General features: G+C 44.8%; 10 non-coding genes and 1 pseudogene across 10 annotated transcripts; 8 read left to right on the top strand and 3 right to left on the bottom strand.

Annotated features, from left to right (window-relative positions):
* Positions 1 to 1011: 1011 nt before the first annotated feature.
* Positions 1012 to 1101, top strand: trnap-agg (transfer RNA proline (anticodon AGG)). Its single transcript is given in 2 exon segments — positions 1012 to 1047; positions 1066 to 1101. It is a non-coding gene; the product is annotated as a tRNA-Pro (tRNA).
* An 8605-nt stretch (positions 1102 to 9706) lies between these two features.
* Positions 9707 to 9801, bottom strand: trnai-uau (transfer RNA isoleucine (anticodon UAU)). Its single transcript has 2 exons — positions 9764 to 9801; positions 9707 to 9742 (listed from the first exon to the last, which is right to left on the bottom strand). It is a non-coding gene; the product is annotated as a tRNA-Ile (tRNA).
* A 943-nt stretch (positions 9802 to 10744) lies between these two features.
* On the top strand, positions 10745 to 10818 carry trnan-guu (transfer RNA asparagine (anticodon GUU)). The gene has a single exon. It is a non-coding gene; the product is annotated as a tRNA-Asn (tRNA).
* Positions 10819 to 12183: 1365 nt separating this feature from the next.
* On the top strand, positions 12184 to 12255 carry trnae-cuc (transfer RNA glutamic acid (anticodon CUC)). Its single transcript has one exon. It is a non-coding gene; the product is annotated as a tRNA-Glu (tRNA).
* Positions 12256 to 16854: 4599 nt separating this feature from the next.
* On the top strand, positions 16855 to 16926 carry trnaq-cug (transfer RNA glutamine (anticodon CUG)). The gene has a single exon. It is a non-coding gene; the product is annotated as a tRNA-Gln (tRNA).
* Positions 16927 to 37141: 20215 nt separating this feature from the next.
* trnaq-uug (transfer RNA glutamine (anticodon UUG)) lies at positions 37142 to 37213 on the top strand. The gene has a single exon. It is a non-coding gene; the product is annotated as a tRNA-Gln (tRNA).
* A 502-nt stretch (positions 37214 to 37715) lies between these two features.
* Positions 37716 to 37919, bottom strand: LOC144486265 (U2 spliceosomal RNA; annotated as a pseudogene).
* Positions 37920 to 43719: 5800 nt separating this feature from the next.
* On the top strand, positions 43720 to 43791 carry trnae-uuc (transfer RNA glutamic acid (anticodon UUC)). Its single transcript has one exon. It is a non-coding gene; the product is annotated as a tRNA-Glu (tRNA).
* A 7727-nt stretch (positions 43792 to 51518) lies between these two features.
* trnai-uau (transfer RNA isoleucine (anticodon UAU)) lies at positions 51519 to 51613 on the bottom strand. Its single transcript has 2 exons — positions 51576 to 51613; positions 51519 to 51554 (listed from the first exon to the last, which is right to left on the bottom strand). It is a non-coding gene; the product is annotated as a tRNA-Ile (tRNA).
* Positions 51614 to 60153: 8540 nt separating this feature from the next.
* Positions 60154 to 60235, top strand: trnal-aag (transfer RNA leucine (anticodon AAG)). Its single transcript has one exon. It is a non-coding gene; the product is annotated as a tRNA-Leu (tRNA).
* Positions 60236 to 68216: 7981 nt separating this feature from the next.
* On the top strand, positions 68217 to 68288 carry trnae-uuc (transfer RNA glutamic acid (anticodon UUC)). The gene has a single exon. It is a non-coding gene; the product is annotated as a tRNA-Glu (tRNA).
* The last annotated feature ends 3801 nt before the right edge of the window (positions 68289 to 72089 follow it).

A 72089-nucleotide genomic window follows, 5' to 3' on the forward strand; every position in this document is an offset into this window, starting at 1 on the left:
TGTCCTGATTACAGGTCTGTCATTTTGAACTTCTGCGTGAAATCTGCCAGTCACCACATTCATTCCCCATTTCCATCTGGAGGGGATTATTCCATTGTTGTTACTCCTTCTAACCCACTGCGTGTCTGTTATCTATTTTCAGACATGAGTAACGGTGACTCAGTGTCCCAGTCAGGACCAGGTGTTGAAGCAGCAGAGGGTGAAGATTCAGCAATACCCTGCAGTTACTCGGGACAGAGTTTAACTGTACAACATTACTGTTCTGGTATCGCCAGTATACACACCGAGCTCCTCATTGACTGCTCAGAGCCGCGAATGTACGGGTCTCAAGGTTTTTTACATTGCAGCGGGAATCTCAACCTGAAACAAAGCACTTTTCACTTGCCCATGAAAGATTTGAAGGTGACAGACAACACCGAGAATTACTGTGCACTGAGAGCCACAGTGAATGAGGCTCCCGCGGGCCTCATACAAAATCTGGCACAGGTCGATAATCAATGATTCATTGTCAGGACAACACATGGGGTTAAAAATCAGCGAAAATTTACTCATAGTGAACCTGACAATACAGTCCCGTCTAATTGTTTTCCCTCACTGAGGTTACTGATTGTCACTGTTGGGAAGTTTGACATGTTTTTACTCATATTACTATCACATCAAGTCCAATCGCTCCCCGATCCTTTCACACAAACCCACAGATCTCCCAGGTGAACCATGTCATCAGACAGACCACACCTTTCAAAAGTGATCAAGTTTCAAAGGCAGACTCAGAGTTGTCACATGTTGAAGTTGCTGGTTAAAATTATTGACTGTAACATGTGTACTTTATAAACAAAAACCCCCAGTTGCAAACAGTCGAAGTAACAATATTGGACGGATATTTTGCTGGAACTTAAAGTCCACAAATGCTGATGCGGTAAGTTATTTAATCAATTTCGGCTTTCACTCGAGGTGTCAGAACTGCTTTGTAGAAAGTTAAACAATTTTTATTTTGCTAGCTACTAACGTGCAGGCTCGTTGGTCTAGGGGTATGATTCTCGCTTAGGGTACCTCGCCCCATTAGCATGCGAGAGGTCCCGGGTTCAAATCCCGGACGAGCCCCGTTTTGACCGAAATATTGTGTTCGAAAGGAGATATTTTGATTTATTTCAGGTGCAAACGGCGGGATGGCTTTCTGCTGACTGGCTCCGAAAAAGAGTAATAAAGGCACAGAATTTTACAGCACGGATAGAGCCCACTGGGACACCCACATGGCAGGCGCGGACACCCATCATGTCTGCGCCTGCCACGTGACAGCTGGACGGGAAGCGTTAGTTCTGATTCTCGCTCCACAGGTACTTCCAGAAATACTGACATAACCCAGTATTTTCTGTTTTTATTTCAGATTTTGAAAGACCGCAGTGTGCTGCATTATATTAGACTTTGGGCTGACAAGTGGCAAGTAACATTCGCGCCACACAAATGCCAGACAATGTCCATCACCAATAAGAGAAAATCTAACCACCACCTCTTGACAGTCAATAGTTTTTCCATCACTGAATCCCCCAAGGTTAACATCCATACGGTTACCATTGACCAGATACTCAATTGGACTCGGCACATAAACACAATGGCTACAAGAGCAGGTCAGAGGCCAGGAATACTGCGGCGAATAACTCACCTCCTGACTCCCCAGAGTCTGTCCACCATCTACAAGGCACAGGTCAGGAGCGTGATGGAATATTCCCACCTCGCCTGGATGGGTGCAGCTCCAACAACACACAAGAAGATTGACATTATCCAGGACAAAGCAGCCCGCTTGACTGGCACCACATCCACAAGCATTCAATCCCACCACAGCCGATGCTCAGTAGCAGCGATGTGCATCTAAAAGACACACAGTAGAAATTCACCAAAGATCCTTAGACAGCACCTTCGAAATCCATGACCACTTCCATCCAGAAGGAAAAGGGTAGTAGACACATGGGAACATCACCACCTGCAAGTTCTCCTCCAAGTCACTCACCATCCTGACTTGGAATTATATTGCCATTCCTTCGCATGGCCTCATTCTGTGGTGTACTCATTTTCTGATTTAGTGCGTACTTCACCCTGAGGCCGTGATCCGCAAAGTATTTTCTCATTTCTCATTTCTGTCATCTCTCCCTCAATGTCAATAAAACGGAGATTGTCATTGACTTCAGAAAGCGTAGAGGAGAACATGCCCCTGTCTCCATCAAAGGGAACGAAGTGGAAAGGGTCGAGAGCTTCAGGTTTTTAGGTCTCCAGAGCACCAACAACCTGTCCTGGCCTCCCATGCCGTCACTATAGTGAAGAAAGCCCATCAACGCCTCTACTTTCTTAGAAGACTTAGGAAATTTGGCATGTCAGCAACGACTGTCAGCAAGGTTTGCAGGTGCACCATAGAAAACATTATTTCTAGTTGTATCACAGCTTGGTATGGCTCCTGCTCTGCCCAAGACCGCAATAAACTACAAAGGGTCGTGAATGTAGCCCAATCCATCACTCAAACCAGCCTCCCATCCAGTGATTCTGTCTACGCTTCCTGCTGCCTCGGCAAAGCAGCCAGCATAGTTAAGGACCCCACGCACCCCGGACATTCTCTCTTCCATCTTCCTCCTTCGAGAGAAAGATACAGAAGTCTGAGGTCACGTGCTAGCCGACTGAAGAACAGCTTCTTCCCTGCAGCCATCATACTTTTGAATGGACATTACCTTGCATTAAGTTGATCTTTCTCTAGACCCTGACAGTGACTGTAATACCACATTCTGCACTGTCCCGTTTCCTTCTCTATGAACAGTACACGTTGTCTGTATAGCGCGCAAGAAAAAATGCTTTTCACTGTATACTAATACATGTGACAATAATAAGTAAAACCAAATCAAATCGTTTCATTTCTCCTGACTTCCAGCCTATTCCTGTTGTTAAATTTCCTCCCTCCTGAGTTTCAGTCGTTTCAAATTCCCACATTTTTCACCTTTTCCTGTTGTAATGAAAGGCCATGGACGGAAAAGATGAGCGTTGTTTCCCTGTCCACAAATTCTGCCTGAATTCCTAAGTTTCTGCAGCATCTTCCGCCTTCGCTGCAGTTATCTGATCGGTTTTGACTGACCAAGAGAGCATCTTTTCTTTCAATCAGTGGCTGCTTATAGGCTCCTTGGTGTAGGGGTATGAATCGCATTTTGGTATGCCTTAACCACCGAGATCCCGAGTTGAAATCCGAGACTAGCCCTACTGTTTCTTCTTATCCCTGTTACATCAAAACATCGAAACCAGGAGTAGGTCATTGGAACATCATCTCCCATTCATTGTTGTCATGCCTGATAATCAAATTCAATACCCTGATCCACCATTTAGCCCCAAGAGCTATATTAAACTTCTCTTGAAATCATAGTGTTTGGCCTCAACTACTTTCTGTGGGAGTGAACTCTGCAAATTCACCACCCTCTGGCTGAAGGAAGTCTCATCATCTCAGCCGTTATCCTCAAACTATAATCCCCAGCCCTGGACTCCCCACTAACGAGAACATTCTTTCTGAATCTACCCTGTTTCATCCGGTCAGAATGTTATAAGGTTCCATTAGAATCATAGAATCCCTGCAGTACAGAACGAGGCCAATTCGGCCCATCAAGTCTGTACGGACAACAATCCCATCCAGGCCCCACTCCTGTAACTCCATGCATTCACCCTGCTACTCCCCCTGACACGAGGGCCAATTTAACACGGCCAATCAACATTAGCCGCACATCTTTGAACAATGGGAGGAAAGCGGAACACCCGGAGGAAACCCATGCAGATACGGGGAGAATGTGCAAACTCCACACACACAGTGACCCGATGCCAGATTTGACCTCGGACTCTGGCGTTTTGACGCAGCAGTGCTAACCAATGTGCCACCCAAAACATATCTGCCCAGAAATAGCCAGGATAAGTTGGCAAGAAATGCATTTGCCAATGTTGGACACCTAAGTGTTAAAATAAGCCGCATCCCAGAAGGGACGCGAACACACGCTCACTTGGTTTAGGAAGCCAGTGCCTTACGCATTAGGTCACTAGAGCTATAGGTGAGCTACTGCTGCAGCTTGAAGAAGCTGTATATCTCCATCCACATAGACAGTGACTAACCCCAGAATCGAAACCAGGTCCCTGGTATTGTGAGCCAGCAGAACTAACCACTGTGCCGCTCTCTCCCACGAAGATTTTATCAGATTTCATGAGCTGCAGATTTTGTTTCTTTCTTTGCATTGCTGACTTTGGGATTGGTTCACATGGGGTTTCGTTTGAGAATCTGAGCACAAACTGTGAGAAATATATCAACACAACACAATCGCTCGAAAATAAAGATATGATCAACAGGGTTGGCTATGTAACTTGACGTTCATTTTATCTCCATTCACCTCGTCAGCTGGCCCCATGATTATCGGTTCAGTGAGCTGCCTTGATGTTTCTTTTTGTTCGTGTGGGTGTCGCTGGCTAGATCAGCATGCGCTGCCCATCAGTATTTACCCTTGAGAAAGTAGTGGTGAGCTGCATTCTTGAAACGTTGCATCCATTTGTACAGGTACACTTACAGTGCTGTTAGGGAGGGAATTCCACGGATTTGTCCCAATGACAGTGAAGGAACGGCGATATATTTCCAAATCAGAATGCTGAGGGACTTGAGGGTGGTGTTGGCTGTGTGGCTTTGGAGGGGGGGGGGGAGGGCGTGGGGGGGGGGGGGTGGGGGGGCGGTGGGAGGGGGGTGGGGGGTGGGGCGGGGTGGTGGTGGCGGGAGCTGCCGGGTGGAAGCGGTCATGGGTTTGGAAGATGCTGTCTAAAGTGCCTTTGGTGGATTCCTGCATCATGCAGACAAGTGGAGAGAGACTAAATGATTTTCTTTTGCATCCGTATTTACGGAAGAAACGGGCATGGAGTCTACGGAAATACGGCAAACAGGTAGGGAGGTCATGGAACCTTTCCAGATTAAAGGGGAAGAGGTGCTCGCTGTCTTGAGGCAAATCAGAGTGGATAAATCCCCAGGACCAGACAGGGCATTCCCACGGACCTTGAGGGAAGCTAATGTTGAACTTGCAGGGGTCCTGGCAGACATATTTAAAATGTCAGTATTCACGGGGGAGGTGCCGGATGATTGGAGGGTGGCTCATGTTGTTCCGTTGTTTAGAAAAGGTTCCAAAAGGAATCCTGGAAATTATAGGCCAGGAAGTTTGACATCGGTGGTGGGCAGGTTATTGGAAGGTGTGATAAGGGATAGGATCTACAAATATTTGGATAGACAGGGACTTATTAGGGAGAGTCAACATGGCTTTGTGCGTGGTAGGTCATGTTTGACCAATCTATTAGAGTTTTTCGAGGAGGTTACCAGGAAAGTGGATGAAGGGAAGGCGGTGGATGTTGTCTACCTGGATTTCAGCAAGGCCTTTGACAAGGTCCCGCATCGGAGGTTCGTTAGGAAGGTTCAGTCGCTAGGTATACATGGGGAGGTAGTAAATTGGATTAGACACTGGCTCAATTGAAGAAGCCAGAGAGTGGTTGTGGAGGACTGCTTCTCTGAGTGGAGGCCTGTGACTAGTGGTGTGCCGCGGGGATCGGTGTTGGGTCCATTGTTGTTTGTCATCTATATGAATGATCTGGATGATAATGTGGTAAATTGGATCAGCAAATTTGCTGATGATACAAAGATTGGAGGTGTAGTGGACAGTGAGGAAGGTTTTCAAAGCCTGCGGAGGGATTTGGACCAACTAGAAAAATGGGCTGAAAAATGGCAAATGGAATTTAACGCAGACAAGTGTGAGATATTGCACATTGGAAGACAAGCCAAAGTAGAACGTACAGGGTAAATGGCGGGACTCTGAAGAGTGCAGTTGAACAGAGGGATCTGGGAATACAGGTACAGAATTCCCTAAAAGTGACGTCACAAGTGGGTAGGGTCGTAAAGAGTGCCTTTGGTACATTGGCCTTTATAAATCGGAGTATCGAGTATAAAAGTTGGAGTGTTATGGTAAGGTTATATAAGGCATTGGTGAGGCCGAATTTGGAGTATTGTGTACAGTTTTGGTCACCTAGTTACAGGAAGGATGTAAATAAGGTTGAAAGAGTGCAGAGAAGGTTCACAAGGATGTTGCCGGGACTTGAGAAGCTGAGTTATAGAGAGAGATTGAATAGGTTGGGACTTTATTCCCTGGAGCGTAGAAGATTGAGGGGAGATTTGATAGAGGTGTATAAGATTTTGGTGGGTATAGATAGAGTGAATGCAAGCAGGCTTTTTCCGCTGAGGCTGGGGAGAAAACAACCAGAGGACATGGGTTAAGGGTGAAAGGAGAAAAGTTTAAAGGGAATATTAGGGTGGGCTTCTTCGCGCAGAGAGTGGTGGGAGTGTGGAATGAGCTGCCGGATAAAGTGGTAAATGCGGGGTCACTTTTAACATTTAAGAAAAACTTGGACGGGTTCATGGATGAGAGGGTGTGGAGGGATATGGTCCAAGTGCAGGTCAGTGGGACTAGGCAAAAAATGGTTCGGCACAGACAAGAAGGGCCAAAAGGCCTGTTTCTGAACTGTAAGTTTCTGTGGTTTTCTATGGTTTTCTATGGTTCAGACTCACTCTGGTCACAATGTTTGCCTAACGCTCTGCTATTTTGTGAGGCTCTGACAGTTTTTGTACAGGTTCAGCCCAGTTCTGTTTCTCTGTGGGTCTCAATGCGCAATAACACACGCCAGAGTCTGCCAGCTCCGTTTTAGACACTTTCAGCGGGACGGTGCGGGTTGTGCAATTGAGCTCCGCTAAAAAACGGTCCTCTGGGAATCTCTCTGTGTTCTCGCTAACTCTATGTCTCGTCAGCAGGAACTCCATGGTCCCGCTGGGATACTGACGGTACCAGAATAAGTAAGGGGTGTTGCTTGTAGCTGTATAATCACAGAGCAACTGAACATCATCTCCTTCAGTGACGGTGACTGCAGCCGCTGTTTGTGAAACAGAATCTCCTCCACAGTGTCCTGGAAGAACGCAAAGAAATATTGAACTAAATGCGGCTTCGCATTAAACATCACATACCCCCCTTCCCCCCAACACCTCCCTCTCCCCCCCCCCCCCCGCCACTCCCCAGAATCTGCTGTCATCTTGAACAATAATCTCAGAGATAAATCACACAGCAGAACAGAAGCATATATTTTTCACAGTTCAGTGGCTGGAAAGGGAAGGTGCTTGTGGCGATTAAATAACATTTACACTATAAACACCGTACGTTCTAACGAGATCAGTTCAATGTCTTCAGTTCATGTAACTGGAAACTGCTCACGGACTGTCTGTTTGAAGTTTGATGTTTGCCAAAGTTATTCGCTGATATCAGAGGAGCTTGAATCCCAGCCCAAACTATTCTCCCTCGTTCCCTCGGGGAAATGTGACTAATCCCAACAGTGTTCAGCGTTGAGGCCAGCGAGAACGGGATAACGTTTCCATGTTGAGATCAATAAATTCCCTGATCATCTACCCCTACCCATAGAACCATACAACCATAGAAAATTACAGCTCAGAAACAGGCCTTTTGGCCCTTCTTGTCTGTGCCGAACCATTTTATGCCTATATTGAGCGAACCGCTCAACCTATGTTGAGGCTCTATGTCTTCTTGGAGGAGATCTCCAAAACATCCAATTATCCCCGTAGCTCCGTGAAATCTCTATTTAACTAACGTTGCTCTCAAGAGTACAGTCCGGTCTCTATCACCTCACCACAAAACTGAATTTCCTCATCTCTGGACATGATGCAAGGCGGATGATTGAGCAGAGATTTTGGAAAATATTGTCAGTTGGCAGTTGGGGAAAATGGAGAAGGAAGCAAACAAGAAAACACTGTCTCCAGCTTTGCGAATCTTTAGAAACTCTTTGGGAACCGGAACCAGAGGAGATTGAAGGGTGAACTGTCTGACAGTTGTGGGAGAGTTGGTTCCCGGTGACATGGATGTGTCTGCAATGGATGGGCTCTGACTGTTAGACTTAACTAACCCATTAGAAATCCATTCAATTATTCCATTCTCTCAAACTCATTAATTATTCTCTCTTTCTCCGTTACACGGTGAGTGAGACAGGGAAAAGCAGCAATCTTCCAGCCCCCACTCTCCAAACATCCCCTGCCAGCAAAAAGGACTGACGACTTAGCTGTGTCTGTTTTCTATGAAATGGTGAAGAGTAAATATTAAATATTTCGATTGATACCCAATTGAGTTCACATTTCACAATAAACTTCAATTCGGAAACTTCAGAGCAGTGAGTTTTGACAACATTTCTGCCCCGTTTAGCGCCTGGGACCTGCGCAAATATGAATAGAATGTGATTATCCCTTCAATACACAAAGTCCGCTCAGGATAAAAGCGACTTGATGGTCAAACTGTACAGTCTGAGTTAACTTTATAACCTGATTTGTGGAAGTACAATTCGGCTAAAAACCATTTTTCATGCGGCAGAGAAATTCATCTAACATTAGAATCAGTAAATGACATTTGTGCCATTTCTTTTCTCTTTTACCATGTCTGGGTGGCCGGGGGTGGGGGGGGGGAGGTGGCGGTAGGGGGGGCGTGGGGGCGGTAGGGTGGTTGCACTGTGGCACAGTAGTTAACACTGCCATCTCACAGTGCTAAAGATCGATTCCCGGTTTGGGTCTCTGTCTATTTGACGTTTGCACTTTCTCCCCGTGTTTGCATGAGTTTCCTTTGGATCCTCCGGTTTCTTCTCACAGCCGGAAAGACGCGCTGGTTCGGTGCATTGACCCGAACAGCCGTCGGAGTTTGGCGACCAGAGAATTTGACAGTGTCTTCGTTACAGTGTTAATGTAAGCCTTACATGTGACTAATAAATAAACTTTATTTTAACTGAGCATTTTGCAGAATAACGTTTCACACTTGGGAAGTGCAACTGCAGTTAGGCTGAGAGATAATGTTTTCTTTCAATATTTAACAACAAAAGAAAATGAGGTAACTTTTCCTCACACTGAGAGATGAGTTAGTTCGTTTCCTATTTCACACAGGAAACCTTTCATATGTTAAGTGAATGTATAAAACACCACACTTCAGAAACTCTGAAGTACAATCAAATTGCACGGTTCGACACCCCAGTCTGTTGCAGAGTTGGAGAGCATCGTTTCTGTCTGTAATAATTATCACATTCATCTAAACACACGAAAGATTCCCGATTCGAAAACGGGAGGAAACATTTTTAGATACGTTTCACCTCGGAGTGAGGAAAATAGAAATAATTCACGTTTATTGCTGAATATTAGCTGAATACAGTAACTTACACGATGTTACATTTCGCCTTCCCCTCCACATTTCTGTACACACTCAAACCCGACAGAATATCTTTAACTGGCTCCCGTTTCCAGCTCTGTCAGTTCAGAAAGCTTCTCTCAAACTTGCACATTCGGGCTTTTCTTTCGGTCATTTGTGAAACACTGGCGTCGCTGGCCAGCATTTAATGCCCATCCCGAGTTGAGTTGCAAGCATATTGCTGTGGCTCTGGAGTCACAAGTAGGCCAGATAATAACAGCAGATTTCCTTCCTAAAATACATGAGTGAAGCATATGGCTTCCTCCAACAGTCGGAAATTGTTTCATGGTCATCAATGCGAGGTTTTATTTATTGAATTCAAATTCCACTACCGACCGTAACCGTCCCCAAAATGGGAGCTGGTCAAGCGATAGTAGCACCAACACCATCTCACGTGCTCTAGGTGAGGCTCGAACTCACAACCTCGGCATGGCCCACGGGCTGTACTGCTGTATAAGTACCGCGCGCTAACCGATTGCGCCACTGGAGTACGGCTTTGGGCTGATTTTTGTCAGATTATTAAAGACTTTTACAGCGTCACCTCCGTTAACAACAGTCATTCGAGGCAACATAGACGGGGAACAAACGCATCAATGATTCTCTCTTCACCAGCTCCACAGTAAGTGAGACAGGGACAAGCAGCAGCATTTTACCCCGCATTCTCCAATCATCCATCCGCTGCCAGCAGAAAAGCGGCGACTGCCGCTTCAATTAGTGGGTTACCGCCCATCCCTGGGACACAAGATTCAACCCCGTTCAAAACTCGCAATACACCTAACACAAGTTCAGCAAAACGTTTACGGATTATATCCCGCGCACTGAACCTTCGAGTATCATTTAAACAGTATCTGAGTGAGTCACAAACAATATTCAAACCAACTTTCCAAAACGTTTCAGTAGTAGATTCCTCCATTTGATTGAAAAGCTGAGCGCTGTGAATCTGGAAATGAACACCATGGGGTTTATGTTACCCAGTGACTATGAGTCCGTCAGGTTTCCAATTCCATTTGAGTTGTATATTGAAGCGAATCTCATTTCAAAATGAGGAGAAAACAATGAAAATATTAACTCTTGGAACAAATCCTGAGGAAAATGGGTCACAATATTTGGATACAGGTACAGCTGTGAATGGTGTTATTGATGATTGAGTGGAAACTATTGGATCCTTGGGCTTCTGGTGGTCAGTTCCCTTCCCTCCCTTTGAATTGCTCCCTGTGATAAGAGACATGGATTCATTTTACCTACACGTTCATAGGAAAAAGAGAATAACCAACACACTACAGAAATGCTGCGGGATCAACGTAACCAAAGATACTTGGATAGAATTCTAAACGGTGCGGTCATGCTGCAGTTCTGGAACAGGTTTTGCAGAAAGAGAATTGTGGTTATTGACACCCTAGCTTAGAATATCGTCAGCAGCAGCTGCTGCCTTAGTCTCTGTGGCGCAATCGGTCAGCGCGTTCGGCTGTTAACTGGAAGGTTGGTGATTCGAGACCACCCAGGGACGCTGATTTTACTGTTTTCTCACCATCTGCATTCATAGGCAAACAGTTGCGTGTTGGCAATGGGTCCGTGGTCGTCAATAAAAAATAGCTCTCAAGTGTTGCCAGTTGTACTGTTATCTGTTGTCACCAACATTATTTAATGACTATTGACTTCTGACATATTACATATAATATTATATACATGCTTCCATTGTACCATTAAGCTTAACAATTAGAATGGAAACATGAATTTGTGGCTGAGCATTTGTTCCAATTCCATATCCCTGCTACCATTCATTCCTGAATAGATCATAAACCTATCCAACCCGAACTGAAATGTGTTCAATGATGGAGCATCTACAACCCTCTGGCATAGAGAATTCCCCAAATTCACTATCCTTTAAGTGAAGAAATGTCTGCTCATCGCAGTCCTAAATCATCAGCGCCTTATCCTGAGATTGTACCCCCGTGCTTTAGATTCCCGGACCAGGGAAAATAATGTCTCAGCATCCACCCTATCAAACTCATAGAATGATAGAATCCCTGCAGTTTTTCAATGCAATCTATTCCTTCTCGTTAAAGCTGTTGAGATTTTCCAGATTTTTCTGTTCTTGATTTAGATTCCAGCATCCTCAGATTTTGCTTTTATTTTGTCTGAAATGGGGAGATCCAAACTGAACACACTATTACAGATGTGGTCTCAACACAACCCTGAATAACTGTCGCAAGACTTCAAACACTTCAAATCTTAACTCCGTGCTCATGGCTGGAAGGAGAGTGTGACAGTCGATAATTGGCACTGTGTACGTTCCTGCAATCAGGAACTGGATCAGGAAGATGAGATATCTGTGTCTCTTTATACTGTTATCTCTAAACTCCATCTCCTCTCAATGCCGTGTGTCATACATTCGCTTTCCTTGCTTTCCAGGTGAAGATCGGGTTCACCAACTCTCTGTGTCTGTATCAAGCAGCTAATTGACCCTGGGAAATGAACAACCAGAGGGAACTTGATGAGAGGCAGCGACAGAAACAGGAAGAGAAGCGACAGGATAATGTTTCATAAATGAGTTCTGCCAGTTGCTCTCCGTGGTGAATGTCTGTCGTGTGTTACCTTGTAAGTTTCACAGAAGCCACAGTGATGAGTTTGGTGAGATTTGGAAATTGAAAGTGCCACATGACCAGCTTGCGGTACTATTTCACCTCACGGTCGATTTCATGTTGCAGCTAACAGGATTCGCTGTTTTAATTGGCTGAACAGTCCCTTGGGTTCGATCTAAACATGACAATTTAAAGGAGAAACTTGTTTTTTGTGAATAAAGAGTCTGAAATAAAAATAAAAGGCAGAAGGCTCATGGATAAATCAATCTTTTAAAGAACTTAGGCTAGCTTCCCTGGTGGTCTAGTGGTTAGGATTCGGCGCTCTCACCGCCGCGGCCCGGGTTCGATTCCCGGTCAGGGAAAATAGATATATTGCTGCGTCAACATCCTGCGTTACTTCCAGGTTTGTACCAGTTCTGTGGGAATCAGCAGCAGGTCGGTTTCCTCTTTTGTGTCTGAATTGGAAATGTCACATGTCAAGAACAAAAAAAAGAGAGTAATAGGATACAAAGCGCTCACGATATAGATGGTGATGTCGGCTAAGATCTGGCTGTTGATGGAGTAGATTTTATTATTTCTACTGACATAAATAGCTCGCAGGTCTGGGTCCAAATCTCGGACTCAGTGACAAGAAGACCTTTAATTGTAACTCTCCGACCTCCAGTGAAGTGGAGGCAGTTTTCACTCAGAAAGCAGTAACTGTGAGATTAACAGCGCGGGATGGAGAAAGACTCAGTTTGAGCGGTGACGCTGCCGGAGGAATGGAGAGCTGGAGTTCACCCAGAAAAGCAGCAAAGTTGCTTCTTCTGTACAAACCTCCTTCTGTACAAACAGTGGCCCCCAACTTGGGGCTGGAAGCCACCGTCCATTAACGCTGATAAGTTAATGATGATCAGCAGAATATCCACAAAATGGTTTATCACAGGTTGGTACTAACACTGCAGTAAAATTAAATGCAGTAGAATAGGACGGCATGGTTTCACAGTGGTTAGCAATGATGCCTCACAGCGCCAGTGGCTCAGGTTAAATTCTCGGGTCACTCTGTGTGGAGTTTGCACGTTCTCCCCGTGTCTGCGTGGGATTCCTCCGTGTGCTCCGGTTTGCTTTCCAAACATGTGTGAGAGACGGCCCGAGTGGGGTGGAGGGAGAGGGGGCAACAAAATGGAAAGTGAGATTTTAAATAAACAATGCAAAACATGGAAATTTAAAAAAAAAAATAAATATATATAAAAAGATATAAAGTAATAAAAATAAATAAGTAAGATCAAACGAAATAAAACAAAATAAATGGAAATGGGGAGAAGATGGAGGAAAGGAGATGCTCTGAAGTTGTTGAATTCAGTGTTGAGTCTGGAACGCAGTCAGTGCCGAATCGGGAGATCGGGCGATGTTCCTCCAGTTTGCATTGGAATTCCTCCTGATACCATTGTTTATTGCCCCTTCCGTCACGTTACTGATGATCAGGAGTAGACTGATGGTAATTTGCGGCGTTGGATTTGACCTGATATTTGTAAACCGGGTAATCTTGGGCAAATTGAAGCATTGGCGGTTAGATGGCAGTGTTGTAGCGTAGGAACAGCTTAGCTCGGATTGCGGTAAGTTCTGAATCTGAATTCTTCAGCACCATTGCCAGAATATATTTTTATGACCATAGCATTGGCTGTTTTCAATGCTTTCAACTTTCTTTTTCTTTAATTCAAATCAAATGGAATTGGCATTTTTTCCGTTCAGTGTCTTCCCCACTCCGTCTCTATCTTTCTCTTTGTCGATCTGCGTCGGTTATTCCCTCGCTCAGTCTCTCCATACAATTCCCCTCTTTTGTTCTTTTTTATTCATCCTATTCTCTCCATGTCTGGGTGGAATCAAGCTTCATTGAATTGATTCCTGAGATGAGGTGGTTGTTGGGCCGGGGACCCATCTTGATCTGAAGTGGCGGAGGAGACTCAACGGGACATGTGATCCAATCCCGCCTCATTGGTTCTGTTCACTGCCAATACCAGCTCTGGTAGCAATCACTTCTGATGGTGTCACTGATAAGAATTCGAGGACACTTAATTGAGGATAGCGCTCTTTGTGGACGAGTGGGTTCAAACTCCCCCACCGTCAGATATTCACTTCATTTGCTTTAAACGTTAAGAATAAAGTTGGTCAAACACGTGATCGCCAAAATGTTTCGCAGTGGAATGTATTATCATTCATTTTGATGAGAGGAACCAGAAGAGGCAATGTAAAATGAGAAACTAACGGGATTGTGGAAGCAGTTTTGTTGCTTCTCCAGTAAACCAGATCTTCTTCAGCTGCAAGAGCTGCTGTGTTTCTGTAGGGAAGTGGTTACCACGTTGACCTCACACGCGAAACGTTCCTGGTTCAAGACCGCGTCGAAGCATTCCCAAATGTTTTTTATTGCTCACGGATTCATACTTCAGAATTATTCTCGTTTCTCACGAAACTTTAATTGAACGGTTGAGTTATTGCAGCATTTAAGTCAGGAATTGCTCTGTAATGAGAACAAAACGGAAGGTATGTGATAGAGAGCTAGACAAGATGGATTAACTGACACAGGTAATGATGGACAAGTGCAACATTGAGCTGGTGATGGTGGAGTCCGGGTGATCTATTGCTGCCGAATCAGTGTTTTCACCGCCAGGGCCCGGGGTTTATAACAATCGATAACTAAGTAGAACATCTTGAATTTGCTCTGTTTGTGGGGATAATTGAATCTGAACACAAGGAAAAAGGTGCATTTTACTGGAATCATAAAGTGATATCGAGATTGAGTGAATGTGTCTCAGGCGAAAGTGGCCTGAAATGAAGCAATGAGTAAAGCGACGATGATCAGCTGATTGCAAATCTCTTAAATCAGCTTCACTGGAAGTTTCGTGGTCAGGATTCAGTACGGTGGTTCGGGTTTGATTTCCACCCAAGGAGTGGGTGTAAATCAAACCCGATTATCATTCTATAATCAAATTATAGAACTTTCTATGATTCTTCATTGAATTCAAACACACCTCACAGCATCTGTGAAGGGCGAAGCAAGATTAATCTTCCAGCTGGAAGAACTTGCACTAGAGTTGGAAAAGTCAGAGATGTAACATCAGCAATAAGCTCTGACGAAGAATCACACGGCAAACACACGGCAGACAGTGGTCACTGAACGTAACTGACACATTTCAAATTCTGCCGCTTTGCATTAACATCTTTGAACTTCGTATTCTCCATCTCAGACATTTCCTATGAATCAAATATTACCCACAAAATCTTCGCTCTGATGCTCGTTCCACTGATTATAGAAGAGTAACTGTTAAAATGGGCATGCGGTTGGCTTCATAGCTCAGAGCGCCAGTCATCGTGGCTGTCTGGTTAACGTGATGGAGTTTAAATCCATTGGGATTTCCCGCTTCTGATTATTCCTGGTTTGAACTTTGTGTCCACAGAGCGAATTGAATCAAATCCACCCAAACACTCGGGCGGTTGCACATTTCCGTTCATTCACCAAAGCATCACGGAACCTGCAGTCAGAAATGGAACAGAGACGGAGCCAGGTTGTGTTTTCAGTATGTTGTCTCTCCTTCGGCCTCTGTCACGCTGGGTGCGTGTATGTGTCTGGGTTTCTCTGTGTGCGTCAATGTGCTTTAGCTCCCCCTTGGAAATGAACAGCTTTTTACCGTCACAAAATTATCCACAATAGTTCAAAAGTTTAATCATGAAATGTTTCAGAGAAAAGATCAGAGTGAAAGATGTAAGAGGAGTTTGTAATGTTTGGAAGGAGGTGCAGCAAATAAATAGAAGATGGGAATGATGTTACTGCTGACTGAGAGGAATGCAATGTAACGGTGGGGATTTTATTGATCGGTTAACTGTAAACGTTGGATTCAGAACAAGCTGAGGCACCAGATGGAAACAGCGTTTGGCTTCACGTATGTTAAGAAAGGGTGCAAGCATCGCTACAGCAGGAGGACGGTTAGCTTAGTCGCAGCATATCAGATGTAATTTCAGAATCGTTGGTTGCAGCCCCACGTTAGACTCCATCGTGTTTAATCTTTGCTGCTTTCCTGGGTGACTCCAGCTCTCCATCCCTCCGGCAGCGTCACCAATCAAACTGAATCTTTCTCCATCCCGCTTTGTTGATCTCAGTGAAGGAATGAAAATTGCAATCAATAAAGGTGAAAGAGTTTAATGTTCATTCGGTGAGAAGTTTTCTTCTTCGCCTGGGAATTTGTATCCAGAAATGCGTGATATTTTTGTCAGTATAAACGGGTCAATCTGGCCCATTAGCACCCAGACGTTACGTTGTATCACGATCTCTATCGGCAGAACCTTACAATCTATCACTGTCCTTCACTATCTGTGTTTGTCCTTTACCTGTTGCACATGTGACATTTCCAGCTCGCAAGCCAACTACAAATCTCACTCCACTGATTCTGACAGAGCTGCTTTCGATCAGGAAGTACTTCAAGTTTTTTTAAAATCAAAACCATTAAATCTTAGTACATCGAAGCCAGTCTGCGACCCTGAAAACGCCGACCCCTCACCACTCGATGACCAGGATCCCACCTGCCCGATTCTCCCAGATACTGATTACAGCAATGTGCACAGTGCCAATTATCCACAGTCACACTCTGCTTCCTGTCTGTTAAGGTTAGAAATTGTTCACATTTTCACACTGGCTTCCAATGCGACGAAAATAGAGGGTGAACAGCTGATGCTGTTCAGTAGATTTACCACAATAGAGTTTCTAACAGGTCGATGCTAACATTGCTGTTTGAATGTGGTGAGCTGCAGTGAAATTCAATGCAGTTGAAGGTAGAGTACTCATTATTTTCGGAGGAAACAGCAGGGCAATGTCAGTATGAATTGCTGTGGGTAATTGACGGGATTGTGGAATGGGAATGATTTTTCTCCCTGCTGTTCAGACTGGCACAGGTATTGCATGATTATTTGCAGGCGGATATTGTGCGTTGGGTTCCGTGGTGTAATGGTGAGCACTCTGGACTCTGAATCCAGCGATCTGAGTTCAAATCTCGGCGGAACCTTGGTCAACGCTGATGGTTGATTTGCCGAAGGGCGTTTCGTTCAATTTTTTCACAACGTACGAATCGAGAGGGCAATTTGTCAGCCAGTTCAACTGCTATTACAATGCGCATTGCTGAGCCTCTGGCGCCAGATGCCTGGCGCATCAATGTCTTTTCATATTTTATCTTCTCTTTAATTCCTCTGTTGAAAGAAAGGAGCAGCTGGTGCCACACAGCAACAGCCCTTCGAATGGAGTCCAGCAATTATTGAGCAAGTGTGTGTGTGTGTGTGTGTGTGCGCGCGCGCGCGTGCGCGTGAGAGAGAGAGAGAGAGCGAGTGTAGGTACGTGTGTGTGTTTTGGGAGACAAGTCTTCGGTCACTGTGCTGTCGATTCCATGGTGTAACGGATCGCACTCTGGCCTCTCGCTTCCGAACTCTTTAAATTGGGACAGATGAGTGAGTGAATGACACGACACATGAAGATGGACCCCCCCCCCCCTCCCCCCGCCTTTCTACAGTGGCTTCCCTGCCTCTCAGCGCATTGTATTCCTGAGCAATCATCCTCTGGGGCTGATGCAATGACGCCAGGAGAGGCATTCGCTGCAGCGTCTGCAATTTGAATGCCGTGGAATTTGCTGAGATTTCGTCAGTGTTGAGATTTACACTTTCTGACAATTTAAAATAAAATGCCCTTCTGCAAACCCGTCATCGGCTTTAGCAAAACAAATCAAGGTTTTGCCACGATACGAACTCGAATTGCTGGATTCAGATTCCAGAGCGCTCACCGGTACACCACAGATCTCAGAACGCGCCCATTGCCGGCAAATGATCACTCGAACAATTTGATCTCTTTCATTCGATGTGACAGCAACAGCAAGTATGATAACAATGTGTCGTTATAGGCCACCGTTGATATCAGAAAAGCTCAGAAGGCAGAGTGCCCCAAATCTCAAATTATTTCATCGCAAGACCTATCGGGAGATATCTCCAGAAATAGCCATGTTTCGCAGGTCATTTGCAAGTCATTGCGGTGCTCTGTGTTCCGTGGTGTAATGGTGAGCTCGCTGAACTTTCAATGCTGCGATCTGAGTTCAAATCTCGGTGGAGCCTTGCTCTCCTTTACCAATGCTGATAATTGATTTTCTCCATGACATTTATTCTCCATTTGTCACCATGTACGAATCGAGAGGGCACTTTGTCAATACACATTGCTGAGACTCTGGCGCCAGATGCTTGTAGCATCAGTGTTTTTCTTTTATCATCTTTCGCTACTCTTTGACGTTCTGTCGAATCAGAGGAGCAGTTGGTGTCAAACAAAAACCCGACTGGAGCCTGGCAATTATTGAGCAAGAGTGTGTTTGTGTGAGATTTGGGTGAAAGATCTCCCGCATTAAAACAGCGCCCAGTTGGTTCCATGGTGTAACGGTGAGCACTCTGGACTTTGAATCCAGCATTCCGAGCTCGAATCTCAATGAAACCACTATTCTCAACGCCCGAACTCCTGCTTAACTTGGGGCAGATGACTCAGTGAATTATATCGGTAGAATAACTGTGGTTAGCACTACTGCCTCCCAGTAACAGGGCCCGTGTTCAGTTCTGGCTTCGGGTGACTGTGTGCAGTTTGCACATTCTCCCCGTGTCTGTATGTGCGGAAGAAAACCGAGCACACGTCCTATAAGACAAAAATGTGCGGATTAGGTTGATTGGTCATGTTACGTTACCCTTAGAGTCAGGGGATTAACTGGGTAAATATGCGGGATTACAGGGATGGAGACTGGGTGCGTTTGCTGCTGGTGCCGGATGAGCCAAATTGCTTCCTTCTACACGATAAGGGTTCTATGATTCTGCCTCCGAACTCTTCATTTTCTTGAGCAATCGTCCTCTGTGACTGAAGCCATGAAGCTAGGAAATCATTTCCTGCATCGTCTGCAATGTGGATGCGGTGGAATTTGCTGAAATTTCTTCAGAGTTTAAAATTTCACTTTCTGCCAATTTTAAATAAAATACCCTTCAGCAAACCAATCATCGCCTTTAGCAAAGAAAAGCAAGGCTCCACCGAGATCTGATTTCAGATTACTGGATTCAGAGTTCAGAATGCTCACCGTTACACCACACAACCGGGAACATGGGCGCCACTTGCAAATCGTCACCAACCGCATTTGGTTCTGTGGTGAAACTGTGGGCACTCTAGAGTCTGAATCCAGAGATCTGAGTTCGAATCTCCTTGGAACATTGTTTTTCTTTGCCAATTCTGATGATTGATTTGCTAGATGATATTTGATTTGATTTTGATTTAATTTATTATTGTCACGTGTATTAGTATACAGTGAAAAGTATTGTTTCTTGCGCATTATACAGACAAAGCATAACGTTCATAGGGAAAGAAATGAGAGAGTGCAGAATGTAATGTCACAGTCATAGCTAGGGTGTAGAGAAAGGTCAACTTAATAGAAGGTAGGTACATTCAAAAGTCTGATGGGAGCAGGACAGAAACTCTTCCTGAGTCAGCTGGTACGTGACCTCAGACTTTTGTATCTTTTTTCCCAACGGAAGTAGGTGAAAGAGAGAATGTCCAGGGTGCGTGGGGTGCTTAATTATGTTGGCTGCTTTGCCGAGGCAACCGAGGTTTAACTTTCTCACAAAGTATGAATCGAGAGGACAATTTGAAAGCCAGTTCAACTTCAATGACAATGCACATTGCAGAGAAAATGTGTGTGTGTGTTTGTGTGTGTGTGACTAAGAGAAAGATCTGGGAAAATGGCCTGCTGCCTTAAACCAGTGGCCTGTCGGTTCTATGGTGAACTGGTTAGCTTTCTGGTTTGTGAATCAAGCAAACTGAGTTCGAATTTCCGTGGAGCCACTATTCTTTTCGTTCTAAGTCTTGTTTAAATTGGGAGAAAGGACTCAGTAAATGATACCGGTTGGGGAACCCCTGCACTCTGTGGCATTTCCGGCACGGTGGCACAATGCTACCTCACAGTGTTAGGCACCGGGTTTCAATTCTGGCTTCGGGTGACATTCTGCAGTTTGCACATTCTCCCCGTGTCTGCGTGTGTGGAAGGAAGCTGAGCATCCGGCGCAGAATCCAAAGGTGTGTGGGTAGGTTGATTGGCCATGCTACTTTGCCCGTAGTGTCAGGGGGACTAAGAGGGTAAGTGTATGGGGATAGGGCCAGGGTGTGATTGTTATCGGCGCAGGCTCGATGGGCCGAATGGCTTCCTTCTGCACTGCAGGGATTTTATGATTCTGCCTCCGAGCTCTATTCTTTCTTGAACAATCGCCCTCGAGGGCTGAAGCAATAACACCAGGAGAATCATTCGCTGCATCGTCTGCAATGTGATTGCGGTGGAATTTGCTGAAATTTCCTCAGAGTCTAAAATTCACTTTCTGAGAATTTCAAATAAAATGTCCTTCAGCAAACCAATCACCGGCTTTAGCAAATAGAAGGAACGTTTCACCGAGATCTGAACTCGTATTACTGAATTCAGAGTCCAGAGTGCTCACCATCACACCACTTAACCAGGAACAGAGCCGCCAGATGCAAATGGTCACTCAAAGTATGTGACCTCCTTCATTCAATGTGGGAGGAACAACAAGTGGATCAATTGCTTTGAGCGACCATTTGAAGCCGACTGATCTGTTGTCGGTTTTCTGGTCTAACTGTGAGCACTCTGGATCCAGCGAACCAGGTTTAAGTTTAGTTGGATCCTTGCTCTTCTTTCCCATTGCTGAGGATTAGTTTGTGAAACGACCTTTTATTTAAATTTCTCATGAAGTAGGAATCTGGAGGACAGTTTGTCAGCCAGTTTAACTTCTCTTACATTGCACATTGCTGAGCCTCTGGGGACAGATGCCTGCAACAACAATGTTTTGTTTCCATCTTTTCGCGACATACACAATTGTTTCCTTTTCTTCATGTTGAGCTCCTGTTTTCTCTTTTTGGTGTCTGTTACAGTTGTACATATATTGGGCAGCTCAGAGCACACGTGCTCTGTTCTCAATATGAAAATCAATTGTTATGTTCCCTTCTGTGAACTTTAAAAAAACGTTTCTGTAAAATGTTCTCTGAATTTTTAAAGTAAATCTTGAATAAAAAATGAATAAATCATCACTTTGCCAAACTCCTTTCCCCATCAGGCAAAATGGATATCCATCCTTGTGTTCAATCTGCGCTTCAAACCAAATCTCTCAGAGTAAAATATAATTCTCTTCCCCACTGCACGAGGCACGCTTTCCAAGTATAAGGATCTCCCACACCACAACACAGTCCTGTGCAATCTCTCAGGGAGAAGTGGAACATTGAGGCTCATAATTCGAACAAATGCCACCAGAGGGCGTTTCAGCATTACTCGAGTTTCAGCATTGGGATATTGACTCGCTCTCAGTGAATATATGCCAGATACATACTTTCATACCTAACATAAATGGACATTAATGATTGCAACCCAGTTCAATGCAACCAAAATTAGCTACTTGAATAGGCATCTACGGAACTATGGCCAAAAGTTCCTCAGCAACAGCACTGGTCGGCAGCTCAGTCTCGATATTGACATTCTCAATTAAACATTCGCCTTTAAAGCATTTTCAACATTGAGAGCAGAACGGTAGAATACACTGGAGTGTTTTACCTACAGTGACGTGTGATGCGACAATGACCATGCTCCAATGTCGGCTGCAGGTTCCAACAGTCAATGCTTTTCCATTTTTTCAAATCTACTTGCCTGAATATCATAGAAACATCGGATCCCTACAGTGCAGAAGGAGGCAATTTGGCCCATTGAACCTACACCGACTCCCTGACACCAATCCTACTCAGGCCCTATCCCCGGAAGCCCATATATTCAGCCCGCTAATCCCCCTAACCGACACACACATCTTGGGACACTAAGGGGCATGTGAGCTCGGCCAATCCACCTAACCTGCATAGCTTTGGAGTTTGGGATGAAACAGCAGCACCGGGAGGAACTTTCTATTACTGGAAAAGCTAGATGTGCTACGCATCCTCTTTCACCATATTAATAGTCCCGAGAGACCACAGCAGTTTAAGAACCTGCACATCCCCTCTCCTTCTCAAGGGTAATTAGGAATGGAGTTGAAATCTAGACTTCCCAGTAACGCTGACATTACTTCATGTATTAATAATAATTAAAGCCCGTGAGAGGAATTTCACTGCAGTCATGGTTATCACTACGCTGATAGTGGAGCAAAATCCGTGAAAACAAAGTGACAAATTCATTCAAAAATTATTTACTTTCTTTAGTACAATTAAGGTGAAGGTGTTCCTTCCCCAACTCCGGTGGACAATACGGGAAGCATTTTCTCTGCAAGAATAGTGACTGTAATGCAGCTCGGGGTGATTCTCTTTGCTATCTGCCGGCCTCACAGCACCAATGGAAAAGCAAGGAAGTGAGGTGAGTACAGCCTGAGACACGGCAGCAGATTATTGAGGGCGGGGTTTAGAAAGGGTGGCTAAATATCCAACCCTCCCCTTTCACAGAGCGGACAGAGACAATGCGGCTGCTCAGCATCTGGGTTGTGTGGGGAATATTTCTGGCAGGTAAATGTGGATGCGTTCTTCCATTCCCCAAGCTTGATTGGAATCAAATTTCAACCAGCCACCGGTCTATACTTTTCCTGATTAATTTATTATATTCCAGATCTGAGTCATGGAGATTCTGTCACTCAGCCGCTGCCCTCAGATGTTAAGGCAGAAGGAGCAGCGCTCATATTCACCTGTAACTATGAAACTACACAGAGAAACTATGCATTACACTGGTACCGCCAACTCCCAGGAAACCATCCCGAGTTTATAGTGTGGAGAAGTACATACAACAGTGAAGATAAAGCAGATTTTGCCAAAAGCCGTTTCTCTATCGAGCTTCATACATCGACTAAATTCACCAGTTTAACTGTTTCGGATCTGCAGCTGACTGATGTCGCCGTGTATTACTGCGCTTTACAGCTATCACAGTGATGGAAAGCTGTCTCACCCCTGCACAAAAACTGCCTTTGGATTGTTGGTGCGAGCTCTGTTCTGTTGAGCGTTAAGTAGGAGTGCGGTTGTTGCAGTGCAGCGGCGCTCACAGGCGCTCAGATACACACCGAGAGGAAACCAAATTAACCCCGGATCAAACTGTCACCCAACAGTTAGCAGGAGAGACTGAGAAAATGAAATGCAGAACTGCAGTGGAACAGAGAAACATCACATAATCATAACTGAAGCCACCCGTTATAATCCCCGCCCTCAATGATCCGACGTCCTGTGTGAGCTGGATGTCAGTGAAAGGAAACACCTCGATCTGTGCTGCAGCCAATGTCCTGGTGGGAGACAGCGTTCTGCTGTGTGGGTTGGTTTGTTAATGATCATCAGAAAAACAATAGTTAAAGGAAAAGGGGAAACAAGATTAGCCTCAGGAGACACCCTGAAGCACAAGCAGCTCATTCTCAATTCTCAGTTACTACTTTGTGGAACAAGTTGGTTGCAGATACGCTGTTTCTGATCCAGTAACACGCACTGATTAAATATAGCTCTGAACAGACCAGTTGTAAGCTGCTGGAGAGTGAGGGAGGAGATGATAAATGGTTGTTTCATAGGCGGGCAGGTGGGGAACGGGTAGTAAAGGAGACAAAAAGCACATTAAAATATCATGAGCGCATTTATGACGTTTAACTTCTGTATAAAGGCGACTTGTAATCAACTAATGTAATAAGTCCACTGGTGGCCATGTGAACATACAAATTCGGAGCTGGAGTAGGCAACCGTGCCACCTCGAGACTGCCCGACATTTGATAAGATCCTGGCGGATTGAATTGTGACATCTCTATTTCCATGTCTCCCCTGTACACTCTGACTCCCTGGTCATTCAATAATCGACCTCACCCCGTCCTAATTGTTTTCAATGAACTTGCCACCACTGATTTCTGGGGAAGGGGATATCACAGACCAAATAACATCATGGTGACAAAAAGGCATAATCTCATCATTTCTGAGGGGACCTTGAGGAGTTTATTAACATTATCTCCCAAGTTTTTGTCCCTGTCACAAAGGAAACATCCTTTTAGTTTGGAATTAACCTCTGCACATTCTATACTGACCCAGCGATGATAACGGAAAAACCGTATAATTCCAGGAATGAATGATACGGATTTTTTCTGTTTTATTCAAATAGGTTATGTATTTTTAAAATATCTTTAACACTATGCTATATTACTCTGCACACAACTGGCCTTGACAGGCCGGAAGGAGATTTATTGGAATGGTATTTGTGATCAGGGAGCTCTCCAAATTTGGTCAGCTCAAACAGTGTAAAACTGATAGCAATTCCGCACCACTCGAGGTCACTGGGGGACGAGACACCAAAACTTTCTCCAAAACAAACCATTTTAAAATTAATTTGACCGAGTGTGGGATTCGTTGCTGAGTCCACAATTTATTGTATTCCCTAATTGCTTTTCAAATGGTGGTGATGATGTTGGGGCTGCCCTCTTCCAGGCCAGCTGATATCAAGAAAACCAAACTCAGCTGTGAGTTCAAACTGCAGTTTCACTATCTTGCGATTAAACTATTACAATATCACCATCTGGTGGTGACTTGCACTTACGGCAGGCGCTGGCCTCTGTGAGTCTCGGGGAAGTTCAGGCACTGGATGGCTGGAACTGGCATCCGGTTGATGAAGTGCCAATATGGAATAAGATTGTTCATTCCCTTTTGCAAACTTTCATTCCTAAATTGGAATGGAAGTTTGCAACATGTGCTCGGGTGGTGCATTCGCCTATTTGTCACCAGGCACTGTATAAGAATTTTGTGACCCATTCCCCATGGGAGATATTGTCTGGAGTTGCAGTTCGGGATTATTGTGTACATTAATATTTAAAATAAATATTATTGAAGATATATGGCACGGGAGATACGTTTCAAGATCTACCGGACAGATGTTCTTGCTGTTTTGCGCAAAGGAAATAAAACTGTTCTTTTTGATGTTGCCGGGATGCTTCTCTCTGACACCGCCGTGTATCACTGTGCCACGGAGCCCACACTGCTGCAGAGATAGAGCGGATCCCAGACAATAACCCCACACATGGGAGTTCCAGTTAGGTACCACTAGATGGCGGTCTTACGCTGGTAAACATAATCAATAATTCACTCTCCATGTAAGTCACAGGGAACTTCCCAAGAGGTCAGAAAAAAAACACAATCTCAACAAGAGGTGAGCAACATTTGAGGAGTTATATTAGTTTATTTTAACTTGCATTTGTGCTATCGCCGATCTTCTTAAATCTATTCCATTTAGCTCAGTTGTTGCCCTTGGATGCAGTTTCCGTGTCTCTAATATTGAACAACTCAATCCCCCTCTCCCCTGACAGGTTTCTGAAGTCTATTACCGCGGCCTGGTCACTGGGTTTATTTGATCCGAGAGATGTACTGCTTCCGAGAAAGTGTATACACAATGAAGAAATTTCACAATGAAGTGACTGTGATCTTTTAAATAGACATTGAGCACAGAATTTCCCCAATGACCAGTGAACTTCAGAATGTTTCCTCAATGATGCTTGTTACTATAAAGCAACCAAGAATTTGCAGCTGCCAATTAACAGAGCAGGGTTTCATCCCCGCAACCCCATCCGGAAAAGTGCACCCGTTCCCCTATCGAGATGCTGAAATCAGCTCGGCTCGAGGGATTTCCTTTCGATATCAGCCAGCTCATAACTGAGAGATCTCACAGACTCAGAGAGACACAATGATTGAAGTGGCAGGATACTGGACACACTTGGGCTGATCACAGGTTAATGAGCAATCTTGCATAACTGACAGTCACATTATGGCTGCATCTGCCCGCGATTCTGAGCAACCCGCAGCAGACAGGGTTTTCAACCTATAGTTAAAGACAGTTTTTGTGCAGCAGTCAGACTGCTTTCCATCACTGTGAGTTTCAGCGAGAGCGCAGTAGTACAAGGCAGTGTCAGTCAGCTGCAGACCCGAGATGGTCAAACTGGTGAATTTACTCGATGCCTGAAGTTCTCCAGAGAAGCGGCTTTCAGCAAAATCTGCTACATCTTCACCAAACAATGAGTTCTTCCCCACTGTAACACAGGGTGTTGCCGGTACCAGTGTAAATTGTAGTTGCTCATTGTAGTATCAAAGGTACAGTTTAAAGTCACCGTTTCTCCTACTGTCTGTTATTCTGAGGACAGCGACTGAGTAACAGAATCTCCATGACCCAGATCTGAAAAACATGTTCGAACGAAAACAGATCAGAACAACTGAATACGTAAAATTCAGTTCAAAAACAAATTTGTAAAATTAAAGTAGATATGAAATGCGTTTGGTCCATAATTACCTGTCAGGAATGTTCCCCGCACAATCCAGAAGCTGAGTAGCAGCATCGTTGTTGTCTGCTCTGTAAAAGTGGAGTTGGATATTTGAAGACACCCTTTCCAAACTTCACCCTGTATATTTTGCTGTCGTGTCTCGGAATGCTCTCACTGCATTTCCCTGTATCCGCTGTGGTGCTGTGGGGTTGGTAGCTGGTGAGCTGTCTGCCAGTGAATGGATTCACCCCGTGCTAGCTTCAGTCAGAGTTCCGATCGGACGAAATAGTTTCCTAGTTAGACACGTGGGAAGAGATTTGTAACCGGAAACATGGGGTCACTGATGGGGTTTATTTATTCCGGCTTCAATTCTTCATCTCCGATTCCAGTAGAATCGATGTCAGTGAGTGTGGGCGGATAAAACCCGAGTCTCAGCTTCTTTGATCAGTTCGACAGATAGGCGCCTCAGTTGGATACGAAGCAGGCGTTTGACTCCTTGTAAATTCTTCCGAATATTAAACCCAGGTCCTGGTTCTAATCTGAACTCCCTGGACAACTGCTTCAGCAGAAATTTCATATGATCTGAAAAAAGCTTCGAATTTACAGACTCTCTTTGCTGAGTTTCGCTCTGACATGCACTGGGGTGACTGGAGCAGATGAGGTGATGCAGCTTCCTCGGTGGAAATGTTGTGAGTGAAGGGGGATCCGTATCCATGAACTGCACCACGACCACTACATTTAGCAACGCATATTGGTACAGACAGTCCCCGAATCAGCCACCCCAGTATCTGGTGATGGCCAGAACAGAAACCGATTAACGCGAGAGGATCACTGCCTCAATCGGCGGAGGCAGCAAATTCAGCGCCCTGACTGTGAGAGACGCCAAAGTTACAGACACTGCCACCTATCTCTGCGCCGTGAGCCACAGTGTGACAAACATAGGGTGAGCCCATACAAAAACATGCACAGACTGCGAGAGCAACTCTGCTGAGTCCGGAGTATCGGCAGAGTGAATGGAATTATAAAAAGTCCATTAACAAAGGAAATGAGCGCAACACAAAATAAAATATAGAATCTAATTGTTAAAATTCCGTCAGAAATGAAGATAGATGAGAACAGAGATGGAGAAGAAAAAAGAAGGACGATGTAAACCACAATGAGCGAGCAGCAAATTGAAATAGAAACGTTCAATCTTCATAGGAGAAATGGGCAGAACATGAGGGAACTATCGAAAGGGAAATTGAAGACACTGAAAAGCATTAATAAACGGGTTGAAGATCAGATTAAATCATAAATAAAAGTCGAACATAGAACAGTACAGCACAGAACAGGCCCTTCGGTCCACGATGTTGTGCCGAGCTTTATCTGAAACCAAGATTAAGTTATCCCACTCCCTATCATCCTGGTGTGCTCCATGTGCCAATCCAATAACCGCTTAAATGTTCCCAAAGTGTCTGACTCCACTATCACTGCAGGGAGTCCATTCCACACCCCAACCACTCTCTGCGTAAAGAACCTACCTCTGATATCCTTCCTATGTCTCCCACCATGAACCCTATAGCTATGCCCCCTTGTAATAGCTCCATCCACCCGAGGAAATAGTCTTTGAACGTTCACTCTATCTATCCCCTTCATCATTTTATAAACATCTATGAAGTCTCCCCTCAGCCTCCCCCGCTCCAGAGAGAACAGCCCTGGCTCCCTCAACCTTTCCTCATAAGAGCTACCCTCCAAGCCAGGCAGCATCCTGGTAAATCTCCTCTGCACACTTTCCAGCGCTTCCACATCCTTCCTATAGTGAGGTGACCAGAACTGCACACAATATTCCAAATGTGGTCTCACCAAGGTCCTGTACAGTTGCAGCATAAACCCACGGCTCTTAAACTCCAACCCCATGTTAATAAATGCTAACACACTCTAGGTCTTCTTCACAGCTCTATCCACTTGAGTGGCAACCTTTAGAGATCTGTGAATATGGACCCCAAGATCTCTCTGTTCCTCCACAGTCTTCAGAGCCCTAACTTTGACCCTGTAATCCACATTTAAATTAGTCCTACCAAAATGAATCACCTCACATTTATCAGGGTTAAACTCCATTTGCCATTTTTCAGCCCAGCTTTGCATCCTATCTATGTCTCTTTGCAGCCTACAACAGCCCTCCACCTCATCCACTCCTCCCACGAATCTTGGTGTCATCAGCAAATTTACTGTTCCAGTCCTCAGCCCCCTCCTCTAAGTCATTAATAAAAATCATAAAGAGCAGAGGACCAAGCACTGATCCCTGTGGCACTCCGCTAGCAACCTGCCTCCAGTCCGAAAATATTCTATCCACCACCACCCTCTGTCTTCGATCAGATAGCCAGTTACCTATCCAATCGGCCAACTTTCCCTCTATCCCACACCTCCTTACTTTCATCATAAGCCGACCATGGGGGGCCTTATCAAACGCCTTACTAAAATCCATGTATATGACATCAACTGCCCTACCTTCATCAACACACTTAGTTACCTCCTCAAAAAATTCTATCAAATTTGTGAGGCACGACTTGCCCTTCACGAATCCGTGCTGACTATCCCAGATTAATCCGCATCTTTCTAAATGGTCGTAAATCCTATCCCTAAGGATCTTTTCCATCAATTTACGAACCACCGAAGTAAGACTAACTGGTCTATAATTACCAGGGTCATTTCTATTCCCTTTCTTAAACAGAGGAACAACATTCGCCACTCTCCAGTCCTCTGGCACCATCCGCGTGGGCAGTGAGGACCCAAAGATCAAAGCCAAAGGCTCTGCATTCTCATCCCTTGCCCCCCAAGAATCCTAGGATATATTTCATCAGGCCCAGGGGACTTATCGAACTTCATTTTATTCAAAACTGCCAGTACATCCTCCCTCCGAACATCCCTCCGATTTTTTTAATGACTGAGAGGAGGAGGCTGAAGGATGGATCAGTAAATTTGCTGATGACACCAAGATTGGTGGAGTAGTGGATGAGGTGGAGGGCTGTTGTAGGCTGCAAAGAGACATAGATAGGATGCAAAGCTGGGCTGAAAAATGGCAAATGGAGTTTAACCCTGATAAATGTGAGGTGATTCATTTTGGTAGGACTAATTTAAATGTGGATTACAGGGTCAAAGGTAGGGTTCTGAAGACTGTGGAGGAACAGAGACATCTTGGGGTTCATATCCACAGATCTCTAAAGGTTGCCACTCAAGTGGGTAGAGCTGTGAAGAAGGCCTATAGTGTGTTAGCTTTTATTAACAGGGGGTTGGAGTTTAAGAGCCGTGGGGTTATGCTGCAACTGTACAGGACCTTGGTGAGACCACATTTGGAGTATTGTGTGCAGTTCTGGTCGCCTCACTATAGGAAGGATGTGGAAGCGCTGGAGAGAGTGCAGAGGAGATTTACCAGGATGCTGCCTGGTTTGGAGGATAGGTCTTATGAGGAAAGGTTGCGGGAGCTAGGGCTGTTCTCTCTGGAGCGGAGCAGGCTGAGGGGAGACTTAATAGAGGTTTATAAAATGATGAAGGGGATAGATAGAGTGAACGTTCAAAGACTATTTCCTCGGGTGGATGGAGCTATTACAAGGGGGCATAACTATAGGGTTCGTGGTGGGAGATGCAGGAAGGATATCAGAGGTAGGTTCTTTACGCAGAGAGTGGTTGGGGTGTGGAATGGACTGCCTGCAGTGATAGTGGAGTCAGACACTTTGGGAACGTTTAAGCGGTTATTGGATAGGCACATGGAGCACATCAGCATGATAGGGAGTGGGATAGCTTGATCTTTGTTTCAGATAAAACTCGGCACAACATCGTGGGCTGAAGGGCCTGTTCTGTGCTGTACTGTTCTATGTTCTATGTTCTATCTATTTCCTCCAGCCTATTAGCCTGTAACACCTTCTCTTCCTCAAAAACATGACCCCTCTCCTTGGTGAACACTGAAGAAAAGTATTCATTCATCACCTCGCCTATCCCTACTGACTAGCATGTGTTTTTTTCTTTAACATTTCTAATATTTACTTGCTATTTAAATCGTTGAATGTTCTGAAACATGTCACTGAAAGACCGACCACAGCAAGTTGCCCGACCGGTAAATTTTGGCTTTACTCATTATCCCGACTAGGGGATTTCACATTCACTTCATTGCAGTATTAATGTCACCTTTCTTGTGACAATGATCAATAAACTTTAAAATAATAAACGGAGAATAGGCTACCGATGGCATTGAACAGATACAGCACCTGAGGTTTATTAACAAGGCCGCAGATTTCAGAACACAAGGGGACACGTGTAAGCCTGCACACATCATTGGTCAGAACGCAGTTCAAATACTTAGATCCGTGTCGCGACTTTTCGTTCCTTTGTCGTTAATCTCAGTGACAGTGCGGAAGAGTTACTGGGAAAGATGAAGTGGGGATGAGAGAGAGAGCACCACATTAAGCGGAGGCTCGTCAATCGATTCGTGTTAACCTCAGAGACAGTGTGTAAGAAAGACTGGGAAGGATACAGTGGGGATGAGAGAGCACAGTGCTCAGCGGAAAGTAATCGGAAAATATCTGTACTCCTCAACGTCTTTACTCCAGGATCAGTGTAGCAACCCTTTTGGACAGAGAATTAAACATTCCCACTGATTTCCGTGTTAATAACGTTTCTAACATCACCACAGCGACTACAGTACAAATGAGTTTCCTTGGGTTAGAAAGTGCTTTGGGATATCTGGAGTCTGTAAAAGGCTGTCAATAAATATATTTCCTTCTGTTTACGAGTCAAATTTCTTTCTAGAGATTAACTTCATTGTCCATATGCTTCCACGGTCCCAGTAAAGTTTATTTTTAATTTCATTTTCTTTAGTTCAGTCCGTTTGTCTCCCGTATTGGGTTAATGAATGTTCACCACCTCCTCTGATTTCCCGGGTTCTGTCTGCAGTCTATTCAGAAATTCTTTCCACTCCAGAGGACATCGGCAGTCTGGCAGGAATAAGAATCCGGGAATTTACCGAAGAGACACTGTAGTGCTCAAGGAATGCTGCACCGTCAGAGCTGCCAGCCTCTCGATAACCTGTGAAATCTTCCGTCTTTCCTCTCAGGTGGAGGTGCCGTATCACATGTTCACTGTTTCCAAGAAGAGTAGGAGAAATGTCCTGCTTGATATCTGTTCACCAATCACAATTACTGAAACAGTCAGAAAGCTGCAATATTATTGAATGAAATGACACGCTGATGCCAAATTGGCTGCTGTGTTTCCCACAGTGACAGGGAAACAGTTTGGGACATCAAACTCTAGAAATATTCTAATGCCCATTCTCTAAACTGCCCCCATTGTTTTAGTTTGGTAATATCTTTAATAATAAAAAAGTGTATTGGAATTAAAATTTTAAGATGCCAACAAGACTCACTCTGATCACAACGTTTGTCTAATGCTCTGTTATGTTGAGTGAGGCTCTGACAGTTTTGTACAGGTTCAGCCCAGCTGTGAGTTCTGTGGGTCTCAGTGCGCAGTAATACACCACGGAGTCTGCCAGCTCTGTTTTAGACACCTTCAGCTCCGCAGAAAAACGGCACTCTGAAGATCTGTCTGTGTTCCCGGTGTATTTATTTGTCTGCACTAGATACTCCATGGACCCGCTGGGATACTGACGGTACCAGAATAGATAAATGTGGTTGCTTGACGTTGTATAATTACAGAACAACCTAACATCATCTCCTTCAGTGACGGTGACTGCAGCCGGTGGCTGTGTAACAGAATCTTCTCGGGAATGTCCTGTAAGGGTACAAATAAATATTAACTTACACAATGCGACTTGTCTGTTTCCGCCCAGAATCTGCCCGCCATGTTGAACAACAAAGTCATAAAGTCACGACAGTGCAGAAGGAGGCCATTCGACTTATCGAGTCTGCACTGACAACAATCTTACGGAGGCCCTATCCCCGTACCTCCACATATTTACCCTGCTAATCCATCTAACCTACGTATCCCAGGGCACAAAGGGTCTCAAACTCTCAAACTTAGCATGGCCAATGCAACTAACCAGCACATCTTTGGAATGGGAGGAAACCAGAGCACCCGGAGGAAACTCACGCAGACACGGGAAGAACGTGCAAACTCCACACAGACAGTGACCTAAACCGTGAATCGAACCCAGTTTCCTGGAGCTGTGAGGAAGCAATGCTAACCACTGTGTCACCGTACCGCCCACAATAATAACCTCAAAGACAAATCAGACAACTGAACGGAAATATATTTTTCACAGTATATTCGCTGGAACGGGAAGGTGCTTGTGGTGATCGAATAAAACTTCCATCATAAACATTCTACACTTACTAACGAGATCAGTTCCTCTGTAACTGTAACAGGAACTGCTCACTCTCTGTGTTTTAAAGTCTGGCGTTTGCAAAGACATTCACTGGCACCAGAGGAGTTTGAATCTCAGCCCAACTCTTCCTCTCTCATTCCTTGGGGTAAATGTGCCAACTCCCAACAAACAGTGTTCTGTTTTGAGACCAGCGAGATCCGAATGACTTTTCGAAATTGGGATCAATCCATTTCCCCGATCACCCACCCCTCGCCCCTTGCATTGAGCCCATTGAGCTCAACAGAATATAATGTGTGGTAAAGATGTGAAACACAGAATTGAATAACTTGTGAACCTACCGGTTAAAAGAGCTGACGCTGTGAGGAATAAGTACAGCGTAACAGGAAACATGTTTGAAGGGAGCTCGGACGGATTTGACCAGAGCTGGTTGAAGCTGAAATTGTTTGCGGCAAGAAATGGGTAGAAGTTGAGTCACATCCTGGCTCCTGCTGATTGGTTCATTGCCAACAACGTCATCACGTGGCATCCAATCGACTCAAGCTCCTGTTTTCCTGAATTCAACCAATAATTTCACAGCTCCTTTATCTCCATTTAATTCTATTGGTGGAGGGACGAAAGGGACAAAGTGAATTTCTTTCTCGCACGACAGGGAATTTGACAGGAATTGAAAGGATTTTTGGCCGTTTAACCCTTCCAATCACTCGGGTGAAGATAACGGAAGGAAACAGCGTTTGATTTTTCAGTACCTGTGCCTGAGGTCCCAATTAAATTAGCTTCTCTCTAACGATGAAATATCTCCACAGCCGTAAGCTGCAGCCCGGGAGTCATGAGGGATTGGAATAGAACAATGTGTTAAATAGATAAACGCCACATTGTAAATGAAATAAATGATTGAAGGGAGTGGATTGTGTGTTTGATGCATATGCGTAGAATGGGCATGTGTGTTCAACGCACGGGCTCAGTGATGTTGGAGTGAGATGTTATTTAGAAATATTTATAGGTTTCTTCCTTTAAAAATAACAATGTTTACAATAACTTAATATTAACTAACAGAGCCACAGGCTTCCACCAAAAATTGATGTTTGCATATAAACCTATTTGATTCAATATTCTGGTCAAACCTTCTTTCACAGCATCTTCCGAAACCGCAATCTCTAACAACTGTGGTGATTGCGCCAAATCCTAATCACTGGACTACCAGGAAACTGCCTCCAAGGTTTTTAATCTAAACTACGCATGCTAACTTGGCGCTTTGCTTCTATTCCAACATTTACTTTTTGTACACCAGGGACAAGTCTGTCTGACAAGTGCCCCTTCATATGAACACATTTACTGCGGATGCTGGAATCTGAAACAAGAACAGAAAATGCTGGAAAATCTTAACAGGTCTGAAAGCACCTGCGAAGAGAGAATAGACTGAACGTTCACTGTCTGGATGACCCTTCGTTAGAGCTGAAGACAAATAAATTTGGACGAGATTTATACTGTAATGCTGAGGGATATGGGTGTTGGGTGGATGACCAAGGTGTCACATACAAATAAATAAAAAACAAAGGGAATTAATCATGGCTACGATGGCAGCCCATTTAGAGATCAGAATGTGTAAATGGCAGGGCAAAGAATATGTAAGAGATGGCCCGAGTGGGGTGGAGGGAGAGGGGGCAACAAGATCGAAAGTGAGATTTTAAATAAACAATGCAAAACATGGAAATTAATATATATAAGCAATATAAAATAATAAAAATATATAAATAAGATGAAATTTAACAAAACAAAATACATGGAAATGGGGTGAAGATGGAGGAGAGATGTTCTGAAGTTGTTGAGCTGGGGATCCACACAGATTTTAGATGGCGATCTAATCCAGTGTGATCTAATCCAACTCCATTGATTCTGTTCACTGCCAATACCGGCTTGATAGCAATGACTTCTGCTGGTGGCATTGATGGGAAGTCGAAGACACTAAGATGCATGGAATGAAGCTTGTGTTCCTTTACATCTGCAAGAAACAGGAAAAGTGTTTTTGTTAATATGTCGAATGATGCAGAGGATGAAATGAAAATGGGGACTGGGACAGCGTTGAGAGAGAGTAAGATGGTATTGCTGGAGACAGATGTCGAGTGTCTTCGTGTGGTGGCGCATGGAATAGCTTGTGTTCCTTTATGTCTGCAAAAAACAGGAAAGGTTTTTTGTTAAGACCGTCGAATGATGTGTATGATGATGCCACCACCAAACACATCTGCCCTTCACTCCTTCTGTCAACATTCCACAGAGACCGTTCCCTCTGGGATAACCTGGTCCACTCTTCCACTATTCGGAACACCTCCCCCGTCACCTTCCATTGCTGTTGCAGAAGGTGTCACATCTGTCCATTTACCTATTCTATGCTCACCACCCGAAGTCCAAAACATACATTCCAGGTTAAGCAGCGTTTCACTTGCACCTCTTTCAATTTGGTGTATTGTATTTGCTGCTCCCAATGTGGTCTCCTCTATATCAGAGTGGGTGATTGCTTTGCTGAGCACTTTCTTTATGTGCGCAATCAGGATTCTGACTTTCTGGTTCCTTTCCACTTTAACATACGATCCTGCTCTCATGCCCACATGTCTATCCTTAGCTTGGTGCAATGTTCCAGTGAAGCTCAACGCAAATTGGAGGAACAGCATCTCATCTTCTGGCAAGGCACTTTACAGCTTTCCGGTCTCAACATCGAATTCAACAACTTCAGATAATTTGCTCTACCCCATCTCGTCCCCCTTTGTTTTCACTCTATTTTATTTAATTTTTTACTGTTCTCTAACTTTTATTTCTTTATTGTCTTTCTTCATTTTTCTTCCTACTGTCCCCCTACTTCATCCCCCTCCCCTTATCTTCTTCCCCCCCCCCACCACTTCCCCTTTTCAACATTCTACCTCTGTCCCATCCCACCGATCACCCCGCCACCACAGCCGCCCCCCCCCCCCCGCCCCCCCAACATTTTCATCTGATACAGCTTGCAGCTTCTCTGCCATTTAGCCATCTACACCCTTTATTCTCTCTGTGGATAGCTATTAGCAGTATTTACCCCTGGTTTCTATAGCTATGACTCATCCTTCGTTCCCATCCCCCTGCAGCATAAATATCTCCCATTTTGTATGCATTTTACCTTTGACAAAGGGTCATCTGGAATCGAAACGTCAGCTCTTTTCTCTCCTTACAGATGCTGCCAGACCTGCTAAGATTTTCCAGCGTTTTATCTTTTGGTCGAAGGCACTAAATTTAGGATAGCGATATTTGTAGAGGAGTGGATCAAATCCCTCCACTGTCAGATTTTCACTTATATTACTATAAACGTTGTGAACATCTTTGGTCAAAGATGTGATTCCTAAAATTAAATGCAGTAGAATGCATCATCATTCATTTTGATTAGAGGAACCAGCAGATAGAATGTAAAGTGAGCAACTGACCGGCTTGTCGAATGAGCGTGGTTGCTCCACCAGTAAGCTGAAACTACTCCATGCACATGGACTGTTTCTGTCGTGTAGTGGTTAGCACGTTTGCTCCACACGCTGAAAATCCACCTTTCGAGACCAGCCAGGAGCGTTTCCAACCGGTTTTATTTCAAATTGATTCAAATTTCGGAACTATCTCGTTTCTCACGAAACATTAATTAAGCTGTTGAGTTCCTGCGGCATTGAAGACGGGAATCACTCAATAATTAGATTAAAAGGGAAAGTTTGTGATGAAGAGCATAACAGAATGGATTGACTGACACAAGGAATGATGGACCAGGTGAACATTGGTTGGTTCTCATTATTTTTAAACTTTGCTGCTTTCCTGGATGAACTCCAGCTCTCCATTCCTCGGCAGTAAGTAACCATTCGACTGGAGACTGGCAATTATTGAGCAAGAGTGTGTATGTGTGTGTGTGTGTGCGTGTGTGTTTTGCGAGAAAGTCCTCGTGTCGTACGTCAGAGTGCGACCGTTTCCATGGTGTCATGCTTAGCAATCTGAACTTTCGCCGTCCCAACTCAGGCTTATATTGGGACAGATGAGTGAGTGAATGGCACCCGTAGGTGGACCCCCTGCAAAATATATATTCAATTGGTAACATCTTTTGAAATGATTAATCCTCATTTTATTTCATTTCATGTCAAACAGGGTGACACATCCGTGTATCTAATTTTTTTAAAATCTCAACCCTTTAACGACGTAAGGAGATAAAGTTCAGTCAAAGAAAACTAATCCAAATTGAACGAGAAAAAAAGACGCTGAAGTTAATGCAAATCATTTTTACCAGAACATTTAATCCATCCATCCATCCATCCATCCATCCATCCATCCATCCATCCATCCATCCATCCATCCATCCATTTTTACCAGAATTTTTTACCACAGTCAGGTTTATAACAGTTCGATACCAGCATTGCTCTTTGCACGTGGTGAGCTACATGAAATTTAATGCAGTTGAAGACAGCTTACTCATTTTTTTTCAGGAGGAACCAACAAGGGTAATGTAAATATGAATTGCTGTGGGTAATTGATGGGCTTGTGCAATGGGACTGATATTGCTCCCGGCTGTCCAAATTGGCACAAATATTGAGCGACCATTTGCAGCTCGTTGTCGTGTGGTGGGTTCCGTGGTGTAATGGTGAGCACTCTGGACTTTGAATCCAGCGATCCGAGTTCAAATCTCGGCGGGACCTTGCTTCAATTTGCAAATGCAGATTGTTAAAAAATACTTTTTCAATTCTATCAAATCAAGTCCAATTCATGGTCTCAACAAGTTGAGAAATTTCCGATCCAAGCTGACAAGACAGGGCCTTCACTCTTGTCTTGCGCCTGATCGACATGAGCCAAGCTGATTGGAGTAGGTGCAGACTCACCTCCTTCAAGGCTTGATCTCATTTGCATCTTAGCCAAAAGGCCGAGATGCCGCTTTTAAAAATTGCTTCAAATGAAGCTTAAATGTAACCTAATGACCTCCACCAAACGCAACATCCGATCCATACTAAACTTGATCTTAGCCAAAAGGCCGAGAAGCCTTTTGCAAGTACAGATTTTTTTATATATATATTTTTTTAAATATACTTTTCTAATTCAATCAAATCAAGTCCAATTCAGAGTCTCAACAAGTTGAGACATTTCCGATCCAGGCTGGCAAGACAGGGCAAGCGACCATTTACCCTGTCCTGGGCCCGATCTACATGAGCCAAGCTGATTGGAGGAGGGAAAGCAATACCTCCTCCAAGACTTGATCTCTTTTGCATCTTAGCCAAAAGGCCGAGATACCGCTTTTAAAAATTGCTTCATATGAAACATATGAATCTTCAATGTAACCTAATGACCTCAACCAAGTGCAGCATCCAATCCAAACTACACTTGATCTTAGCCAAAAGGCCGAGAAGCCTTTTGCAAGTACAGATGATTGATATACTGAAGGGCATTTTGTTTAAATGTGTTAAAAAGGACGAACCGAGAAGACAATTTACGAGCCAGTTCAACGACTATCACAATGCACATTGCTGAACCTCTGGCACCAGATGCCTGCAACGTCAATGCTTTTCATATTTTCGCTACTCTTTAACTCCTCAGTTGAAAGAGGGAAGCAGTTGGTGTCGGAGAACAATAAATTGACTGGAGTTCGGCATGTGTGTGCGTGCGTAAGTGCGCACGCGCGCGCGTGTGTGTGCGTGTGGCGGTGTGTGTCTGCGTTGTGGTAGAAAAGTCTCCTGTCTTCGATCAGAGTGCTGCCGATTCTAAGGTGTAACGCACTCTGGCCTCTCGCTCCGACTTCTTGATTAAATTGGGACAGATGAGTGACTGAATGCCACATGTAGGTGGACCCCTTGCCCACTATGGCTTCCCTGCCTTTCAGCGCTGTGTATTCATGAGCAATTGCCCTCTGGGGCTGATGCAATGACGCCAGGAGAGTCATTCGCTGCATCATCTGCAATGTGACTGCGGTGGAATTTGATGAAATTTCCCTCAGTGTTTAGATTTCCACTTTCTGCGAATTTAAAATGAAATGCCCTTCAACAAACCCAACATCGCTGCAAATAGCAGCTGGCTGCTCTGTTGTAGGATCTCTGGTCTAATGGTGAGCATATGAATCCAGCGAACCGAATTTAAATTTAGGCGGATCCTTGCTCTTCTTTGCCATTGTTGAGGATGGATTTGTTGAAAGACCTTTTGTTTAAATTCCTCACAAAGCAGGAATTGGGGTGACAATTTGTCAGCCAGTTCAACTTCTATTACACTGCACATTGCTGAGCCACTGGCGACAGATGCCTGCATCAACAATGTGTTTTTTTAAATCTTTCACTACTCGTTAACTCCTCTGTTGAAAGAAAGGAACATTTGGTGTTACACACCAACAACCATTCGACTGGAGACTGGCAATTATTGAGCAAGCGTGTGTGTGTATCTGTGTGCGTGTGCGTGTGTGTGTATGTCTTTTGGGAGAAAGGCCGAATGTCAAAGGTCAGAGTGCTGTCGTTTCCATGGTGTGACTCTTCGCAATCTGGACTCTCGTCATCCCACCTCTTGTTTAAATTAGGACAGATGAGTGAGTGAATGGCACCCCGAGGTAGACCCCCTCCAAAATATATATTGAATTAAGAACGTATTTTGAAATGATTAATCCTCATTTTGTATTATTTCATGTCAAACAGGGTGACACATTGTTGTATCTTATTATTAATTAAAACATCTACCCTTTAACTACGTAAGGAGGCAAAGTTCAGTTAAAGAAAACTAATCTAAATGGAATTAGAAAAAAATACACTGAAGTTACGGCAAATACAGGGAGAGAACTCTATTTAGGACCTTGTGATAAGATGTAAGGCTGGAGTGATTGAATGACATTGCGGATGATTGTTGTTCCCACAGACACAATCTCCCGGATCCTCGTTCAAATCTCACGCAAAATGAGAAGAAAACTTCCCGCTGAATTAAGCACAAACTCTTCGAATGCCGGGGAAGCAGAGATAGGGTTAACTCAGAAAGCAGGAACCGTGAGATTAATAGGGCAGCAGGGTGGCACGCTGGTTCGCACTGCTTCATCACAGCGACACTGACCCGTGTCGTTGTGATTCCCGGCTTGAGTCACTGCCCGTGTGGAGTTTGCAAGTTCTCCCCGTGAATGCGTGGGTTTCCTCCCACAGTCTGAAAGAGGTGCTGGTTAGGTGCACTGACCCGAAAAGGCGCTGGAGTTTGGTGACTCGGGGAATTTCACAGTAAATTGCTTGTCACTCAAACCAGGTGGGTAAACGGCGTCTCAGCATGTCCGAAGTCAAACTGTCGCCCCATTTTCAGTCGTTTCAATCAGCTCACCTCTCAATTTTCTAATCTAACGAGAGAACAGTCTCATCCCACTGCATCACTCCTCCCAGAACAACTGCCTCATTATAGGATTAAATCCAGTGAACCTTTGTTAAACGTAGAGAATAGAGGGAGCAAAGAGCAAAAGGGGGAACAGTGATCGATGCACAGACAGAGAGACTGAAAGAGTGAAAGAGTCTGAGACAGGTTTTCAGCAACAGAGAGGGACAGAGAGTGAGGCAGACACCCACAACCCAATATACAAACAACAACTCTCTGAACCCACAAGCATGGAATGCTCTGATTGGGTGAATAAGAATTAAGTGAATGTCCGCAAAAATTGTCACTTTTTGAAAATGTCTAGATTCTCTGTGAGTGTGCTGTGCTAACAGAAGCCTTGCAGTCAGTGCTCGGGTTATCAAGTCCTACCCCATGTGAACCAATTCCAACATATCACGGGAAATAAACAAACAGAATCCGCTACTTGTCCATTTCGGAACAAAGGCTTGCCCACAATTTGAACCCGGGACCGCTCGCACGTTTGCGGATTTTAACATCTGAAGCGAGAATCACACCCCTAGTCCATCAAGCCATCTCTCAAATAACATGTCAACCAAATGTATTTTCACTGCCATGTAAAAGCGGATCCGACATCTGCACTGAAATGTGTTGAGGTTGGAAAAACTCAGGAAGTTAACCGGCGTGTGTGCAGATGGAAACAAAGTTAAACCTTCACCTCCATGACCTTTCATTAACATTGGGAATGTTTAGAAATAGAAGAAGTTTTAAAAAGTGAAATCGAGCAGGGAGGAATCATAACAACATCTGGTAGCGTGGAAGCCAGGAGAAAATAAATGAGGGAAACAGAGAATGACAGAATGATTACACCACAGAGTGAGACGATTACAACGTTACTTGCACGACTCACATGTGTTGTGGGTGTAGGGGAAGCAGAGGACGTACTGTACATATACTTCAACAGAACTGCAGTGATGAGGTTGGTGGGCTTGAAAATTGAACGTTACACATCGAATCATAGGAACATGGGAATTGGGAGCAGATGTCGGCAAATTCAGCCCTTTGGTCCTGCTCCACCATTCAATCAGATCATTGTTGACCTCTCCTTGATCTGAAATCCACCTCTCCACCTGTTCTCCATATCCTTTAATGCATTTTTCTTTACCAGAACTAAATCTATCCTTTCTTGAAATCATTGAACGATTCAGATTCGACCGCGCTATGGAGCAGCGAGTTCCACCAATTCACCACCCTCTGCGAGCAGTAGTTCCCCCTCATCTCAGTGTTCAATGTACCGGCTCTCAAACTATAGACGTGATCTCTTGTTCGACATTGCCCCATAGGAAGAAACGTTTCGTCTACCTTTGCTCTATCAATCCATTTAGAGTTTTATATACCTCGATCAGATTCTCCTTCATCCTTCTAAACTTCAGCAGCTTGTGGGATTATTTCACCTCACCCTCAATTCCATGTCCCAACGAATTCAATCCGTGTTGTCATCAGCTGAAGGAGGCATTTATGTTCTATCCAAACAGAACATTTTGAAGGAGAAACATGTCACAAGTGAAAAAGATCTGAGATAGAAATAATAAGCAAGGGACATAAGTTAAGTCAGTTTAAAAAACACAGTTCACCAGTTTCCCTGATAGTTCAGTGTTTGTGTTCAACACTCCCCCAGGGATAACTTGTTTCAATTCCCGCTGAGGAAAATAAGACTACTTGCTCTCAGCAAACCATCAATAATGATCTGATTTACTCTCCGATCGAATACAGGTCTACTAGAAGCAGCCGAGTGAGGTTTGCAAGTTTATATCAGAGCTGGAAATTTCACGTGTGCAACACGTCAAGAATAAATACAGAAAGAGAAGGAAAGTGTAAGGCAGCAAAGTACGAACGGTTGAGACGTTTTTGCAAGGTAAAATCTGTCTGGTAATGGGTCAGATTTTACTGTTTACAGTGACACTGAATTATGAAACTGCTCCCTCACCCTGCATTGAAAAGCATTTGGAAATATTTCTGTCCGGTTCCGAACAGTCGGAAGCAAAAGTGATAAATGCAGTGGAGTGTCCGTTGTATGTTATCATTGGCTGAGCACATCACTGGTGTTGAACCACAAGTTGCCATTTTGCAGGAGAAAGCTGTTTGTGGCGAAACTGGTCTGGCGTGAAAACAAAAGCAGCGTGGATAATTTAAATTCTAAAACACGCTGTGAGCTGGTGGTTAGAGTTTGACTTTTTCGCTGCTGTTAAGATTACTGGTCAGGAATTGAAGATTTATTGCCACCATCCAAACTCTGAAAACAAATGTGAGTTATTGCCTGGATGAACATATAAAACATAATATGATCCTTAAGTGCAGACTCTGTGCAAATTCAACAGGAGGTTCCGTTGTCATTTCTGGCAGGAAATTGGGAAGAGACGAGCTGATGGACAGTTTAAATGATGCCGGCCCTTCACTGCAGCTCATTGTGTTTCTGACATGAGGTGATTTCTGTTTGTTTCGCAGTTCAGACTTCCCTGAATCAGTGAAGGAGCAGGCTCCTTCCTCCTGATGGCCTTTCCAAGCTCCATCGCGTTTAATGAATTTCGGTAACATTATCATTAAATAACATGATCGCGATGCGTTGCAACGTTGTAGCGCGGCCGAGCGGTCGAAGGCGCTGGATTAAGGCTCCAGTCTCTACGGAGGTGTGGGTTTGAATCCCACTGCTGCTAGCATCTATTTGGCCGAACAGCTCGGTTTGAATACAGGAGTGTGTGCCGTGTCGTTTTTGTCAGGAACAACGAGCAGACACATGACCAACTGAAAAAGTTGCTGGGGTAAAGCAGCGTGTGTGCAAGTAGCTCCTTTCGAGAGCATGCACAGGCTGAATTCCTGACTGCGGAGTCAGAAGACCTGTTGAGATGTTCCAGCATTGTCTGTTTTTGTTTCAGATTCCAGCATCCGCAGTATTTTGCTTTTACCGCCACCATTTACATTCCGTTGTTTTTTGTCTATCACAACTTGGTCAACTCTTATTGTGTGCAGTTCTGGTCACCTCACTATAGGAAGGATGTGGAAGCGCTGGAAGGAGTGCAGAGGAGATTTACCAGGATGCTGCCTGGTTTGGAGGGTAGGTCATATGAGGAAAGGTTGAGGGAGCTAGGGCTGTTCTCTCTGGAGCGGAGGAGGCTGCGGGGAGACTTAATAGAGGTGTATAAAATGATGAAGGGGATAGATAGAGTGAACGTTCAAAGACTATTTCCTCGGGTGGATGGAGCTATTACAAGGGGGCATAACTATAGGGTTCGTGGTGGGAGATACAGGACGGATATCAGAGGTAGGTTCTTTACGCAGAGAGTGGTTGGGGTGTGGAATGGACTGCCTGCAGTGATAGTGGAGTCAGACACTTTAGAAACATTTGAGCCGTTATTGGATAGGCACATGGAGCACACCAGGATGATAGGGAGTGGGATAGCTTGATCTTGGTTTCAGATAAAGCTCGGCACAACATCGTGGGCCGAAGGGCCTGTTCTGTGCTGTACTGTTCTATGTTCTATGTTCTTACGCACGGCTCCCACCCTCACCCCCCGTATCTCCCACACTTAAAGTGTAAATCTCGTCCCCCTTTACTGTCTTCATCTTTGATGACTGACCATACAGATTTGAAACGTTGGCTCCATTCTCTCTCCAGAGATGCCACCATGCCTGTTGAGATTTTACAGCATTTTAAGTTTTTCTTTTAAGTTCCAGCATCTGCAGTAATTTGCTGTTTGCTGAAGGAATCATTGGTGTTCTATCTAAACATGAGGGTTTTTTTCCGACAATCCTTTCTTGAGTATTTGAAAAACGCGACAATGTACCAGTCAGATGAAAGCATTTGCTCTCATCTTCCCTGGTGGTCTAGTGGTTAGGATTTGGCGCTTTCACCGCCGTGGCCCGGGTTCGATTCCCGGTCAGGGAATGCTGATTTTATAGCTGCCGACCAGCACATGATTTAGGAGGGGCTGAAATTACTTCCTGATCGATAACAGGAGTGATCATTGTGCCAGTTTGAGCTCCCTGGAGAAACAAAATAAACCCATTTGCACAATCCCGTCAATTGTCCCCGGCAATTTATGTTTACATCCTCCCTTGCTTTATATCACAGAACATCCGTTTTGTTCTTTTCACAGGTTGATTCATGGCGTTACCATCAGAAAATGTTGGAAATACTCGGCAGGTCAGTTAATGTTTCGTGGCAAATGCGTGATTATTTCTGAAAGCTGAATTACTCTGAAATTGAAAACATTTGGAAATGTTTCTGTAAAGGTGAAATACTGCTGATGCTGGAACCTGAAACACAAAAAAAAGTACTTGAAAATCTCAGCAGGTCTGGCAGCATCTGTGAAGAGAGAACAGAGCCAATGTGTCGAATCAGGAAATCTGATGAAGGGTCATCCAGATTTGAAACGTTTGTTTCCTCACAGAGGTTGTCAATCCTGCTGAGATTTTCCACCATTTCCTATTCCTGTTTAATATGTTTCTCAGTAAGAAGTTTAACAACACCAGGTTAATATGTTTCTGCTCAGGATTGAACCAGAAACTTGCATGTGTACGGCGACCGTGATAAGTACCACACTACAGAAACGCTGCGATGCAATGATGTAAGGAAACTGGCTCCACAAACACGTCAATTACCGACAGCAATTTATATTTGCATTGTGTCTGCTGGTACCTCCTGTTAAAATGTTTAACGATACAATCTACTGCGTAGAATTCGTGTGATAACATGCACGACCTACCGTGCATTAAATTGATCGTTCTCTACACCCAAACTATGACTGTAACAGTACATTCTGCACTCTCTCGTTTCCTTCTCGATGAATGATATGCTTTGGCTGTGTAGCGCGCAAGAAAAATACTTTCCGCTGTATGCATGTGACAATAATAAATCAAATCAAAGTTACTCCATGAAGTTAATTAATTGAACATTTAGCAGTGATGGGCTTCGATCACGCGCTTTAAGTAACATGACTACCTTGAATTCAGGACCTGAGACTTCAATGCTGTCAGCAGAATCCATTGGTACCGGAACTGATATTGACAGTGAACAGAATCAATGAATGAAAACTGGACTACATGTCCCATTGAGCCTCCTCCACGACAAAAACAAGGCAGATCCGCAACCTCAACCCCAATTTCCCAGCTTATCCCAATAGGTCTTCATTCCCTTCGAAACCAAAATCACTCCAACTCAACCTTCAATATTCTCATCGACTGAGGATCCACGCACCTCTGGGCAGCTGCAGAATTCTAAAGATACACAAGCCTTTGGGAGAAGAAATGTCTCCTTACCTCAGTCATAAATGGCTGACACCTGACTCAGAGAATGTTGGTCCAGAGTGCCTGACCGAGATACTTGTCGCCATCCTAACCCACTTACCCTCACACATTTACCATGGCTCATCCATCTGACCGGCATCAACTGCACCGTGAGTGAGAGAGTGAAAACAGAAATATGACTGTGGCGATTTTACTGAGCGCATTTTCTTTCCAATAAATGGTTAAAAAAACAAATTAGTATTTTGTTGGATCCATATTCAGTTCATATTCAACAACGAAATACAATCTGGGAACTTTCAAGCAGCGGGAAGTGTAGACCGAGCCAATGGATGGGAGGCAAGGTTGCGTGATGAACTGAGCTACGTTCACGACGGGGGAGAGCGGGAGGGCGATAGTTTTTGGGGACTCGTTAGTTAGAGGGATAGATATGAGGTTCTGTGGCAGCAAAAGAGACTCACGGATGGTATGTTGCCTACCGGATTCCAAGGTCCGTGATGTCTCAGACCGTGTTTTCCAGATTCTGAAGGGGGAGGGGAAACAGTCACAAGTCGTGGTGCACATTGGTACCAATGACATAGGTAAGAGAAGGGACGGGGATTTAAAGCAGGAATTTCTGGAGCTGGGCTGGAAGCTGAGAGCCAAGACGAAACATGTGGTCATCTCTGGTACGTTGCCGGTACCACGTGATAGCGAGTTGAGGAACAGGGAGAGAGTGCAGTTAAATATGTGGTTGCAGGGATGGTGTAGGAGGGAGGGCTTCAGATACGTGGATAATTGGAACACGTTCTGGGGAAGGTGGGACCTGTACAAACAGGACGGGGTGCACCTGAACCAGAGGGGCACCAATATCCTCGGAGGGAAATTTGTTACGGCTCTTCAGGGGGGGTTTAAACTAATTTGTCAGGGGAGTGGGAAAGGGAGTTGTAGTCCAGAAGTCAGTGAGGGTGGTGAGGTATTGGGGAAGGTATCAGGGTCAAGGGTGGGTACTGGTAGACAGGAAGGTGGGTTGAAGTGTGTCTACTTCAATGCAAGGAGCATCCGGAACAAGGTAGATGAACTTGGGGCGTGGATTGGTACTTGGGACTACGATGTTGTGGCCATTACGGAGACGTGGGTAGAACAAGGACAGGAATGGTTGTTGGACGTTCCGGGGTATAGATGTTTCACTAAGTGTAGGGAAGCTGGTAAAAGAGGTGGAGGAGTGGCATTGTTAATCAAGGATAGTTTAACGGCTGCGGAAAGGCACTTCGTGGGGGATCTGCACACTGAGGTAATATGGGCTGAAGTTAGAAATAGGAAAGGAGCGGTCACGTTGCTAGGAGTTTACTATAGGCCCCCAAATAGTAATAGAGATGTGGAGGATGAAATTGCTAAGCAGATTATGGATATGTGTGGGGGTCACAGGGTAGTTGTCATGGGGGACTTTAACTTTCCAAATATTGATTGGAACCTTTGTAGGTCAAATAGTTTGGATGGGGCAGTTTTTGTGCAGTGTGTGCGGGAAGGTTTCCTGACACAATATGTGGATGGGCCGACTAGAGGTGAGGCCACATTGGATTTGGTACTGGGAAATGAACCGGGCTAAGTGTTAGATTTGGTTGTGGGAGAGCAATTTGGAGATAGTGACCACAATTCGGTGTCTTTTGTTATTGCAATGGAGAGGGATAGGGCCGTACGGCAGGGCAAGGTTTACAATTGAGGGAGGGGTAATTATGATGCGATTAGGCAAGAATTAGGGGGCATAAGTTGGGAACAGAAACTGTCAGAGAAAGGAACTAATGAAAAGTGGAACTTTTTCAAGGAACAAATACTGGATGTCCTTGATAGGTATGTTCCTGTCAGGCAGGGAGGAAATGGCCGAGTGAGGGAACCATGGTTCACAAAAGAGGTGGAATGTCTTGTGAAAAGGAAGAGGGAAGCTTATGTAGGGATGAGGAAACAAGGTTCAGATGGCTCGATTGAGGGTTACAAGTTAGCAAGGAATGAGCTGAAAAAGGGGCTTAGGAGAGCTAGGAGGGGACATGAGAAGTCCTTGGCGGGTCGGATCAAGGAAAACCCCAAGGCTTTTTACTCTTATGTGAGGAATAAAAGAATGACCAGGGTGAGGTTAGGGCCGGTCAAGGACAGTAGTGGGAACTTGTGTATGGAGTCAGTAGAGATAGGCGAGGTGATGAATGAATACTTTTCTTCAGTGTTCACCAAGGAGAGGGGCCATGTTTTTGAGGAAGAGAAGGTGTTACAGGCTAATAGGCTGGAGGAAATAGATGTTCGGAGGGAGGATGTCTTGGCAGTTTTGAATAAACTGAAGGTCGATAAGTCCCCTGGGCCTGATGAAATGTATCCTAGGATTCTGTGGGAGGCAAGGGATGAGATTGCAGAGCCTTTGGCGTTGATCTTTGGGTTCTCGCTGTCCACGGGGATGGTGCCAGAGGACTGGAGAATGGCGAATGTTGTTCCTCTGTTTAAGAAAGGGAATAGAATTGACCCTGGTAATTATAGACCGGTTAGTCTTACTTCGGTGGTTGGTAAATTGATGGAAAGGGTCCTTAGGGATGGGATTTACGACCATTTAGAAAGATGCGGATTAATCCGAGATAGTCAGCACGGATTCGTGAAGGGCAAGTCGTGCCTCACAAATTTGATAGAATTTTTTGAGGAGGTAACTAAGTGTGTTGATGAAGGTAGGGCAGTTGATGTCATATACATGGATTTTAGTAAGGCGTTTGATAAGGTCCCCCATGGTCGGCTTATGATGAAAGTGAGGAGGTGTGGGATAGAGGGAAAGTTGGCCGATTGGATAGGTAACTGGCTGTCTGACCGAAGACAGAGGGTGGTGGTCGATGGAAAATTTTCGGATTGGAGGCAGGTTGCTAGCGGTGTGCCGCAAGGATCAATGCTTGGTCCTCTGCTCTTTGTGATTTTTATTAATGACTTAGAGGAGGGGGCTGAAGGGTGGATCAGTAAATTTGCTGATGACACCAAGATTGGTGGAGTAGTGGATGAGGTGGAGGGCTGTTGTAGGCTGCAAAGAGACATAGATAGGATGCAAAGCTGGGCTGAAAAATGGCAAATGGAGTTTAACCCTGATAAATGTGAGGTGATTCATTTTGGTAGGACAAATTTGAATGTGGATTACAGGGTCAAAGGTAGGGTTCTGAAGACTGTGGAGGAACAGAGAGATCTTGGGGTCCATATCCACAGATCTCTAAAGGTTGCCAGTCAAGTGGATAGAGCTGTGAAGAAGGCCTATAGTGTGTTAGCTTTTATTAACAGGGGGTTGGAATTTAAGAGCCGTGGGGTTATGCTGCAACTGTACAGGACCTTGGTGAGACCACATTAGGAATATTGTGTGCAGTTCTGGTCACCTCACTATAAGAAGGATGTGGAAGCGCTGGAAAGAGTGCAGAGGAGATTTACCAGGATGCTGCCTGGTTTGGAGGGTAGGTCATATGAGGAAAGGTTGAGGGAGCTCGGGCTGTTCTCTCTGGAGCGGAGGAGGCTGAGGGGAGACTTAATAGAGGTGTATAAAATGATGAAGGGGATAGATAGAGTGAACGTTCAAAGACTATTTCCTCGGGTGGATGGAGCTATTACAAGGGGGCATAACTATAGGGTTCGTGGTGGGAGATACAGGACGGATATCAGAGGTAGGTTCTTTACGCAGAGAGTGGTTGGGGTGTGGAATGGACTGCCTGCAGTGATAGTGGAGTCAGACACTTTAGAAACATTTAAGCGGTTATTGGATAGGCACATGGAGCACACCAGGATGATAGGGAGTGGGATAGCTTGATCTTGGTTTCAGATAAAGCTCGGCACAACATCGTGGGCCGAAGGGTCTGTTCTGTGCTGTACTGTTCTATGTTCTATGTTCTATCTTCTATGTTCTTTGTAGTTCCTTGCGGTCCTGGGAAGAGCAGGAGCCATACCAAGATGTGATACAACCAGAAAGAATGCTTTCTATGGTGCATGTGCAAACGTAGGTGAGAGTCGTAGCCGACATGTCAAATTTCCTTGGTCTTCTGAGAAAGTATTGTTGGTTGGCTTTCTTCACTATAGTGCCAGCATGGGGCGACCAGGACAGGTTGTTGGTGATCTGGAGACCTAAAAACTTGAAGCTTTCGACCCTTTCTACTTCGTCGCCGTTGATGTAGACAGGGGCAATTTCTCCTCTGCGCTTCCTGAGGTCGATGACAATCTCATTCGTTTTGTTGACATTGAGGGAGAGATTATTCGCGGAACGGTAGCACAGTGGTTAGCACTGCTGCTTCACAGCTCCAGCGACCTGGGTTCGATTCCCGGCTTGGGTCACTGTCTGTGTGGAGTTTGTACATTCTCCTCGTGTCTGCGTGGGTTTCCTCCGGGTGCTCCGGTTTCCTCCCACAGTCCAAAGATGTGTTGATTGGCCATGCTAAAATTGCCCCTTAGTGTCCTGGGATGCGTAGGTAAGAGGGATTAGTGGGTAAATATGTAGGGATACGGGGGATAGGGCCTGGGTGGGATTGTGGTCGGTGCAGACTCGATGGGCCGAATGGCCTCTTTCTGTGCTGTAGGGTTTCTATGATGATTATTGTCGCCGCGCCAATTTCATCAGATTCTCTATCTCATTCTTGTACTCTGTCTCGTCATTATTTGAGATCAGGCCCACTGCGGTGGTGTCGTCAGCAAACTTGAAAATCGATTTGGAGGGGGATTTGGCCACACAGTCATGGATATATCAGGACTGTAGTAGGGGGCTGAGAACACAACCTGGTGGGGCACCGGTGTTGAGGATGACCGTGGAGGAGGTGCTGTTGCCTTTCCTTACTGATTGTGTGCTATGGGTTAGGAAGTTGAGGATCCAGTCGCAGAGGGAGGAGCCGAGGTCCAGGCCATGGAGTTTGGAGATGAGTTTCGTCGGAATAAGGCTGAGCTGTAGTCAATAAATAGGTGTCTGACACAGGCGTCTTTGTTATCTCGGTGTGCCAGGGTTGAGTGCAGGGCCAGGGAGATGGTGTCTGCTGTGGACCTGTTGCGGCGGTAGACGAACTGTAGTGGATCCAGGCAGTCCTGGAGGCTGGAATTGATTCGTGCTATGACTAGCCTCTCGAAGCACTTCATAATGATGGATGTCAGAGCCACCAGACGGTATTCATTACGGCACGCTGCTTGGATTTTCTTTGGTAGTGGGATGATGGTTGTCTTCTTGAAGCAGAAGTAAAGAGAGGTTGAAGATGTCTGCGAATACCCCCGCCAGCTGATCCACGCAGGATCTGAGTTCACATCTGGGTATCCCATCCGGGCCAGTCCCTTTCCGTGGGTTGAACTTCGAGAAAGCTGCTCCGACATCTGCAATGATGACCTCTGATAAAATTCCATCCAAGGCTCCCACGGTGGAGGGAACGCATCGTTTCTGTCATGTAGTGATTCCCACATTCACCTCATCAAAGATCCCCTGTTGGAAAGCGGGCGGAAGTATACGTTTAACCTCAGAGTGAGGAAACGTGCAATAATTCACGTTTATTGCTGAATATTAACTGAACACTGTATCTTATACTGTGTTACACTTCGCCTTCCCCTTCACAGTTCCGTATTCAAACCCGACAGAACATTTTTCGCAGACCCTCCTTTCCAACTCTGAATGTTCAGAAAGCTTCCCTCAAACCTGCACAGTCCGGCTGATTGCTGTTGATTTGTTTGTGATTATTAAAGGCTCCTGCAGCACCACTTCCGTGAATAACAGTCACGCGAAGCCACGTTTCAGATGGGGAAACAAACCCAACAATGATTCTCTCTTCTCCGGCTCCACATTGAGTGAGACATGGGCAAGCAGCAGGATTTTAACCCGCAGTCTCCAATCACCCGCTGACAGCAGAAAGGCGCGACTGCAGATGCACCTGTACGTTGTTTTAAACTCAGAGTGAGGATTGATTGTTGAAAATCAACTCAACAGAGTATTTTACACTGCATGTTACATTCCCCCATCCATCTGTGCACACACAAACGCAATATATTTCACTGACTCCGGTTTCCAGCTCTGACGGTTCAGAAAGCTTCTCTCAAACCTGCACATTCCGGATCTTCCTTTCGTTGAACAGAAGCGCCGCTGATCAACATTTATTGCCCATCCCCAGTTGAGGGACAACCACTTTGCTGTGGCTGTGGAGTCACGCGTTGGCCAGACCATCGAACAGCAGCAGATTTCCTTCCCCGACGGACATTAGTGAATCATGATTTTTAGCAACAACGGATGTTGTTTCATGGTCATCAGTGGATTTTTATTCCAATCTTATTTATTGTCTTCAAACTCCACCAGCTGTCCTGGCCGTCCCCAGAAAATTAGCTGGTCGAGGGGTCATACCACTGGACGATCGTCTCACCTAAAACAACTGCTGCAGGTGAGGCTCGAACTCACAACCTCGGCATAGCCCGTTGGCTGCACTGCTGTATAAGTACCGCGCGCTACCCGATTGCGCCACTGGAGCACTACGTTCTGCTTACTTGTGTCAGATTATTAAAGGCTGCAGCAGCGTTACCTCCGTTAATAACAGTTATTCGAGGCCACATTTCAGACAGGGAAAAAAATCCATCGCTGATGTTTTCCCCCCCGGCTCCACAGTGAGTGAGACAGGGAGAAGCAGCAGGATTATATCCCGCAGTCTCCAATCGCCAGCAGAAAGCGGCGATTGCAGCTTCAATCAGCGGGTTACTGCCCATTCCTGGGACACAAGGTCCAATTCCGTTCAAACCTCACCATAAACCGAACACAAGCTCAGCAAAATTCAAATTGATCATGTCCGGCTCACTGAACCTTCGAGTAGCATTTACACAACACCCGAGTGATTCACAAACAAAATTCACACCAACTTTCCAAAACTTTTCATTGAAACATTCCTCCATTTGGTTGAAAAACTGAGTGTTGTGGATCTGGAAATGAGCACCATGGGATTTGTGTTACGCAGTGACTTGTTTCCCATGGTTAGCCCTAGGTTTGCAATTCCATTTGTGTTATATATTGAAGCGAATCTTATATCAAAATTAGGAGAAAACAAGGGAAATATTAAATCTTGGAACAAATCGTGAGGGAAATGGATCAAAATATTTGGGAGGAGGTGCAGCTGAGAATGGTGTTATTGATGATTGAGTGGAAAGTATTGGATCGCTGGGCTCCCGGTTTTCAGTTCCCTTCCCTCCTGTTGAATTCCTCCCTGTGATAAGAGACATGGATTCATTTTACCTGCGCGTTCATATGAGAAAGGGAATAACCAACACACTACTGCAGTGCTGCGGGATCAACGGAACTAAAGAGACTTGTCTCGAATTGTAAACAGTGCGGTCATGCTGCAGTTCTGGAACTGGCTTTGCAGAAATAGAATTGTGGTCATTGACACACTAGTTTAGAATACATTTGACAGTTGTTACTGCAGTTTCTGTGGCGCAATTGGTCAGCGCGTTCGACTGATTAACCGAAAGGTTGGTGGTTCGAGGCCACCCAAGGACGGGATTTTACTATTTTCTCACCATCAGCATTCATCGGCAAACAGTTGCGTTGGCAATGAGTTTGTGGGCGTCAATAAAAATAGTTTTCAATTGTTACCGGCTGTACTGTTATCTCGTGTTACCAACATTATTTAATGACGATTGACTTCAAACATATTACATACAACATTATATACATGCTTCCATTATTCCATTAAACTTAAAAATTACAATCGAAACATGGACTTGTGGCTGAGCATTTGTTCCAATTCCATATCCCTGCTTCCATTCATTCCTGGATAGATCATAAATTTGTCTAACCCAGAGTGAAATATGTTCCATGATGGAGCATCAGAACCCTCGGGCTCGAGAATTCCGAAAATTCACGAGGCTTTGAGTGAAGCAAATTCTCCTCATCGCACTCCTAAATCATCAGCGCCTTATCCTGAGATTGTGTTCCCGTGTTTTAGATTCCTGGATCAGGAAAAAATAATGCCTCAGCTTTTCAATGGTACCTATTCTTTCTCGTGAAAGCTGTTGAGATTTTCCAGCATTTTCAGTTTTTGATTCAGATTCCAGCATCATCAGATTTTGCTTTTATTCTGTCTAAAATGCGGGGATCCAAACTGCGCACACTATTCCAAATGTGGTCTCAACAAAACCCTGAATTACTGGAGCAAGATACAAACACTTCAAAACTGAACTCCGTGCTCAAGGCTGGAAGGAGAGAGTGACAGTGGATAATTCGCACTGTGTACATTCCTGCAATCAGTAACTGTAATGTAATCAGTAACTGGATCAGGAAGATGAGATATCTGTGTCTCTTTGTACTGTCATCTCTAAACTCCATCTCCTCTTAATGCCGTGTGGCATACATTCGCTTTCCCTGCTTTCCAGTTAAAGCTCGGGTTCACCAACTGTCTGTGTCTTTATCAAGCAGCTAATTGACCCTGGGAGCTGGATAGCCAGAGGGAGCTGGGTGTGAGGCAGCGACAGAAACAGGAAGAGACGCGACATGACAGTGATCTTTCTGTCGATAGATCTGCCTCAGTCCTTCCCTCTCTCAATCGAACTATCCATTTCCCTCTTTTGTTTTTGTTCCTCCTATTCTCTCCCTGTCTGGGTGGAATCAAGTTTAATTGAATTGATTCCTGAAATGAGGCGGTTGTTGAGCTGGGGTTGATTTTAATGGCGGAGGAGACTCAATGGGACATGTGATCTAATCCAACTCCAATGATGCTGTTCACTGCCAATACTAGTTCCGACAGCAATGACTTCTGTTGGTGTCGTTGATAGGAAGTTTAAGGCACTAAAGTTAGGATAGCGATATTTGTGGAGGCGTGTGATCAAATTCTCCGAATGTCAGATTTTCACTTAAATTACTTTAAACGTTACGAACTTTGATTAAACATGTGATTATTAAAATTGAATGCAGTAGAATGTGTCATCATTCATTTTGATTAGAGAAACCAGCAGAGAGAATGTAAAGTGAGCAACTGACGGGCTTGTGGAACGAGTTTCGTTGCTCCACAAGTAAACCGGGCCTGCTTCAAGTCATGCATCGCAAAGTTTCTGTATTGCAGTGGTTACCACGTTTGCCTCACATGCGCACAGGTCCCCGGGTCAAAACTGAGCAAAAACATTTCGAAATGGGTTAATTTCAAATGATTCAGATTTATTCTTGCTTTTCACGAAACATTGATTGAACGGTTGAGGTCTTGTGGCATTTAAAATGGGAATCACTCAGTAAAGAGATTAAAAGGGAAGGTCTGTGATAGAGAGCATAACAGGATGGGTTAACTGACACAAGGAATGATGGATAAGGGCAACATTGGGTGGCTCCCAATATTTTTATACTTTGCTGCTTTTATGGGTGAACTCCAGCTCTCCATTCCTCCGGCAATTTCACCGCTCAAACTGAGGCTTTCTCCATCCCGCTTTGTTAATCCCACAGTTACTTCTTTCTGAATGTAAACTGCTTGCAATCAGTCGAAGTCAAATAGTTTTGTGCTTCATTCAGCGAGAAGTTTTCTTATCATTTAGCCCGATATTTTTATCCAGAAATGAGTGACATTTGTGCCAATGCAAACGGTTAATTCTGACACATTATCAACCAGATTTTACCTAGTGTCACCATCTCCATCGTCAGCGCTTTCCATCCTATCTCTGTCCTTCACTATCTGTGTTTCTTTTTGACCTTTTGTCCATGTGACATTTCCAACTCGGAAGCAAAACTACAAACCTCACTCCACCGTTTCTGGCAGAGCGGCTTTGGACCAGGAAGTATTACAGTTTGTTTATCAAAAACATTAAGTCTTAGTGCATCGCAGCCAGCCTGTGACCCCGAAAGCACCGAACACTAGCCACGAGACCAGCGGATGTAATTTTCCTGATTCTCGCAGTCACGGATTACAGGAATGTGCATAGTGCCAATTAAACACAGTCACCCACTCCTTCCAGTCTGTTAAGATATGAAATCGTTCATATTTTCACACTAGCTTCCAGTATGACCAAAGCAGAGCTGTGACAAGCTGATGTTGTTCAGAATTTTTACCAGTCAGGTTTATAACATTTCGATGCCAACATTCCTCGAACGTGGTGACCTACAGTGAAATTTAATGCAGTTGAAGATAGCTTATTGAAGATAGCTTACTCATTTTTTTCAGGAGGAACCAGCAAGGGCAAAGTAAATATGAATTGCTGTGGGTTTTTGATGGGATTGTGCATTGGGGCTGATATTTCACTCTGCTGTTCAAATTGGCACAGGTATTGAACGACCATTTTCAGCCTGCATCGGTGTGTTGCGTTCCGTGGTGTAATGGTGAGCACTCCGGACCCTGAATCCAGCAATCCGAGTTCAAAACTCGGCTTTAATTTGCAAATGCTGATGGTTGATTTGCTGAAGGGCATTTTGTTTAAATTTCTCACAAAGTACGAATCGAAAGGACAATTTGTCAGCAAGTTCAACTGCTATTACAATGCACATTGCTGAGCCTCTGGCGCCAGGTGCCTGCAACATCAGTGTTGTTCATCTTTTCGCTGCTCTTTAACTCCTCTGTTGAAAAAAAGAAACAGTTGGTGTCACACAATAACAATTCGACTGGAGTCTGGCAATTATTGAGCAAGTGTGTGCGTGCGTGTGTGTGTGTGTGTCTGTGTGCCTGTGTGTCTTTGTCTATGTGTGTGTGTGTGTGAGAGAGAAAGAGGGCGTTGGTGTGTGTGTGTGTGTGTGTTTTGGGATATAAGTCTTCCATCAGAATGCTGTTGATTCAATGGGTGACGGTTCACACTCTGGCCTCTCGCCTCCTAACTTTTGTTTAAATTGGGACAGGTAACAGAGTGAATTACACCTCTAGGTGGACACCAGCCCCACTGTCGCTTCCCCGACTCTCAGCGCTTTGTATTCTTGAGCAATCGTTCTCTGGGGCTGATGCAATGACGCCAAGAGAGTCATCCGCTGCAACAACTGCAACTTGCACATTGCTGAGTCTCTGGCGAAAGATCCCTGCATCAGCAATGTTTCTTTTCATCTTTCGCTGCTTTTCAAATCATCTGTTGAAAGAAAGGAGCAGTTGGTGTCACACAACAACAACAATTCGACTGGAGATTGGCAATTACTGCGCAAGTGTGTGTGTGTGTGCGTGCGTGTGTTTTGGGAGAAAGACCTAGTGTCATAGGTCAGAGTGCTATCATTTCCATGGCGTAAAGCTTCGCAATTTGGACTCTCGCCGTCCCACCTCTTGTTTAAATTGGGACAGATGAGTGAGTGAATGGCACACGTAGGTGGATCCCCGACAAAATATATATTGAATTAGTAACATCTTTTGAAATGATTAATCCTCATTATGTTTCATTTCATGTCAAACAGTGTGACACATCCTTGTATCTTATTATTTAAAACCTCAGCCCTTTGACGATGTAAACAGGTCAAGTTCAGTCAAAGAAAACGAATCCACATTGAACTAGAAAAAAAGACACTGAAGTTACTGCAAACCCCACCTCAAAACAGAAAATATTGGAAACAGCAGGTCAAACAGCGTCTATGGTGAGGGAAATCGAATGAATGGTTCGGGTCGCTGACGTTTTATCCAAACTGGAAGAAGTTAGATGTTTAATGGTTTGTGAGCAAATACAGAGTGAGGGAAAAGAGAGGGCGAGAACTCTATTTATGATCTTGTGATAGGATGTAAGGCTGGAGTGATTGAAGGACAATGAGGATGATTATTGTTCCCACTGACATAATCTTCCAGATCTTGCTTTAAAGCTTGCGCAAAATGAAAAGAAATTTGCTCTCTGAGTTAAGGACTAAACTCTTCGACTGCCCGGGAAGCAGAGATAGCTTTAACTCAGGAAGCAGTGACGGTGAGATTAGTAGGGCGGCATGGTGGGACAGTGGTCTGCACTGCTGCCTCACAGGGACTGGGACCCGAGTTAGATTCCCTGTTTGGGTCACTATCTGTGTGGAGTTTGCACGGTCTTCCAGTGGCTGCGTGGGCTTTCTCCCACAGTCGGAAAGATGTGCTGGTGAGGTGCACTGACCCGAGTGGGCGCTGGAGTGTGGCGGGACGGTGAATTTCATAGTAAATTGCAGTGCTAATGTAAGCCTTACTTATGACTAATAAAACAAAGCGGAATGGAGAAAGACTCAGTTTGGACGGTGACACTGCCAAGACTTCACCAACGAAAGCAGCAAACACAGCATAGCCCAGCGTGGGGCTCGAACCCACAACCCTGAGCTTAAGAGTCTCATACTCCACCAACTGACCTCGAGGGAGACATATCAGAACTGGCACTTAATATGCTAAAATGCGTGGAGACAAATATGGCTTTGCCATCTGGTGTCTCAGCTTGTTCTGATTACAATGTTTACAATTAATCAACCTACAGAATCCTTGAGGTTAGAATGCATTCCTCGCTATAATCAATAATTTCATTCACATCTTCCACTTCTTAGTTTCACCTCCTTCCAAAAATTGCAAACTTCTCTTACACCTTTCACCTTAACATTTTTGATCGAAATCCTCAAAACAGGTGGGGAAACAGCGTCTCAGTATGTCCGAAGTCAAACTGCCGCCCAATTTTCAGACTTTTCAATCTAATTAAGTGAATGTCCGCAAGCATTGTCACCTTTTGAAAATGTCTGGATTCTCTGTGAGTGTGTCGTGCGCACAAAAGCATTGCAGTGTGTGCTCAGGTTCTCAAATCATATCCCATGTGAACCAATGCCGCCATGGCACGGGAATAAAACCAACAAAATCCACGACCTACCCATTACAAAACAAGGATTTGAACCCGGGACCTTCAGCAAGCTTGTGGATTTTAACACCCAAAGTGAGAACGCCCCTAGACCAACAAGCTATCGGTACAAAAGTGCATCAACTAAATATATATTCTATTGCAATCTAAAAGCGGATCAGACATGTGCACTGAAATGTGGCAACGTTGGAAAAACTCAGGAAGTCAGACAGCGTCTGTGCATAGGGAAACAAAGATAAATATTCACCTCCATAACCTTTCATTAACATTGGGAATGTTTAGAGATGTTGGGAGTTCAAAACAAATGAAATCCAGCAGGGAGGAAACATAACAACATCTGGTCGGGTGGAAGCCTGGAGATAATGAATGAGGGAAACAGAGAATCACAGAATGATTATACCACAGGGTGAGACGATTACAACGTTACTTGCACGACTCACATGCAATGTGGGTGAAGGGGAACCAGAGGATGTACTGTGCATATATTTCAACAGAACCACAGTGATGAGGTTGGTGGGCTTGAAAATTGATCGTTACGCAAAGAAACATAGGAACGTAGGAATTGGGAGCAGATGTAGGCAAATTCAGCCCTTTGGTCCTGTTCCGCCATTCAATCAGATCATTGTTGACCTCTCTTTGATCTGAAATCTACCTCCCCACCTGTTCTCTTTACCCCTTTGATGCGTTTTTCTAAATCAGAAATATTTCTATCCCTTCTTGAAATCATTCAATGATTCAGGCTCCACCGCGCTATGGGGCAGCGAGTTCCACCAATTCACCGCCCTTTGCGAGAAGTAGTTCTTCCCCATCTCAGTTTTAAATCCACGGGCTCTCAATCTATACACGTGAGCTCTTGTCCTTGGTTGTCCCATAAGAAGAAGCTTTTGGTCTACCTTTTCTTTATCAATCCATTTAGAATTTTATATATCTCTATCAGATCCCCTCCTCATTCTTCTAAACTTTAGCATTTTGTGGGATCATTTCACCTCACTGTCAATTCCATGACCCAGCGAACTCAATCCGTGTTGTCATTGGCTGAAGGAGGCAATAATGTTGCCTCCTTCAGCCAATGAAGGCGAAACGTGTCACAAGTGAAAAAAGATCTGAGAGGAAAATAATGAGCAAAGGGACATGTGTGAAGTCAGTTTGAAAAACACAGTTCACCGGTTTCTGTGGTAGTCCAGTGGCTTGTGTTCAGCACTCTCCCTGTGATGTCTGGTTTCAATTCCCGATTTGGAAAAGAAGACTATTTGCTCTCAGCAAACCATTAATGATGATGTGATTTACTCTCTGATCGAAAGCAGATCTACTAGAATTAGCCGAGTGAGGTTTGCAAGTTTATATCAGAGCTGGAAATTTCACATGTGCCACAGTTCAAGAACAAACACAGAAAGAGGAGGACAGTGATAAGGTGCAAACATGAACAGACTGGGACCAGAGGGACACAAACGAATGGTCTAGTTGGGCACATGAGCGGCGCAGGCTTGGAGGGCCGAAGGGCCTGTTCCTGTGCTGTATTGTTCTTTGTTCTTTGTACTAACGATTGCGATGTTGTTGCAAGGTAAAATCTGTCTGGTCGTGAGCCAGATTTTACCGTTTATATTGACACTGAATTATGAAACGTTTTCCTCTGCATTGAAAAGCATTTGGAAATATTTCTGTCCGGTTTCGAACCGTCGGAAGCGAAAGCGATAATTGCACTGGAGTGTTTGTTATATGTTGTCATTGGCTGAACACATCACTGGTGTTGAAATAGAAGGCGCCATTTTGCAGGAGAAAGCTGTTTGTGGCGGAAGTGGCGTGAAAATTAAAGTAACAAAAGCAGCGTGGATAAATTAAATTCTAAAACACGCTGTAAGCTGCTGGCCTGGTTGTTAGAGTTTGACTCTTTCCCTGCTGTTTAGATTACTGGTCTGGAACTGAAGATTTATTGCTCTCATCCAAACTGTGAAAACTGTGAGTTATTTCCTGGATGAGGATATGGAATGTAATCTCGCCTCGTGCCCTGAAGTGCAGACCCTGAGCAAATTCACCAGGAGGTTCTCTTGTCATTTCTGGCAGGAAATTGGGAAGAGACGAGCTGAAGGTCAGTTTAAATGATGCCGGCCCTTCACTGCAGCTTATTGTGTTTCTGACGTGAGATGATTTCTGTTTGTTGCGCAGTTCAGGCTGACCTGATTCAGGGAAGGAGCAGGCTCAATCTTCCTGATGGCCTTTCCCACCTCCATTGCTTGTAATGAATTTCAGTAACATTATCATTAAATAGCATGATTGCGATGCCTTGAAATGTGGTAGTGTGGCCGAGCGGTCTAAGGCGCTGGATTAAGGCTCCAGTCTCTATGGGGGCCTGGGTTCGAATCCCACCGCTGCCAAAATGGATTTGAGTTTTGGTCCTTGCAGCTGCAGTCCAACAGCTCAGATCAAATCCCATGAGTGCGTCTGGTGTCGTTTTCGTCATGAACAACGAGCAGAGACATTACCAACTTTAAAAAGTTGCTGGGGTAACGCAGTGAAGGAGGAAATTTTCCAGAAAACCATATTTGTATCATCAAACATATTTTTATTGGACTAATTGGCACCACTCATAACGAGCCAACAATGCAGAGGGGCACCCCCGGATAGATATTCGATCGGGTCTCCCCCTGCATAGCTGAGAGACTCACGAATTTCAGAAACTACGGAAGATCCCTAATCTGCCTAGCAACAGCACGTAGCCGCATTTTTAAACTGGCCAAGGCAGACATAAAAATCTGATAAACTAAGAGATAAGGATAAAAGGTTAAGAATGAAATACCCCAGACACCCAACAGGACAGGATGACATTAACACTCAATCTCACAAGCAGGAAACACAGACACGGAACAATAGGATCAATTTAAATAAGAGGACACATAGAGATGGTAATGGGAAACGCATTTAGACACCGGGGCAGGACCAAGTAATCCCATTAACACGAACACACACCATACAAATGCTAATCCATGAAACTTCCTAGGGACTTTTGAAACTGACAGACCACTTTATACATTGTGTAAAAAAAGGCATAATCAAATGTTCCCGCGCGAATTTTGGATCCCTATAAAGATCCAGAGCTGATGTGATTTAATTGAGATCAACGTGGCCAAGCCACTGTTTCTGAGCTGGCTACGGGGGTCTCCCTGGGATCCCAGTAATTGTACAATAAAGACACGCTTTGAACCTTGATTTGCGACTCGACTTCTATTCTGCACTGGTAAAGGGATATTTCCCTACAACAAAATGGCGTAGTCGGCAGGATTTGATATCTGACTTCTGACTGATGGCCACAGTTTGAAAGTCGGGATCAAATTTAAACGAATCTGATACAAATCCAGAGCAGTCAAAGGCGAGTGCAGGTCTCCGTTCAAAGTGAGGTACCTTTAAGGGTTAGGGTTTGTCTGTTTTAAGTATTGTTGTCTTGTAGAACTGTATAATCTTGCCTAAGTTTTTAAATTGAAACAGAAGTCCGCACTAAAGAGGTACAGGTCAGAACGACCGCGTGGAAGAAGGTAAGTAACTTTTAACTTTAATAGGAGTAAAGGACCAGAGGTAAAGATAACAGGTTTTGGGCTATTTGATAACAGGAATTAAGACTAATATAAAGATAAGTACCGCATGCAGAACTAATTGGTGTAACTAACCCAGGATTGTAAATGAAACCGCTGTCTGTGCCAAGGCAATAGGACAAGGGAGTGCTTGACTCAAGGTGCCCTACCCTAAACTGGACGTTAAGAGGAGAAATCTCCCACGCTAAGGTTGGGTTTTGAAGCGGGCGCTAAGAGGCACAGGCACTCAGGGTGCAAGGCACGGACAGTGTAAATCGGGTAACAACACTGACTCTGAAGGGACGAACAACCTCAGAGTCGATACAGTTACTAACTATAACAGGGGCTTTGATAACAGAATACATGTGTGTAAGTGTTGAGGAAAAGGGGACCCGATCCATCCTGACCAAGAGACACGACGACGGAGGATCCATTAGGGACCCGGGCGGAGTTTGATAACCTTGTTCGTCTGTAGGGAACACCACAGCCCATAGCAGGATACCCGGTTTTGGGGTAACGGATCAACCCTGCTAGTGGGGGTGGTGGCCGAGCGGGAGGCGTTGTACTTAGAGGGGCTGGGAACAGGGGCGGACAAACCCACTAAACAACCAGCACACATCCCAATAAGACAACACAAAATAGTCCAAGCGTGAGGTGTCAGGAATAGTTGGGGGAGCCCAGGGGAAAGAGACCCACTGGAACCTCACTACGAGGCCCTACAGCAATACAGACGGTGCTGGGGCAGTATCAGTGACAGGAGATAAGGGAGAGAGTTGAGGCACTTTTACTGTAGCAGCCAGTATACGGGGGTTGCAGGACTGCTAGACAGAAAAATGGCAGACCACGTTGTTAAGGGAGAAACTGCAGTAGCTCTCATTTTGAAGTATCTGTTAGCCAGAGAAGCGATTGTTGCAAAGATGAAACGGAACGGGTGGAACGCATCACAAACTTTAGAAGATCAAAGAAAGTGGGTAGACGGAGTTAAACGGGACAAAACAAAAGTAATGGGAGTAATATTAGTGACCCAGTTAGCTGGACTAATTGAGGAAGTAAATGCCTCAATGGAGGAGAGACAGAACAAATTAAAGTATTACAGGAGAGAGTGAGGGAATTAGAACACAGAAGACACACTGCGGAGATAACGCAGAGATCAGAGGAAACGGACCCTCGGCGCCCATACGAGTCAGTGCAGAAACATACAGCCACTCCAGCATCAGAAGAAAACGTAGAAAATTATAATCTAGCGCCAGTCACGAGAGGAGGGACGTTAGCACAACCAAAGGCAACCTATAAGCCTTTTACGCCAGGGGAAAGGCAGCAGATGGATAGGAGAGATCTTAGTTTTTGTATTTCAGTGTGTTTGTGAGATCTGGTAGCTTGTCGAATGTAGGTGGTTGTTGTTGTAATTAGATTGAGAGCAGGGAGCTCTTTGTTCCTGTGGAATGTTTGCTACAGGCAGTGGGTGCAGTACATTGCACCTTGGTTTAGCCTCAGGGGGCTGGGAGAGTGTTAAAACTGTTAAAGATTAAAGTGATAGGATTTCTTGAATTTACTTCTGCTTTGAGTTAATTACAGTTTGGAAGAAAGAAGAATAAAAGCGATTGTCTTAATCAATGTTCTGTATTCTCTTTGAATGTTTTACACTCATCCCAGTCTGAAATGATAAGTTTGAATGAAAAAGGATGTACTGTGGAATGACTTTTGGAAGCTTCCATGTGTGTGTGTGTGTGTTTAAACAAAGTGGTTGCGTGGATGCTTTGTTGTTGTTTGTTTTAATGTTAAGAAAGGATTTAAACCTTGGAAGGAAGCATGTGCTCTTTCCTTTGTCTTGAAGTAGAAATTATAAGAGTTAGTTGAGGAGTTAAGAGAAGAAAATAAGTTATTTTGTGGAAAGGTAGAAAAGCAGGAACAAAAGACTGAGGTCTATGAATTAGTTTAAAGTGTATCAAGTCAGTGAAATACAGTATTAATCGCAGAATATCGCGATTTGCGAACGTCAGATAGTTTAGTATTCTGAACTAGTTAAAATTATGTACTGCCGTCGGAATTTCATGAGCCATCAAGGTTCAAGGTTTGCCAAATATAAAAGCACTGCAAAGCTTAAAACCTAGCCAGTTAAGAAACCAAAATGTTCCTAATCAAATAACTGGCATGTATTGTACCTGCTTTGATTTTGATTCGGCGCCTGTTACTTTTCCTAGAGTGCGGGGGTTTCGATCTGGAGCTCAGTTTAAAAATAGAAACGGCTTGAATTAAAAGGGTTTGGATATCACGGGTACGATGTGTAAAGTGGTATGATACAACTGCCGCTTGATTATTTTTATTATACAGTATAGCACTGCCATATAGACACAAGAATAACATCAAATCCTGAAAAGCCTTAACCAACTTTGTATGATATATTCATATACTATATTGGGCATTGATAAAGACATAATTGGGCATTGATAAAGACATAATTATTTTGTGAAGTACTGTGGTGTAGCGCTTGCACGCAAACAAATGATCAAATTAGAGATAGTGTAAGAGTACTCATATAAAGATCGGAACTGTATGGCATGTGATTTTAATGGGGAAAGCGATGTCTTTTGATAAGACTACATACAAATGAATGGATGTATCCGACAATACATCCGAGACCTTAGCACCCAATTGAAGGGGATGCGCCGGTCCGTAATTTCTAATCAGGCACAGGTCGACGCAGAGGGGGACTCAGAAATATTACCAGAAGTCCCAAAAGCCGGGAGCCGGGTATTAACAAAAGTGCTTCCTGCAAAACCAGGATTTGCCCCAAGATGGCACGGACCTTACGAGGTCATTATTAGCGGAGATACCTGTGCCTGTATAGATATAAGGGGACAGGGGGTCTGGAAACACTGGACCCAATTAAAACTATATGAGGACAAATGAACTAAAAAAATACCGTTTTGCTCATTCAACTTCCACAGGAACCAGGACCAGATCTACTATCAAGACGTCGGAACCAACTACTTTTAATTTAATTGCCTGTTTATTTTCTGTATATACTGTAATTGTAAAATACTGTTGAAAAAAAAAAGAGCGATATGGGAACAGGGACATATCTGATAATAACCCTGACCATTGTAAATACACTCCAACATATGGGGGTTAGGGGAGCAGAACCACCAATCATGGAAGGAAACCTATTCCTGAAAACACACATCCAGATCTATGGGAATAGGACCGCTTGTTACCCCTCAGCGCGATCAGTAAACTCCCTATTCATCGCAACACCAGGGTGGCTCCCACAAGAGTTATTCACTATTGACACATCGGGGGCACCCTGCAAAGAACATATTGGGTACTTTAAGCAAGGGATACAAGGAAGGTGTGTAGAGCTCACTGAGCCGGGAATTCTAAGGGGGACGGGACCCCAACCGGAGGAGACACTTGGGAACTACCCACAAGGAGATAAGGGAGAGGGATGGGGGTGCGTGCATGCCTTTGTCCCTAAAAATGATTCGTGCGCTGAGGCACATTGTGCTCTCCAGGAGTGCCGGGTCCGGGAAGGACACTTCACTTGTGACTGCAAGCAACAAAAATGCATTGCAGTCACCGCGGGTAGGCAGCTTATGTGTGGCAAGTGCAACAGCACCCACGTAAGCTCAGCCTCAGGGACATATCCATTTGATTCTCACCAAGAGGTACAATCAAGTGGACAGTCCAGGGGGAGGGAAGGTTCCACAAGATGGGCCATGCGGTCAAACGACCCCGGGGTAATGCATGTTATCGGGTTAAAGACGGGTACGTGTTTTTATTTAAAAATGTATATATGACGGCCACAGACAGGCCTCCAAGGTTCTTTTCCGTAGGGACAATCAGACCTCTCACGGTTCCATGCCCAAGCGAAGGGCATGTCCAGAAACGCATAGTGACCAGGGCCATCAGCGCAGAATTTTGCTCCGACTGGCAGGCCCCTGTCACACCAGGGTCTTCTTTAGGATATGGATTTCTGGGGACACTATCCCTGGGAGGCGCCGCAGGGGTGATCAGTGCCAGTAATAGGAACTTCTTCATATGTGGACTGACCATTTTAGGAAACAACACCCTACAAGCATTAGGCGCAATTGACCAAGAACTCGCAGAACTCAGACTATACACACAACAAACGAGATATGCGGTGGACTATCAGCTAGCCAGACAAGGGGGGGTATGCACCATCATCAAGGAAAAATGCATCACATACGTACACGACGAGACACTAAACATAACAGCAGCCATGTCCGGGATACAAAAGCAATTGGATAACTTTAAACAGGGGTTAACAGGGACTGATGGGTGGTTAGGATGGCTGTTTAACACAGTTTGGGGAGCATATATTATGAAGGGATTAATCCTAGTAGTAGCCATCCTGTTCACACTCTGCCTTGGCCTAACCTGTATTAAAGTGATATGTGCAAATATTACATCAAGAATGCTACCCACTGCCAGTATCCAGATGCAAGAACTTAACAACGACCCAGAAGAGGAGGAACAACGGCAAGGACAACAGCTGTACAAATCACTATTCCTCTGAAGGTCGTCCATGGGGGGTCAGCCATGAATGGCACCCCCTGGACGAGAGGAGGGACTGAAGGAGGAAATTTTCCAGAAAACCATATTTGTATCATCAAACATATTTTTATTGGACTAATTGGCACCACTCATAACGAGCCAACAATGCAGAGGGGCACCCCCGGATAGATATTCGATCGGGTCTCCCCCTGCATAGCTGAGAGACTCACGAATTTCAGAAACTACGGAAGATCCCTAATCTGCCTAGCAACAGCACGTAGCCGCATTTTTAAACTGGCCAAGGCAGACATAAAAATCTGATAAACTAAGAGATAAGGATAAAAGGTTAAGAATGAAATACCCCAGACACCCAACAGGACAGGATGACATTAACACTCAATCTCACAAGCAGGAAACACAGACACGGAACAATAGGATCAATTTAAATAAGAGGACACATAGAGATGGTAATGGGAAACGCATTTAGACACCGGGGCAGGACCAAGTAATCCCATTAACACGAACACACACCATACAAATGCTAATCCATGAAACTTCCTAGGGACTTTTGAAACTGACAGACCACTTTATACATTGTGTAAAAAAAGGCATAATCAAATGTTCCCGCGCGAATTTTGGATCCCTATAAAGATCCAGAGCTGATGTGATTTAATTGAGATCAACGTGGCCAAGCCACTGTTTCTGAGCTGGCTACGGGGGTCTCCCTGGGATCCCAGTAATTGTACAATAAAGACACGCTTTGAACCTTGATTTGCGACTCGACTTCTATTCTGCACTGGTAAAGGGATATTTCCCTACAACACGCAGCGTGTGTGCAAGTGACTCCTTTCGAGAGTACACACAAGCTGAGTTTCTGACTGCCGAGTTAAACAACCTGATGAAGGAGCAGCGCTCCGAAAGCTCGTAGTTCCAAATAAGCCTGTTTGACTTTAACCTGGTGTTGTGAGAATTCTTGCTGTACCCACCCAGTCCAAAGCCGGCATCTCCACATCATGATATAAACAACATGATTACAAACAGTGAGACTTTATTCCCGGCCCAGGAATTAAGGTGATGGACTTGAATTTTATAACTGAAGTTCAAATCCTGTCATGTATGCTTCCCATCATTCTGACCAGATATTTACAGAATTAACCTGGCTCCTGTGATAATCACCGTACTGTATAAACACGGAGATGGCCTCCGGGCAAGCAGATCCGGTTTACTGGAGAACAACAAGACTGGCTCCAGAGGCCCATCGTTTGCCCACAGCAATTGATATTACATTGCCTCTGCGTGTTCCTCCTGTCAAAATGAATAATGATACTTCCCACTGTATTAAAGTTTCGTAATAACATGTTCGAGAAAAAGTATTCATGACGTTTAAAGCAAATCAACTGAACACCTGAAATTTGTGGCATTTGGCCACTTTCCCCCACAAATGCTATTGCCCCGAATTCAATGCCTCAGAACACTCACCAACGCTTTTAGCGGAAGTGATCGCTGTCAGATCTGGTGCTGCAGGGACCAGAATTAATGGAGTGGGATAGGCTCACATGTCCCATGGAGTCTCCTCCACAATTTAAGGAGATTATGACGAATCCCAGGACTCAACACCAATTTCTAACCCTATCATGATGGCCCTTCATTCCCTTAGGTTCCAAAAATATCTCTATCTGAAACTTCAATATCCTCATTTACTGAGGATCCACAGACCTCTGGCGAAGCGTCATCCAGATTCGGAACTTTGGCTCTTTTCTCTCTCCATAGATGCTACCAGACCTACTGAGATGTTCCAGCATTGTCTGTTTTTGTGTCAGATTCCAGCATCCGCAGTATTTTCCTTTTGCCGCCACAATTTACATTCCGTTTGTTTTGTTTTTCTATCACAACTTTGTCAACTCTTACCCACGGCTCCCACCCTCACACCCCACCCCCCCACCCCCCCACCCCCCCACACCCACGCCCCACCCCCGCATCTCCCACACTTAAAGTATCAATCTCGTCCTCTTTTACTGTCTTCAGCTTTGATGACTGACCATACAGACTTGAAATGTTGGCTCTATTCTCTCTCCAGAGATTCCGTCATGCCTGTTGAGATTTTCGAGCATTTTAAGTTTTTCTTTTAAGTTCCGGAATCTGCAGTAATTTGCTGTTGGCTGAAGGAGTCATTCGTGTTCCATCAAAACATGAGGTTTTTTTTCCCCCAAACCTTTCTCGAGTATTGAAAAAACGCAGCAATGTATTGGTCAGATTAAAACGTTTGCTTGTATCTTCCCTGGTGGTCTAGTGGTTAGGATTTGGCGCTTTCACCGCCGCGGCCCGGGTTCGATTCCCGGTCAGGGAATGTAGATTTTATAGCTGCCGACCAGCACATGATTGCACGCAATAATCCAAATGGGGTTTGACAAGAGCCTGATGCAGCCTCAGAAATACATCCCTGCTATTGTATTCTAGCCCTCTCGACATGAATGCTAAGCATTGCATTTGCCTTCCTAACTGCCGAATGAATCTGCATGTTAATCTTCAGTACGAGCACTCCCAAGCCCCTTTGTGTTTCTGATTTTCCCCAGTTAGAAAATAGTCTGTGCCTCCATTTCTCCTTCCAAAGTGCATAACCTCACACTTTTCCACATTGTACTCCATCTGCCACTTATTTGCCCACTCTCCTAACCTATTCAGGTCCTTCTGCAGCCCCCCTGCTTCCTCAATACTACCTGTCCCTCTGCATATCTTTGTATCATCTGCAAACTTAGCAACAGTGCCTTCAGTTCCTTCTTCCGAAACATTAATGTATATTGTGAAAAGTTGTGGTCCCAGCACCGACCCTGAAGCACACCGCTAGTCACCGGCTGCCATCCTGAAAAGGACCCCTTTATCCCCACACTCTGCCTCCTGCCAATCAGCCAATCCTCTATCCATGCCAGGATATTAAGCTTAACACCATGTTCTCTTAACAGATTGAACAGTCTCCAATGCGGCACATTGCCAAAGGCCTTCTGGGAATCGAAATACATCACGTCCACTGGTTCTCCTTTATCTAACTTCCTTGTCATCTCCTCAAAGAATGCTAAGAGATTTGTCAGACATGACCACCCCTTGACCAAGCCATGTTGACTCAGTCCTATTTTATCATGCACTTCCAAGTATTCTGCAACCTCATCTTTCATAATTGACTCTATAATCTTGCCAATGACCGAAGTCAGGCTCACTGGCCTCTAATTTCACATTTCCTGCCTCCCTCCCTTCTTAAACAGCGGTGTTACATTCGCTACTTTCCAGTCCTCTGTGATTCCTGAAAGATCACTGCCAATGCCTCCACAATTCCCTCAGTTATCTTTTTAGAATCCTGTCGTGTAGTCCATCCAGTCCCGGTGATTTATCCACCTTTACACATTTCAGTTTCCCCAGAACCTTCTCCTTAGTGATGGCCACTGCAGTCACCTGTTCCCCCTGATTCTCCTGGAGCTCTGGCATCCCCCTGGTGTCTCCCACCGTGAGGACTGATGCAAAGTAACGACTCAGTTCATCTGCCATTTCTTTGTTTCCTATTGTTACTTCTCCAGCCTCATTGTATCGTGATCCAATGTCTATTTTTGCCTCTCTCTTATCAATTATATATTGAAAAAAACACTTCCTATCTTCTTTTATATTAGTGGCTACCTTGCAATCATATTTCATCTCCCCCACACCCCCCCCCCCCTCCACCCGCCCCCCCCCCCCCTTATTGCTTCTATAGTTGTCCTCTGCTCGCATTTTTAAAAAATCCCAATCCTCCAGCTTCCCACTAATCCTCGCCACTTTGTATTCTTTTTCTTTTGCTTTTATCTTGTCCTTGACTTCGCTCGTCAGCCGTGGATGCCTCGGCCTCCCCTTGACATGTTTCCTCCTCCTTAGGATAGACTCAGTAGAGGGGACATTGAACAATGAAGGTCGGTGAATTGCCAAAGTGGGTTAGCGATCAACGCTGAAATTGAAATTACAACGAACATTTTGCTGTCTTTCTCTCTCTCCCTTTCTTTCTCTCCCACTCTCTCATTTACAGCATTAGATTAAGTCACAAGCGTCTAGACTTTCGACATTGACAGTGGAGAAATTGTCAGGAGGGAATGAATAAAGGAGAAGGAGTTATGAGAGCCGAGAGGCAGCTTGAATGCTTGTTGGATGTGCTGGGAAGTATGTGCGCGATATGAGATGTGGGGAAGAGGTGAAGAGGTTCGCGCTCTCTTGTGGCCGTGGCTGACATGATTGTGCAAGTTGAAGATTTTAAAAGTGCAGTTTCTGCCGTAAGCAGCAGGGAGCAGTAAATGTGAGGTGGATATTGAGGAGGCAAAGAATGGGGAGAGTGAGGAAAGTGGGGATTGGAGAATGGTGCGGGTGAGCGTGCAGTGCTGGTGGAGAGTTGGTTGGTCAAAGGTGTGTGTCCATGTTTTGGTTTACTTGCATAGATTGATGTGGTGATGGCATTGGATGTGAGAGTGAATGAAAGGGGCAGCAGAGGGAGTGAGTGTGGAGGCAGGCAGAGAGGCATCGGGTTTGTCTGTATTGAGGCGAACGGCAAAATATTTTGTTTGCTGCGATTGAAGGTGTGGAGAAAAGGATGCGTCTCGCTGTATTGGTCAGGCGGCACTGCTGTTTCTATTCACAGGTGCTATCCCACTACTGAAGAGCACAGGGGATTTGGCCTGCTCCGTTCCCGACCTGGGCCGGCTCACCCCTCCTTAGCACACCTGGTGCTCCCAGAGTCCTCTTAGAACACCATGCGGATACTGATCTTAGTGCGGACACCCGATCGGCACAGAGAACAACAGCCCAGAACTCCCGACCTCAAGCAATCCAGCAGCCTCAGCCTCCCAGCAGCGGGATTACAGGTGCGCGCCACAACACCCGGCAAACGCAATCCTTGATTCAGCCGCTTTCAGTTCAAACAGCAGCAAGAGCTCGAATGCAGACATCACTGCAAATATAATAGGCTGCTTCACTGACTCAACTGACCAGAATTTGAGGAAGCTTCAACTTTGTGTGCTCAAGTTAGTCTAATTGACCTCTTAAAATTCATTTGTGCGAATTTTTGTTTGTATTCATGGAACCTGTCTGAATATGTTCACTCAGTCCCGTCCTCAGCCCAGGTATCAGTGCCGTTGAAAGTAAGGAGCCGTTTTCTCTGTTGGAATGGCACGCAGCAGCTCGGCTGTCTGCCCCTGAAATACGCGCGTTTACTGCGCGCATCACAGCAGAGTGGAACAGAGACCTTTCCTTTTCCAGATCTCTGAATGTGACGCAGTTTTTTGCCAAGTGGAAGCTATGATACCAGAAGACCATGAGACATAGGAGCAGAATTTTGCCACTCGGCCCATCGAGTCTGCTCCGCCATTTAATCATGGCTGAAATTTTTCTCATCCTCATTCTCCTGCCTTTTCCCCAAACCCCTGATCCCCTCATTAATCAAGAACATATCTATCCCTGCCTTAATGACACTCAATGATCTGGCCTCCACACTTTCTGCGGCCCAGAGTTCCACAGATTCACCACACTCTGGCTGAAGAAATTCCTCCTCATATCTGTTTCAAATGATTGTCCCTTTAGCCTGAGGTTGTGCCCTCTGGTCCTAGTCTTTCCTACTAGTGGAAACATCAACGCTGCACTCAGCGCTGGAACACGTAGATAACAAGGACACCTCTGTCAGATTCCTATTTATTGACTACAGCTCAGCCTTCAACACCATTATTCCCACGAAGTACATCCCCAAACTCCGTGGCCTGGGTCTCGGCACCTCGCTCTGTGTTTGGATCCTGCACTTCCTAACTCACGGACCATAATCTGTAAAGATAGGCAACAACACCTCCTCCACGATCATCCTCAACACCGGTGCCCCACAAGGCTGTGTTGTCAGCCCCTTACTATACTCCTTATGATACCTATGACTGTGTGGCCAAATTCCCCTCCAATTTGATTTTCAAGTTTGCTGACGACACCACTGTAGTGGGTTGGATCTCAAACAATGATGAGACAGAGTACAGGAATGAGATAGAGAAACTGGTGAAATGGTGCGGCAACAATAATCTCTCCCTCCATGACAACAAAACGAAGGAGATTGTCATCGACTTCAGGAAGCGGAAAGGAGAACATGCCCCTGCCTACATCATGA

This window comes from Mustelus asterias, unplaced genomic scaffold, assembly GCF_964213995.1.
Source record: "Mustelus asterias unplaced genomic scaffold, sMusAst1.hap1.1 HAP1_SCAFFOLD_310, whole genome shotgun sequence".
Classification (NCBI taxonomy): Eukaryota; Metazoa; Chordata; class Chondrichthyes; order Carcharhiniformes; family Triakidae; genus Mustelus; species Mustelus asterias.